The following is a 65,528-nucleotide window of genomic DNA, read 5'->3' as shown; positions in this document are numbered from 1 at the left end:
ACCCTATACTACCAAGTGTCTTAAATCAGCTTGAGGTAAGAGGAACTGGAGATGCATATGGGGTTGATCTAGAAAAGATAACCTGCTCATGTTGTTTATGGCAACTCAATGGATATGCTTATGTCTATTATGTTGCTAGCGTTTTGTATCTTAATAGGAATGCAGAGGAGTATGTGGACGAGATGTTTAGTAGCAATAGCTATATGAAATCATATATGTATAGAATTTCAGGGATGAATGGGTGTTACATGTCGCTAAAAACTGAATACACACCACACTTACCCCTATGAATAGAAGAATGTCTGAAAGACCAACTATTAAAAGGAAGAGGGATGCCATAAAAATAATGGTGGAACACGGATAAAAAAGAGTAAAGGTTAAATAGTTAATAATGGCACCAAGAAGGTTTGCAAAACTGAAAATGGGGTGAACTGCAGTCTTTGTAAGCAACTAGGTCACAATAAAGCAACTTGTTCTACTAGAAGACCCCATAAAATTAATGTGAAGAGGACAAGGAAAAAAAATGTTAATATGAACCAGGAAGTAAATGTAATATACTAATAACACTTTAATTATTTTGCAGGTTTTCATTCAGTACGTAACAATCTTTTTACATGCTATACAAGTTGAAGGTGGACAATAGGAAGAAATACAAGTCACCCTATTTGAGGTGCAAGTTACTCCAACACAGGAAAAACATGTTCAGGATGAGAAGGATTTGGAGGAATTTTTTGATGATTTGAAGTTGAAGAGGCATTAGATGAGGTGCAAGATGAAGATGGGAATGTTGCAAATGTACAAGAGCTAGAGGTTGATTGAAACGTCCCAAAAAAAATATAAGGTAAAAATTTCATTTTTAGTTCCACCATAAACACCATTTAGTCATTTTAATCATTTAAAAGTATATCAGAGTAAAATAGTTATCAGAGTACAATTCCCAAAATCATAAAGTGGAGAAATATGGGTGGATACATTGTGATCAAGTCGGGCCCTTCCATCGCGAACCGGGAGTACCTGAAAAACATTTAAAACATAAACTATAAGCACAAAGCTTAGTGAGTAACCCAAAATACTGCATACCATACATATCCTCCAGCTCAAGCCGGTGACGGGTCTATTCAACCCCACATACATATAGAAAACAAGAATACAGGAACATAACACATACAACAGGAGTCACAAAGACCACAAGCACATAGCATATCCTAAGTCCTGCAGTATAGTGAGCAAACTCACCTCAGTCTGTTGTCAATCTAGCTGATGGTCGGACCATTGAACCAGAGGATCCCCGTACTAACCAATAAAATAAAACCCCAATTAATAATTGGGCCATAAACCATAACCGGGAATCTAGTTTATTTGTCCAGTACCTAGGGTAAAAGACCATTTTACCCTCACCATACTCGGCCCAATCACTCAGGCCCAAACTCCATGGTACTAAAAGCCCAATAGTGGCCCAGCTCCTAAAGGACACCCAAATTCCAAAATAGGACCAAATCCTAGGAGGCCCATGGCCTCACAATGGCCAAATTCAAAAAGCCTAGTGACACAAAAAAGCCCAAAACCCTAATAGTCCATATATGGCGCAAACCACAAAAGTCAGTGAACGTTAACAGCAGTTGCGCAAGCACAGCATACTCAGAGATGTTCTTCTAACTCCGAAAATCCCCGCAACGTCGAACAATCATAACTTCTTCATTCCAACTCCGATTTCGATGTTCTTTATATCAACAGAAAGGTAATGAGAAGCTCTACAATCCTATAAAGTCTCGTTTTCCTTAAAACCTTTCGAACTTAAATCCAAAATTCATGAAAGCATGCACCATTACTTACCATGATACCCTTGGGACCAAAAACACAAACCAACCACTCGTTACTTGCAACCTACATTATCCACTAGCAAATGGGTATAAACCTCTCATTCCCAAGCCCCAAAGCCTTATGATACTTAATCCTCAGATCATGACCCATAATTATGAAACGACCCAAAACATGATGTTACAACTCCCCCCCCCCCCAACTTAAATTAGATTTTTTCCTCGAAATGAGTCCTTTCTACCTTCCAGATAAGCCAGACAATCCGGAAAATATTCATACAGCCTCGATACGGGCTGATAAGTCGACTCATACAGACAACAGCTTCCAAAGTTATAACCGAATCCAACCTTAACATGGATCTCATACCATAACGACGAACTAATATGTGTCCTTCTAGCATTAACCGCTGAAGAATAACCCTCAGTACTCTACTTGAGATCCAAAATCCCAAAATCTTGCTTGACTCCCCAACAGACAGACCATTCTAAACCACTGCCAATTGGACTCCACTTCACAATCCAGCTGAGCATAAACCATTCCAACCCTAGATTATCTTGTTGTTTCCACTAGGAAACAGAATCCTTGACCATTCATCACCACCGAAAACCCTTCAATAGATAACAAGGAAATTCTTAACATGAGCCTCTAACACTAGTACCATCCCAGCCCATCTTGTTGACCCATAATTGCATATCTGATGCACTCAAGACCTGCCTGGTCTCATGCTTAACAACCAATTATATGATATACCGGATTTCTAACTGGTTGTTGAGGTTGATAGCCTCACACAGTTGCACCACGCATCTCCTGAATGAGGGTCTATCTAGAAAGAGTTGTCCTAGCTTTCTTGCCATATTAGCTCCAACAGCCCTTCTGATCCAACTAATGGATAACATAACCGACCATTACATTGATTCAATAAACCCACCTTGATATAAATGAATATTACATGCCCAGCTATAGCCTTATGTCACTACCGGACTCACATGGACCACAACCTTCCTTAATTCCCCAAATAATGTGGTCTTCTTGCAGTCTCACGATTTGCACTGCAATGAGCTAATGCCACCTAAAGGAAACTAAGAGCCTAAACCAAAAATTTACCCTACTCTCATAGCTGCTCAAGAACCCGATCAACGCTACAGGCCACCCCGTAGTTTTACAACGTCTCTAACACTATCTGCCAATATAGTGAATGTTACGACTATCCCCACAGTCTTACAACACTTCAAAACTGCCATAGACCTAACCCATGGTATTATTGTCCAAATATCATACCACCCATAATCAAACATGGTTAAAAACCATATAGACTTAATCCCAACCATGTGTTCGGTTTGTGCTTCGAACCCCAAAAACTTTATCAGACAAGGACAGACAGGGAGATTCTAACACAAATCCCCTACCTATAGCTGCTTACCTATCCTCTACATTCCATGACTGATGCTTTACATATAGAGATAATATAACTTGAATCCTCTTTCCTTACGCAATCCTCAATCCACACCACTAATTGAATTGGACCTCCATTTGCCTACAGTATAAAACTCATGTTTGCTTCACACATGCAATTATTCCCAATAATCCTAACGGCTCTCCGCCACATGGATTCATTTGTACTTTTCCAATACCCAATGGTTGGATTTCCGAACCATCTCACAACCCTGTCTGGTGATGAGCCCAACTAAACTCCTGATCGAAATGGACACATCACCCATTCAACAACTCACTTTGTGAAGTGTAACATCTCGGAATCGCAAGAGTAGAGTTGAAGGGCTAAAAGTGTAAGTTTCGGAGGGTGACTCGGCGAGTCCATGGATAGACTCGGCGAGTCAGGTCGCGACTATGGTCGCGTGTCAAGTGGCCTACTCGGCGAGTCCAAAGATAGACTCGGCGAGTCCAAAGATAGACTCGGCGAGTAGGTGCTGTATGGAGAAAACCCTAATTTTCGGGGTTTGAGCCCTATATAAAGAGCATTATAACCCTCCACAGCCTCCCTTATTCCCCCCTTGAGTCCCAGAAACCCTAAATTCGTGGAGAGTCCCTTTGTGGAGCAAATTAGAGCTTGGAGAGGTGTTATTTGAAGAAATCTTGAAGGAGAAGTGGCTTGGATCAAAGGGTTTTTCTTGGATTCGAGTTTCATTGTTATTGAGGCATCCTTTGGAGGTAATACTTTGTTTCTTGGGCTGTGTTTTCCCAGTTTCTCATTTTGGGGTTGTGTGGGGTGCTTGGTTGTGTGGCATCTTGATGTTTGGAGGATGGATCTAAGGTTGCTACCTCAGATCTGGAGTGGAGAAGATCTTAAGAGCATTAAAGCCCCTGTTCTTGTGTTGTCAATGGAGCTACCATGTCTCAAACCTTGGTTCTAAGGTGAATAAGGCCTAGATCTCTTTAGATTCACGTAAAGTTTGCCACTTTACGTGATGGATGGATTGTAGGAGGTTGGATCTATGTTTTGGATCAATTGCATGGCCTGAGATGCTTCTGTATGGATTCAGACCGGTGGTACTCGACGAGTCACATGGGTGGACTCGACGAGTTGCTTGAAGATGGCCTGGAACTCGACGAGTTAGAAGAACAACTCGGCGAGTAGGTTGAAGATAGCCTCGGACTCGGCGAGTCTGTTCTTGGACTCGGCGAGTCTTGTCGAGGAAGTCCCAATATTTCTGGTTGAGTCGAGGAATCGGTGAGTCAAGGGATGACTCAGTGAGTTGGGTGCGACTGGACTCAGAGTTGTTGGACTCGATAAGTCTTGGGGCGACTCGGCGAGTTGGGTCGCTGATTGAAGGAAGTTCTGAGCATAAGGGCTCGGTGAGTCATCGGGTTGACTCGGCGAGTAGGGTCAGTCAGGGGTTGACTTTGACTTGTCCAAGGTTGACCAGTTGTCTTCCAGGGGTATTTTGGTAATTAAGGGTACTTATTGAGTTGTATGTTTTGATGTTTAGTGGAGGAGTTCGTGTCAGAGTTCGGAGCAGTGGGATCTTGTCCTTTCAGCCGGCAGTTTCGAGGTGAGTTATCCTCACTATATCAACAGGGTCTAAGACACCAAGGCCGGCCCTTTATTGGATTGAAATTTGGATATGGTTATTATGTTATTGTTTGATGTGTCTGCATCCTGGTAGCTAGGATGGTACATGCTAGGAGACCTTGTTAAGGTCAGTTTCCCTATATATATAAAGCGATGCTATGCTAGTGACTGGTTAGGTCGGTAACCTGGTTAGGGTAATGGTATGCTATGTGATCTGCTTGCTCGGTTTGTTGACTATGACTGTTATATGATTGTATGTTATGTGCACATGGTTTTTTGGACTAGAGATGGATTGAGGCGGGTCCTGCTTTGTGCTGTAGGCCAAGATACCCAGGGCGGACCGGTTATTCCGAAGGCCCAGCAAGCGGTACGGATGGGCTGTAGGCCCTACGAGGGCGGACCAGACGTACCGAGGCTCGGAGAGTGAACCAGGCCGACTGAAGGCCCGATGCGGACGGACCAGTCACACTGTAGACTCGGAGAGTGGACCAAGTGGGTTGAAGGCCCGATGCGGGCGGACCAACCCCACTGTAGACTCGAAGGACATGACTAGACCTGGAGGATGGATCCGATGGACTGAAGGCCCGATACGGCGGAACAGTCACACAGTAGACCCGATACACATGGCTGTTCTATGTTCTGTTCTGTTATTTATGTTTTATATGTTATGGGCCGGAAGGCAATATGTTTTGGACCGGAAGGTCGCAGCCTGGAAGGGCGTATACGTGGTTGGTATTTTGGGGGTATCTCACTAAGCTTTCGGGCTTACAATTGTGGTTTAATGTTTTTCAGGTTCTTCAGGAGACCGTGGCAAGGCGAAGGCGCGATCGTACCGCTCCTCATGATTTTGTAGCAATGTGATTCTGGGAATACTCTAAATGATTTGTATTGAAAACCTTTTTGTAAACATTTTAATGAAAATCGGGTTGTTTTGAAAAATTTAAATTGGTTGTATTTTTCGGATGTTACAAGTTGGTATCAGAGCCTTGGTTTGAGTGAATTGGAGGAACACTTGTGTGACTCCAGTCTCAAATCGAGGAGGGTTTTCAAAAGAGAATTTAAAATGGTTTTCAAAAAAATAAGTAAAAGAGGACGCGGAGGTACGATCAGCCGGAGCCAGTAAGTAACCCCAAAATACCATACATGACAATTGTTTTATTGAGCTTTGATAGAACAGCATGCTAGAGTTAGGCTAGGGATCTTCAGGATTTCTTGATGAGTTGCCTGATTTATGATGCCTGCTAGCCTAGGGTTCCTTGTGAGAGATTTCTAGTGTTCCTCTAGTTGTGAGGATAGAGCGTTGTTATGTATGTCTCTAGAATGTTGTGGAAGTACTTCATACAAATATGGGTAGGGGTGGAAGGTAATATGGGCTCGTACTACTGAAAGCACGGACTCATATACGTATCAGGGAAACCATGACCTCTAGGGTTGGGATGAGAGCTGGTTCCCGGGATAGTAGAATATGTCTGAGATTTTGGTGTTTTATTTTCAGTATGGAGATTTCAGGGCACGCTGGGAGTGGATCCGTGTCAGGATCAGGAGCAGGTGAGGGAGTTCTGGGTGGGTCTGTACAGCCCGAGGTTGTCAGTCAGATGAGTACGCACGAGTTGGATGCGAGGATTCGTGAGATCCTGCATGATGAGGTTGCTGCATTGTTTCGGGCTGAGCTGCCGGAGTTGTTTGGGTCGATCAAGACCGCCATGGTGCAGTATTTTGATGAGCGCTATGCAGCTCTCACGGAGACGGCTGTTGCGGCGGCTACATCAGCTGTAGCAGCGGCAAGGGGAGGAGCTAGTAGAGGTTTTCAGTATCGAGACTTCGATAATACGAAGCCTCCCACTTTTGATGGAGTTCAGGATCCGATTGTTGCTATGAGATGGTTATCAGATGTGGAGGGATGTTTCTTCACGTGTTCATGCCCTGCTGATCAGAGGGTGAGGTGTGCTCTGAACCTGTTATGGCTCGGGGCAAAGGATTGGTGGAGATTGACCACGGGGTCGTACTTGGATGCGCAGAGAGCTGCGATTTCATGGGATCGGTTCAGAGAGATGTTCAGCACTCGTTATGTTCCGCAGGTCGAGAGGGAAAGGTTGGCTCAGGAGTTCTTGGAGCTAAAACAGGATTCGGAATCGGTGACGGAAATCACCAGGATGTTTACTGAGAGGGCGATGTTTTACCCTGAGTTCGCATCAGAGCAGGCTCAGATGTCCCGATATCTGAGTATGCTAAAGAGAGACATCAGGCAGTTTGTGTCTGCGCAGAGGTGCGAGACCTTGCTGGAGTTGCAGGAGGCCGCCAGGCGGCGTGAGTTAGAGATTGAGTTGCAGATGCGTGAGTTGAGGCAAGCTCCTGTTCAGTCGCACCCGGCGATGAAACGGTCTAAGACTGTTGATTCCAGGATGGGAGATCAGGGTAGCCACGTCTATGGAAAGTGTGGAAGGGGTCACGCCGGAGTTTGTCGGTCCGGTGGAGCATGCCGCAAGTGCGGAAAGGAGGGACACTATGTGAGGGATTGTCGGCAGTCAGTGCCGGTTCGGGATTTGAGGATATGCTATCATTGTCATCAAGTTGGACATTTGAAGGTCAATTGTCCAAAGCTTACTGCAGGACCGGTGCAGGCTCCAGTACCGGCTACGTTGAGGATCACAGGTGGAGGTCAGGGTGGAGCGGAGCCCCCAAGGGCTTAGGGACGTGTTTTTCAGCTTGCTGTTGCGGGTATGTTTCTTTCTCTTGTTTTTGACTATTTATGATTCTTGTGGAGTATTGTTATCTGCTAGTTTCGTTGGTTGGTTATGGAATTGCGTTTCGGGTTTTCGTGTGGTATCCGTTGTCCCTTGAGGGTTTGACGAGTTATGATCGAGATTTCATTTTGGTATCCTTTGTTCCCTGAAGGATCGATATGGTTATGGATTAGTACTTCGAGCTATTGTTGATTATCTTTGTGAGGATTGGTGGCGGATGCGGCGTTGGTTTGAAGGCCGGGTAGATTCTGCAGTCTGAGGAATGGATATTTGAAGATTGGGTTCCTTTCGAGCGGGTTGTTCAATGTGGAAACATGATTTTGTGAAAGTTGTTAGCGCTGGTGAGAAACATTTTGCATGTAAGTGTTGATCTTTTTTGTAAGGTTGCTTTGGGAGATCGGTGATGGCGATCGGTGATTAATTATCAGTGTCTTAAGTGGGGGAGAATTGGAAATTCTCCAGATGATCGTTGGGCCTGAGAGGTTGTTTAGCTGCTTGGGGAATTCATCGGTATTTCTATCAGCCGAGAGCAGGCTCGTATGGGTGAGTAACAGGCGTGCGGGGCGGAATACAGACCTAGAGCAATTGATTGTGGAAGGCATGGGAGCAGGCTGGGATCGAGTATGTATGATGGAGATAGAGTTCAGAACCCCTAGAGGGCTAGAACGGTATGCACGGGAGGATTTCCCGAAGGGATAGTTCGGAATGATGAATGCTAGTTGAGCGGTCCGGATAGACTGAAGGCCGGTAGGCGTACCAGTCAGGCCGAAGGCTCGGAGAACGGTCCAGCCAGATTGGCTGAAGGTTCTAAGAGTGGTCCAGATTGGCTGAAGGCCTGGGGAGGCGGTCCAGTCATGCTGAAGACTCTGCGAGTATTGTTGGATCGATTCGAGGTTATGGGTTGCGTATGTTGCAGTGTGATTACATTGGGAGGTCTGGCCCCGGGTAGCAATCTTGAGCAGTGAAGGTAGTGCATGGGCTTGAGAGTCCCTGCGATGAGAGTCAGAGTAGTGGTGATGCATGGATGTCGGGTACGCTTTAAAGAGGTAATGTAGCGTGGGATGAGCACCATAGTGCCTGTCATGGTGACAGGGCGGACGAGTGGTTTCCTTGGTAAGGAAAGAGGGAGGAATGAAATTCTGAAAGGGAGTGCGAATTCACGGAAGTGAAAGCGACAGTGTAGAGTTATGATTGGAGTGGTCCGTCGATGGTCTTTGAGTAGCGTGTTGCGGCGGTAGAATAAAAGCTCATTCGACTTGATATGTTTGCCCAGGGCGCGGAGGGAATACCGCAGGCGTAGAACCAGGGAGAGGGGTTCGGAAGGAATGCAGAGAGAGAGTCTTGGACTCTCAGTGAGATTCTGATCAGGGTTTTGGGTATGTGTTAGCGGTTCATCCCGGAAGGATGTTTGAGGATATCATCAGTGTATCGGGTTTTCCAACCTGAGGGTGCTAGAGCTAGATCAGCATGTGTGTGTGATTGCGAGAGGAGAACTCGGGGGAGTTGCTCCGGAACGGAAGAATGGGTATTTTTGTCTTCATGGAATGGATAGAGTGGGATTCGGATCGGGGATCCGATGGTTCGTGGTTTTATAACCATATGAGTCAAGTGAAAGATGAGAATTGGAGCAGTAAGGCCTCATGGGTAATTCTCGGTTGTTGAGTGCGGTTATCGGAGGGTACAGCTGGTGCCCGGGTTGAGTAGGTAGTTGGGGCACCGTATGGAAGGAGAAGGTGAGCTTCGGGTTTCTATGGTTGTGCCTTGAGGGATGTGGTTCAGTCAAGGTCAGGTGGCGCATCGTGGGAAGTAATTTGAAGATGAGATGTCATAGGCTTCGACGACGAAGCCTAATTTAAGTGGGGGAGAATTGTAACATCCCGGAATCGCAAGAGTAGAGTTGAAGGGCTAAAAGTGTAAGTTTCGTAGGGTGACTCGGCGAGTCCATGGATAGACTCGGCGAGTCAGGTCGCGACTATGGTCGCGTGTCAAGTGGCCTACTCGGCGAGTCCAAAGATGGACTCGGCGAGTAGGTGCTGTATGGAGAAAACCCTAATTTTCGGGGTTGAGCCCTATATAAAGAGCATTATGCCCCTCCACAGCCTCCCTTATTCCCCCCTTGAGTCCCAGAAACCCTAAATTCGTGGAGAGTCCTTTTGTGGAGAAAATTAAAGCTTGGAGAGGTGTTGGTTGAAGAAATCTTGAAGGAGAAGTGGCTTGGATCAAAGGGTTTTGCTTGGATTCGAGTTTCATTGCTGTTGAGGCATCCTTTGGAGGTAATACTTTCGTTCTTGGGCTGTGCTTTCCTAGTTTCTCATTTTGGGGTTGTGTGGGGAGCTTGGTTGTGTGGCATCTTGATGTTTGGAGGATGGATCTGAGGTTGCTACCTCAGATCTGGAGTGGAGAAGATCTTAAGAGCATTAAAGCCCATGTTCTTGTGTTGTTAATGGAGCTACCATGTCCCAAACCTTGGTTCTAAGGTGAATAAGGCCTAGATCTCTTTAGATTCACGTAAAATTTGCCACTTTACGTGATGGATGGATTGTAGGAGGTTGGATCTATGTTTTGGATCAATTGCATGGCCTGAGATGCTTCTGTATGGATTCAGACCGGTGGTACTCGACGAGTCACATGGGTGGACTCGACGAGTTGCTTGAAGATGGCCTGGAACTCGACGAGTTGGAAGAATAACTCGGCGAGTAGGTTGAAGATAGCCTCGGACTCGGCGAGTCTGTTCTTGGACTCGACGAGTCTTGTCGAGGAAGTCCCAATATTTCTGGTTGAGTTGAGGAATCGGTGAGTCAAGGGATGACTCGGTGAGTTTAGTGCGAGTGGACTCAGAATTGTTGGACTCGACGATTCTTGGGGCGACTCGGCGAGTTGGGTCGCTGATTGAAGGAAGTTCTGAGCATAAGGACTCAGCGAGTCATCGGGTTGACTCGACGAGTAGGGTCAGTCAGGGGTTGACTTTGACTTGTCCAAGGTTGACCAGTTGTCTTCCAGGGGTATTTTGGTAATTAAGGGTACTTATTGAGTTGTATGTTTTGATGTTCAGTGGAGGAGTTCGTGTCAGAGTTCGGAGCAGTGGGATCTAGTCCTTTCAGCCGGCAGTTTCGAGGTGAGTTATCCTCACTATATCAACAGGGTCTAAGGCACCAAGGCCGACCCTTTATTGGATTGAAATTCGGATATGGTTATTATGTTATTGTTTGATGTGTCTGCATCCTGGTAGCTAGGATGGTACATGCTAGGAGACCTTGTTAAGGTCAGTTTCCCTATATAGATAAAGCGATGCTATGCTAGTGACCGGTTAGGTCGGTAACCTGGTTAGGGTAATGGTATGCTATGTGATCTGCTTGCTCGGTTTGTTGACTATGACTGTTATATGATTGTATGTTATGTGCACATGGTTTTTTGGACTAGAGATGGATTGAGGCGGGTCCTGCTTTGTGCTGTAGGCCAAGATACCCAGGGCGGACCGGTTATTCCGAAGGCCCAGCGAGCGGTACGGATGGGCTGTAGGCCCTACGAGGGCGGACCAGACGTGTCGAGGCTCGGAGAGTGGACCAGGCCGACTGAAGGCCCGATGCGGACGGACCAGTCACACTGTAGACTCAGAGAGTGGACCAGGTGGGTTGAAGGCCCGATGCGGGCGGACCAACCCCACTGTAGACTCGAAGGACATGACTAGACCTGGAGGATGGATCCGATGGACTGAAGGCCCGATACGCATGGCTGTTCTATGTTCTGTTCTGTTATGTATGTTTTATATGTTATGGGCCGGAAGGCAATATGTTTTGGACCGGAAGGTCGCAGCCTGGAAGGGCGTATACGTGGTTGGTATTTTGGGGGTATCTCACTAAGCTTTCGGGCTTACAGTTGTGGTTTAATGTTTTTCAGGTTCTTCAGGAGACCGTGGCAAGGCGAAGGCGCGATCGTACCGCTCCTCATGATTTTGTAGCAATGTGATTCTGGGAATACTCTAAATGATTTGTATTGAAAACCTTTTTGTAAACATTTTAATGAAAATCGGGTTGTTTTGAAAAATTTTAATTGGTTGTATTTTTCGGATGTTACAAGTTGGTATCAGAGCCTTGGTTTGAGTGAATTGGAGGAACACTTGTGTGACTCCAGTCTCAAATCGAGGAGGGTTTTCAAAAGAGAATTTAAAATGGTTTTCAAAAAAATAAGTAAAGGAGGACGCGGAGGTACGATCAGCCGGAGCCAGTAAGTAACCCCAAAATACCATACATGACAATTGTTTTATTGAGCTTTGATAGAACAGCATGCTAGAGTTAGGCTAGGGATCTTCAGGATTTCTTGATGAGTTGCCTGATTTATGATGCCTGCTAGCCTAGGGTTCCTTGTGAGAGATTTCTAGTGTTCCTCTAGTTGTGAGGATAGAGCGTTGTTATGTATGTCGCTAGGGTATTGTGGAGGTACTTCATACAAATATGGGTAGGTGTGGAAGGTAGTATGGGCACGTACTATTGAAAGCACGGACTCATACGCGTATCAGGGAAACCATGACCTCTAGGGTTGGGATGAGAGCTGGTTCCCGGGATAGTGGAATATGTCTGAGATTTTGGTGTTTTATTTTCAGTATGGAGATTTCAGGGCACGCTGGGAGTGGATCCGTGTCAGGATCAGGAGCAGGTGAGGGAGTTCTGGGTGGGTCTGTACAGCCCGAGGTTGTCAGTCAGATGAGTACGCACGAGTTGGATGCGAGGATTCGTGAGATCCTGCATGATGAGGTTGCTGCATTGTTTCGGGCTGAGCTGCCGGAGTTGTTTGGGTCGATCAAGACCGCCATGGTGGAGTATTTTGATGAGCGCTATGCAGCTCTCGCAGAGACGGCTGCCGCGGCGGCTACAGCAGCTGTAGCAGCAGCAGGGGGAGGAGCTAGTAGAGGTTTTCAGTATCGGGACTTCGATAATACGAAGCCTCCCACTTTTGATAGAGTTCAGGATCTGATCGTTGCTATGAGATGGTTATCAGATGTGGAGGGATGTTTATTCACGTGTTCATGCCCTGCTGATCAGAGGGTGAGGTGTGCTCTGAACCTGTTATGGCTCGGGGCAAAGGATTGGTGGAGATTGACCACGGGGTCGTACTCGGATGCGCAGAGAGCTGCGATTTCATGGGGTCGGTTCAGAGAGATGTTCATCACTCGTTATGTTCCGCAGGTCGAGAGGGAAAGGTTGGCTCAGGAGTTCTTGGAGCTGAAACAGGATTCGGAATCGGTGACGGAAATCACCAGGATGTTTACTGAGAGGGCGATGTTTTGCCCTGAGTTCGCTTCGGAGCAGGCTCAGATGTCCCGATATCTGAGTATGCTAAAGAGAGACATCAGGCAGTTTGTGTCTGCGCAGAGGTGCGAGACCTTGCTGGAGTTGCAGGAGGCTGCCAGGCGGCGTGAGTTAGAGATTGAGTTGCAGATGCGTGAGTTGAGGCAAGCTCCGGTTCAGTCGCAGCCGGCGACGAAACGGTCTAAGACCGTTGATTCCAGGATGGGAGATCAGGGTAGCCACGTCTATGGAAAGTGTGGAAGGGGTCACGCCGGAGTTTGTCGGTCCGGTGGAGCATGCTGCAAGTGCGGAAAGGAGGGACACTATGCGAGGGATTGTCGGCAGTCAGTGCCGGTTCGGGATTTGAGGATATGTTATCATTGTCATCAGGTTGGACATTTGAAGGTCAATTGTCCACGGCTTGCTGCAGGACCGGTGCAGGCTCCAGCACCGGCTACGTTGAGGATCACAGGTGGAGGTCAGGGTGGAGCGGAGCCCCCAAGGGCTTAGGGACGTGTTTTTTAGCTTGCTGCTGTGGGTATGTTTCTTTCTGTTGTTTTTGATTATTTATGATTCTTGTGGAGTATTGTTATCTGCTAGTTTCGTTGGTTGGTTATGGAATTGCGTTTCGGGTTTTCGTGTGGTATCCGTTGTCCCTTGAGGGTTTGACGAGTTATGATCGAGATTTCATTTTGGTATCCTTTGTTCCCTGAAGGATCGATATGGTTATGGATTAGTACTTCGAGCTATTGTTGATTATCTTTGTGAGGATTGGTGGCGGATGCGGCGTTGGTTTGAAGTCCGGGTAGATTCTGCAGTCTGAGGAATGGATATTTGAAGATTGGGTTCCTTTCGAGCGGGTTGTTCAGTGTGGAAACATAATTTTGTGAAAGTTGTTAGCGCTGGTGAGAAACAGTTTGCGTGTAAGTGTTGATTTTTTTTTTGTAAGGTTGCTTTGGGAGATCGGTGATGGCGACCGGTGATTAATTGTCAGTGTCTTAAATGGGGGAGAATTGGAAATTCTCCGGATGATCGTTGGGCCTGAGAGGTTGTTTAGCTGCTTGGGGAATTCAGCAGTATTTCTATCAGCCGAGAGTAGGCTCGTATGGGTGAGTAACACCCGAGAGCAGGCTCGTATGGGTGAGTAACCCGTTCAACAACTTAATTGCACTCGAGCGATTCTCATACGAACCTGCAGATGACCCTGCTTCGAAGGCGTAAACTTGAAAACTACTAATCTTTCACCAATGAGCGAATCAATTCCTTACTACTGTAACACCCTAGTTTCCAAGTAATTTCAAATACATCCCTTGGGTTTTACTTATGTCACTTTTTGGAATTGAATGAAGTGGCCATGGGAAGTCCTCGTGGAAAAGAAGTAACTTATGGAACATGAGTTGTATGTTGGGTGTACATGTGAGAACGCTAAGTGTACTAGGGTACTCCTAGTATGGTGGGTGTACGCATTTGTACGCAGGGCACACATGTGTCTGGGTGAAACCCTAACCTTTAGGTTTTTTGGGGGTATTTAAGCATTCTTATGGGTCATTTGGATGCACTCTTTCAGCCTCCAAGCCCCTTAGCCATTTTGAGTGAACCCTAACCCCCCAATGTGATCATCTTGAGCTTGTAGTATGGTTTTGTGTGCCAAAAGGAGATGTTAATGCATCAAAGGGGTCAAGGAAGGAAACAGGTTAAGGAAGGAAACAAGCTTGTAGATCTGGGATTATCATCTTCTTGGGAAGCTTCGGGAGGTATAAATCTTCTACCTTTATGCTTGGATTGTTTAGATCTTGCTTTGGTTGCTTTTAGGTGTTCTTCTTGTTCCAAAAGTCCCAATTTTGTGCATGCCTTGTTTTAGACGTATTGAGTTGTCCTTTCAGACCTTAGGATGGATCCTAAGGCATAAAAATGAGGTTCCAATGGTTAGAAGTGTCCCATGTATTTGGTAGAAAGGTATTAATGGATTAATACCTTGTAACTAGAGATTTTATACATCTAAAGTCATAAACTTTGAGAGTTTATGACTCTAATGTACCTTTGGACCATGGATATGAAGTTTGGGCTTCAGTGCTTTAGCCATTAGGCACTTATCATGATTTTGGTCCTTGTGAGGGTACGCCCCGCATAAGCTGGTGTACGCCTTGCATACGGAGTCAACCACCCCGATGGTGGTCAATCCAAGGCGAAGTAGGCCTAGCGTATCGAAGTGGTACGCTCCGCGTATGTCTTTTGTTTGGATTTCGGACTTGGGCTTTGGGTATTGGGCCATCTGTTGAGCTTTTATACTTGGGCCCTAATAGACTAACTAGATAAGTGTAATTTGGGCCTTTTGGATCAAGATTTTGGGTTTGGTTTGCATTGGGCTGTGTTGGGCCGTCTGGGATTTTATGGTTGGGCGTTTGGCTTGATGGATCTTCTTGGGTGAAGGATATGAAAGGAATTAGGCCTAATTTGGAAAATTGGGCCATAATCAGAATTTAGGAGTTTATTTTGATATTGGGCCTTTTGTCACCTAGTTTGGTCCTTGGCTTTGGACCAAGCTTGAGGAAGGGTAAAAAGGTCTTTTACCCTGAATTGGACTCATAATATGAGTCAGTGTATGGATGTTGATGGATTGTCATTTTGGTATCTGTTAGTGAGGATATGCAGTTAGAGATTATTCATGGAATCAGCTATTGATGGGGTGTTGTCTTGATGTGGCGATTCAAGGTTCTAGCAGCCAGCAACTAGGGATCGTCTGTCTGATCGGCAATGAGAGGTGAGTTTTCCTTACAGTACTTACAGTTCAAAGGCACCAATTCTAGCCCAATATATTGGTATCCTCTTATGCATGTTCTTGTGTTGTTATGATCTGTTTGATCGGTATCTTGGTAGATATGATGATGTTATGCTTAGTGATCTGTTAGATCTAGTTGACTGGTTGTAGACTGTTATATGATTATCTACTATATATGCATATGTTTGATCGGTGGCTGACGTTTCTCTACTTTGTGCGTAAGCCAACAGGCCAGGCCATTCTAACCCGATCGTTAAGCGTCGAGGGTATTCCACCCCGATGGTTGATTGAACCTATAGTATGTTGGTATTTCAACCTGATGGTTGAGGGCCTGAGGTATTCCAACCCAATAGTTGATTGGACCCATAGTATGTTGGCATTCCAACCTGATGGTTGAGGGCCTGGGGTATTCCAACCCAATGGTTGATTGGACCCATAGTATGTTGGCATTCTGGACCGATGGTTGAGGGCATGGGGTATTCGAACCCAATGGTTGATTGGACCCATAGTATGTTGTTTTTATATGTGCTATTATATGTGTGTTGGTACTTTGGGGGACTCACTAAGCTTCGTGCTTATAGTTTTGGTTTATGGTTTCAGGTACTTCAGTGGATCATAACAAGGGGAAGGCATGACCGTAAACATCCTTGCATTTTGGACTTATGATTTCTGGGAGAACTCTGATAATGTGAATCTTTTGAAAACTATATTGAAAGATATTCTGATTTTGAAGTAATGTTTTGGGAATAATGGATTTTGTAAACACTTCTTTAGAAAAAGGGTTGTTTTGAAAATTTTAAATCTGTATGATTTTTTTGTAGACGTTAAAGTTGGTATCAACGCCTTGGTTTGAGTGAATTGGAGGAACACTCGTGTAAATCCAATCTCAAACTAAGGAAAAACGTTTTTTCTTAACAATTTTCAAATGATTTTCAAAATAAACAAGGAGGACGCGATGTGTACGATCAGCCGGAGCCAGTAAGTTGACCCCAAATTACCACACAGTTATTTGAGATTATATCATGATATGTTATGATAGAACATCATCCTAGTGATAGGCTAGGAATCTTTAGGAGTTGCATGATAGAATTGCCTAATTATATGATGCCTGATAGCCTATGGTTCTTCTTTATATGAAATTGACATCATTACTGTAGTTTCGTAGTGTATGCATCATAGTTGTACATAACTAAGATTCTATAGCCTAAGAATATTTGGTTTGACTTTATTTTCTGTTCCATGTCTGGTTGTGGGCTTAGAGTAGGACCAAGTATTCAACTGTCTATAGGATCCAGTGTTATGTATAGCTAGCATACACGAGTGTTGCAGGGTTGGTAGAAGTTCCATGAGCGGGTGCAGTGTATAGCGGGTCAGCACGAGGAATGATTAGCCACTCTGGGAAGAGTGTGAGAAGGGAGAATTTGCACATGTGGTGTGGGGAGTTGAAGATTAAGGATTTTGCATAAGGATATGTCTGATTTTATTGCATTTTAGTGCTAGTCGGCTTCTCTTTCCGAATGCTGCTTGCTTTGTGCTTTGTGGGTACCCATGTTGATGGGAGTTAACCATCAAATGAATACATCAAATTACATTCTGTTAGGGTTAAATAATCTTAGGATAAAGGACTTGGACATATTGTGCAGCTCTTGTCTGGGTCCAACCATTGTAGGGTTGAGTCCTTTAGTTGAAGGATTATTTAAGCCTGGTTCCATGTAATTGTATTCGTGAAGTGGTTAGTTGGTGTTGGTAGGGTTTCTTCAGTAGCTGATGGCAGAGGGGGTGTGGGTGAGTCATAGGATAGCCCAAGGAGTATTTAGTGCGGTTGTGTCACCGAGGAGCAGGTTTCAGGAGTATTTTGTGACTAGGACATAGAAGACCAAAAATAGTTCTTAAGGAAAGTATGGGTAGGTGTGGAAGGTAGTATTGGGCTCGTACTACTAGAAGCACATGATCCATACTCGAATTGAGGAAAATCTCAGGGATTCTAAGGGCTGGGCAGGGAAGGTGGCATGGTTGGATACCATGATTCGCGGCAGTGGTCCTATTCCGGTCAATCTTCTAGTTACGGCTGCTCAGCTATGGGGATGGGCTTGGTATGTGTTGTGATCCCTGTGGAGTTATAGATTCAAGTTGTTTGGTGCAGATCTAGTGAGTTTTGGTTTGAGGCCTCATGGGAGCTTTACTCCAGGCTAGGAATATGAGTCGCGTGACTCAGGAAGGGAGCGATGATTATGATTGGTTTGGGTTTTTCAGTGGGAAGTAGAATGGTTAAGTGATGGATTAGAATGTCGTTATTTAGGTCAAGGTTCATGCCCTTCCAGTTTTTCGAGTTCGAAGAAGTGAGCAGGATTGTGACCTCCAGGGTCAAGTTGTATTTACAGCTCGGAGTCTGTTGGTCGCGGTGATGGGCGATAGTATCTCAGCATTGGTGTGTATACGTCGATCGATGTGGCATGAGTACCTTGTGAGGAAAGCACGGACCCATATTCTCGGGAAATAGGAAGGCCAGGTTTCGAATTATCGTTCAAATTGAAACCAAGGAAGGTACATTTGGGTCGTTAATTGGTGGTTATCTATGCTTCTAAGCGGTTATAATGCGGATTTCAAAGGCCTTTAGCTGAAATTCGGGTTTCTCTTTGGGTTCGATTGATCCACATCGGGAGGAACATTCTGCATATGTTTTTCATTCCATGGTCAGGAATGATCGTACCTATTTGATCCGGTTTAAGTTGTGAGTTGCTTTCAAACCAGTGGTGTAACATCCCAATTTTCGATACCAAAAATTTTGTTTTTAATTGTGTTACTCATAAAACATTTTACTTAAAACATCATCGAAATCATATCAATCCATAAAATGCAGAATCGTGTGTGTGCGATGCGCTGCTACCATGCCACCTCCTTCCCCTTCGACGAAGAGGTACCTGAAACCAATACTGAAAACTGTAAGCACAAAGCTCAGTGAGTTCCCCCCCCCCCCCATCATACCACATACAATACAACAAACATACTACCAGACAATTATGGGGTGTCCGACCTACCAATGTCAAGCAGTTCTGGGGTGCTGACCTACCCTCCAGTTTAATCCAACCGGCTACAGGGACTATTTCACCCCTATCACTACCACACAAAATAGAGCATAAACATACTGTTAGGCATATCTGGGGTGCCTAACCTCCCCTTCGGTCCTAATAACCGAACTTAGGGATTGTCCCCCTCATCCTACCACTATCACATATAACGTATCATGCTAGCACATAAATTGATCAGGTAGTAGCAAACCAGACCATTATCACAAAGACAATCGTCTCAACGATAATTAACTACTAGTGGGACGACATTGGTGCCTTCGACCCACTTCTACTTGAAGGTAACTCACCTCAGTGTTGTGCAATGTCTGAACTGTCCTCGCCGCCATGATCAACTCATCTCTAATCCTACACATAATCATCTTCCTTAGTTACCATTTCATGGTCAACTTAGGTCAAAGTCAAAGTTAACTTTCAGTCAACTCGCCGAGTTGATCCACCAACTCGTCAAGTTCTGTGATATAGAGTCGGGACCCTTTGCAAGTGACTCGGCAAGTTCATCCTTTGACTTACCGAGTCCATCTTCATGCTAGTTGGAACATTTAGTCCTTGACTCGTCGAGTTCCTCATGAACTCGTCGAGTTCATCTTCATGCAAGGTGATGCTCTTAGTGTTGGACTGGCTGAGTTCTTTCTTGACTCGCCGAGTCCATTTTCATATTCTTGGGACATAGCCTTGAACTCACCGAGTTAGTTCATAAACTCGCTGAGTCCCATGATTTCCAAATATTTATTAAGCCCAACTAACTGAGTGTTCTTCTAAGTTAATACATGGTCCATTAGCAGAAGGGATTTGGTGGGAAATGCAACCTGACTCGCCGAGTCACATGAGTGACTTGCCAAGCCCCTCTATTTCCAAATCTGTACACTCGATTTCAGTTCGTCTTAATGCATCCAAAACATAGATCTGACCTCCTAGGGTCCAAAATACACATAAAGTCCCAAACTTGACATCCATGCATGGGGTATTAGGCCCAAACGGCCCTAAAATGGGGTCTACAAGATGCATGGGGTGCTAATGGAAATAAAGTTGGCAACTATATTCCATAAGAACCCTCAATGGTCCCAGATCGAAGTCATACCTCTTAGAACCACACAATCTCGAATGTGGCTCTATAGTTTAGAAAATGAAGAAATGAACCCTACTAGAGATCTAAGAGATAAATGGTCAAGGTTGAAGCTTTTTACCTCCAATGAGATGGAAATGGGACATAACCTCTGGATCGACTAGCTTACACTTGAACTCCCAAGCTCCTTATTCCTTCACAAGCTTCACAACCACCACAAACACACAAACATGGCTCAAGAATACTCAAACAAGGATAGGGATTCAATTTAGGGATTTCTGGACACAGGGAGGCGATAAGGGAGGCCACAATTGGAGAGTTAAGGTGTTTAAAAAGGGTGCAAACCCTTAAATTAGGGTTTCATCCAGAAAAGCCTACCCTTTGAGTCAGGGCATCCGAGTCGTCGAGTAGGTTCTTCTTCCCGCATCCATTTTTAATCTCTACTCGACAAGTTGGGGCCTCCAACTCGCCGGGTCCCAGAAGAATTATGCAAAATGTATATTTAAATTACGTACCAGGAATCGGGCACTGAAAATCTCCCCCACTTATTTTAGACTTTGTCCTCGAAGTCTACCTCTACGTCTGGGAGAAGCTCAGGGTAGTGCTCCCGCATCTCGTCCTCCGGCTCCCAATTCCATTATGAGCCTTTGTTGTGCTACCATTGCACATTCACCAGCTCGACCCTCTTGTTCCTCAGGTCCTTCGACTTCCTGTCGAGGATAGCTATTGGTTGGTCGATGTAGTTCAGGTTATCATCCACCTGAATATCCTCTAGAGGCACCACTGCTGAATCATCTTCCAAGAACTTCTGCAGTTGGGAGATGTGAAAGGTGTTGTGAATCTGGCTAAGTTCGGTTGGCAGGTCCAACCTATATGTTACCTTGCCTACCCGGGCTGCAACCCTGAAAGGTCCAATGTACCTGGGGACCAACTTGTCCCATTTCCTGAATCAAATGACACCTTTCCAAGGTGACACCTTCAGGAAGACCATCTCCCCGACCTGGAACTCCATGTCCGAACGGCGCTTGTAGGAATAACTTTTCTACCCACTCTGAGCAGTCTGAAGCCTACTTCGGACCTGTTGGATCCTCTCCGTCGTCTTGAGCACCACTTCGATGCTCCCTATGACCCTCTACCCAACCTCACCCCAGCATATCGGGGTCTTGCACTTCCTCCCGTATAACATCTCGAAGGGAGGACGGTCAATACTCGAGTGATAGCTATTATAGTAGGAAAACATTGCCAATGGAAGGTAGGTATCCCAGCTACCACCGAAGTTTAATACGCATGCCTGTAGCATATCCTCCAACATCTGGATGGTCCACTCTCTCTGACCATCTGTCTGCGGGTGGAAAGCAGTGCTAAAGTGCAGACAAGTACCCAACTCATCATGAAATTTCTTCCATAATCTGGATATAAACCACACGTCTCTATCAAAAATCACGGAGATTGGCACTTCGTGTTGGGCTACAACCTCTCGAATATAGATATCGGTCAGCTTCTCTGCCGAAATGCTCTCCTAGATCGGTATGAAATGGGCACTCTCTGTCAACCAATCCACGATGACCCATATGGAATCCACTCCCCGTGCGGTCTTGGGAAGCTTTTTGATGAAATCCATGGTAATATCTTGCCATTTCCACATGGGGATGTCCAATGGTTGCGTATTGTCGTGAGGCCGTTGATGCTCCGCCTTGAACGTCATGCAAGTCAGGCACCTCTCTACGTACCAGGCCACATCCCTCTTCATGTAGTGCCACCAATAGGCAGGATGAAGATCTCTGTACATCTTCATCACCCTGGGATGAATAGAAAACCTAGATTTTTGGGCCTCATCCATCAAAATATGTTGTACTCCTCCCTAATACGGAGCCCAGACCCTCCCATGCAGGGTCAGCAGCTCACGATTGTCATAATCAAACGAGGCCACCTGGCCTATGATCCGCTCGCATTTCCGGTGCTCCTCCTTTAAACCCTCGACCTGTGCCTCCCGGATCTGCTCCAACAATGGAGTCACTACAGTCATCCTCAAGCATACATCTCTGATCGGGGATGCCTTGCGACTAAGCGCATCGGCCACAACGTTGGCCTTCCCCAAGTGGTGGAGGATCTCACAATCGTAATCTTTTACCACGTCTAGCCACCGACGCTGCCTCTTGTTCAGATTTGTCTGATCCATGAGGTACCTCAAACTCTTATGGTCTGTGTAAATGGTACATCGGACCCCATAGAGGTAGTGTCACCAAATCTTGAGGACGAAGACAACCACCCCCAACACAAGATCATGCATCGGGTAGTTCACCTCATGAGGCTTCAGCTGCCTCGAAGTGTAGGCAATAACATGTCCCCTCTGCATCAACACCGCGCCTAACCCTGAAATGGACGCATCACAGTATACCACAAAATCTTCCACGCCCTTTGTCAGGGTGAGGATCAGTGCCTCACATAACCGTTGCCTCAATGTCTCAAACGATTCCTACTGCTCAAGCCCCCAACTAAATACCACAGGCTTCTTCGTCAACTAAGTCAAGGGTATGGTTATCTTGGAGAAGTCCTGAATGAATCTCCGATAATAGCCTTCCAATCCTAGGAAACTCCTAATCTCAGATGGAGGTTTCGGAACCTCCCATCTCATCACAACCTCCACTTTGGCTGGGTCGACCATATTACCGTTCTGGTAGATAAGGCGCCCAAGAAATTGCACCTCGCGCAACCCCAACTCACACTTAGAGAACTTGGCGTACAAGCTTTCCCTCTTCAGGGAATCTAACACCTACCACAAGTTCTCCTCGTGCCGCTCCTACGTCTTGTAGTAAACCAAGATATCATCGATGAAAACTATCACAGACCAATCCATCATCGGTCTGCATACGCGGTTCATGAGGTCCATGAACACAGCAGGAGCATTGGTGACCTCGAAGGGCATCCCCACGAACTTGTAGTGGCCATAGCGAGTCCGGAATGCACTCTTTTGTATGTCCTCATCTCTAACCTTCATCTGATGGTAGCCTGACGTAAATGTATCTTGGAAAACCAAGATGCCCCCTGAAGTTGGTCCAAGATATCATCAATCCTTGAGAGTGGGTAAAGGTTCTTCACCGTTACCTTATTCAACTCCCGGTAGTCTATACACATCTGATGCGACCCGTTCTTCTTCACAAACAGAATTAGGGCTCCCCAAGGCGAACTGTTCGTTCTAACGAATCCCTTGTCTAAATGCTCCTGCAACTGTGTAGACAACTCATGCATCTCGAGAGGAGCCAACTGATACGGTTCCTTAGCTATCTGAGCCGCACCAGGGACCAAGTTGATCCTGAACTCTACCTATCTTTTCAGTGGTATATGTTGAGTATTATGTGTTGCGTCATGGGCCAGTCATTTGTATATCCGGTTTAGGCCTGTCCAACCGTGATTATAGATTAGGGTTACGTATTATATATAGTGCATGCATGTATGCCTTAGATGATATGATAGTCATTTATTATTGCTGTTGATTTTGTAACCCTAAACATTTCTACAGTCGAAGTTCTTAATTGAGCTATTCTAAGGTGTTGAAGTTAATGATTCGACATCAGTTTAACCATTCTTGTGTTCATCAATTCTTTATCTTTATTTTTCTGCTTGAATCTAACGATCATTAAGGAGTTTATATTCCAATAATTGGTATCAGAGCACCAGAATGTGTTACTCATACTCATTCCTTCTGTGTGAAGAATTCATTAGGGTTTCTGCTTTTATCAAATATATAAAGGCCATCTTCTACCTATCAACGGTAACTCTAGAGTTTGATAAAACCCTAATCACAGGTTTACAAGTCTAATTCTAGAAGATCCAAAGCACAAGATCAACATGCCACACGAAGACTCGCAAAGAAATCCCATCAACATCTCGAATAGCATTGGATCATCCACAAGAGTTCCCATTCTTTACACTCAAGACTATGAATTATGGGTGCATCACTTTGAAGATTACGTGGTTGGATCTGAAGACAATGATTATCTCATCTGGGAGGCTATCACAATTGGTGCGTTTGTTCATGCTAGAACAAGTAAGACAGTGAAGACTCAAAAGGAGTACAATCAACTTTTGGTGGATGTAGAGAATATTCCACAAGATGAAAAAGAAAAGCAGCTATGCAATTTTAAAGCCTTGAGGATGATCATATTTTCCCTACAAGCCAATACCTTCCGTCTGGTCAGTTCATGCACTACCGCAAAAGAAATATGGGACAGGCTGAAAGAATTGTATTCGACCGACGAAGATCTGGAGCAGTCAATGCAAACCTTGTTACTCTCTTAGTTCGGTGCTTTTGCTCAAAAACCTGAGGAAACACTTCTTCAGACGTTTGATTGCTACAATCATCTGCTCATCAAGATGATGAAGCATGGTATTGAAAGAAATGAGATTGACCAGAAAGTCATGTTTATGAATGGCTTGAGACCTGAATGGATGGAAGTGGTCTCAACTGTAAAGGCTCATGAACAATTCAAATCTTACTCACTAGCAAAACTGATGGGTATCTTAAAATCCCATGAAAGCACAATAACAAAATAAGCAAACGTGGTGTTTGGCATGGGCTCTTTAGCCCTTATGTCAAAAGGAAAGAATGTGACGGAAGAAGAAGATGACTCATATTTATTCGAGTGTGACCTTACAGGTAAAGAATATGCAATGATGGTCTCCAACCCTAAGAAGTTTGCAAGAAGGAAATTCCCTGCCAATAAGAACCGAAACTAGCAAGGGAGTTACAGCTTCGAGAAGGTGAAAGAAGAATCGAAGAACGTCTCTCAAAAGGATGATGATAAGAAAGAAAGCAAGCTAGTAGGAGATTCCGAATACGATTGCAATTATTGTCACGGAAATAACCACTTTGCCAAAGATTGCATGTTACGAAAGATGGCTAAGAAAAGGGATGGTGAAGATGATGACGCTTATCATGCACGAAAGCTGGAAGAGCTAAAGAAAAAGAAGGCAACTAATAATTCTATGAATGTCTTGGTTGTGCAGGAGAATATGGTTGATGATGAGTTTGGAGGCGTTGAAGTCTGGTCAATAGACTCTGAGGATGAAGAAGTGAGGAAGCCTACGCATGGTAGAGTATATGTGGCGAGAGAGAATGTTAACAGTTCGACTGGGAAGTGCTTGATGGTGACTGCAGGTGTACCAACAGAAGACGAGCGTAAGGAGCCGAACTTGAAGGAGGACAAATGTTTTGTATCAAAGCCCATGAGTGAAAAGATTAACGGCTGCAATCGGTTCATCAAAAAGGTACAATCCATCCACGAATCTCTTAAAGTTCCTGTCACGAACTATGAAGAAGAATTAAATGAACTTAAATTTAAATTCACTAATCTAAGTAGTAGTCTCATGCAAACTCGCTTAACGAACTCTAACCTAACTGACCAACTCAGCAGGGACTCATCGAAGAGTGAGGAGAGACGCATGTGGATTGAGCTGAAGAAGATGGAGTTAACTAGGGCTAGGGATGAGATTATCTATTTACAGAGAGACAATTTGAAGTTTTTAAAACAAAGAAACATTTTTTGATTAGTTGCTAAACATTTATATACTAATATTACTCAATTGCATTTGGATTGTGAAATAGAGAAAAAGATTCATAAGATGATCGTACCCTTCCTTGAGTTTAAGGAGGATGAGGTCATTGCTGAATGTGAATCCATAATGTCCTCAGAAGAGACTTCTATCACTTATAAAATCGATCTGGACAAAATTGAGTCTTTCATTGACTCAAAGGAACACAAATGCATGCTTAAAAGGATCTTAGATGAAAACGATAAGTTGAAAATTAAGATAGAGACCTTACAATCATTTGACTCCTCAAACTCCAAATTAATGAATGAATATAAAATGAATGTAGAAAATACGTTTGAATTTGATGAGGAGAGTGATATGAGTGAAATTTTGGTGGAAGATGTAGTTGATTGATCTGAGTTTTTGAAAAACGAAAATGAGGAACCCCTTATATCCAAAAATTCATTTGAATATGCACATCTGTCAAAGGATAAGTCAATGAAACTCAAAGAGAAGGCAGTGGTTTACCAGAAGGTTCAGACTGTGTCAAATTAAGTTTATGTTGTCACAGGGGTCACTTCAAAACAAACAACAAAACTAAAAATTCTGTTTGATGAAGACAATGCTAAAGGGTGTGATAATTATTTCTGGTCCGCTCCTATCGATAATGCAGACGAGACTGTTGGTCGATCAGAGCGAACCTCATGGAGGGTAAAGGGTAGATATGTTGTCGAACCAATCAACAAGCCCTCAAGCTTTGACCAACCAAGTTCAAGTGGGACAAAAGAGATACCAGAAGAACCAAAGAACACAACCAATGTATCTTCCAACACAACTGAAGCTAAAAAGGAAATGCCAAAATCAAGCTTTAGCATTCATAAATCTCAAAAGCAGATGGCTGAACAGAAACGCCAAAGAAACCAGAGATACATGAAGAATCTGAATGAGAGAAAAAGGTTTTGGTAATCTCAAGACCTTAACCATGTTCCCTTGAAGAAAGAAGCAAATGCTAAAGAAACTGACAGCCCAGAGATCAAAAGAAAGAAACATTTTAGTCTCAGCTCTTACTATTCTAGAGCTCAAAACCAAACATCCAGTCTCTGTTCCGACTCCAAAGGACAGAACCAAACATCTAGTTTCGGTTTCAACAACAGAGTTCAGAACCGAACATCATGGTTCGGTCCCAACTCCAAAACTGAGAACCGAAGGTCAAGTTTCGGTTCTTCCCAACAGAAACCTTACTCAACAATGAATGTTAAAGGGAAGGGAAAGCTTGATTCTAATACATACATCAGTAATAATGAAAAGGAAGCTAACCCTAGGGATCAAAAGAAGATTCAAACTGTCAAAACACCATCTGGTACATTGCAATTTAAACAAGATAAAAGTGTACACCATCAAAAGAAAAGACAAAACAACACTGATAAAAAGAACTTATCTTGTCAATATATTTTTTGTTGTTCCTTTTTCTGTGAAAAACTCACCAGGGCCCAAGAGACTTTGGGTTCCTAAATATGCTTAAATTTGCAAGTTATAAGTGACGAGTAGTTCGATGACGAATGTTACATAGATAGTGGCTGCTCACGTCACATGACAGGGAGAAAGGAAGATCTAACAGCTCCTGCAGCTGTCTAGACAACTCCTGCATCATGGAAAGAGTTAATCGATACGGTGCATTGGCTATCAGAGCAGCACCCGAAACTAGGTCAATCCTGAACTCCACCTACCTCTCCGGAGGTACCCCAAGCAACTCCTCTGGGAACACATCTAGGTACCCTCTCACAATTGGCACATCATCCACAGTCGCCTTACCCTTATCTCGTGTCTCCATAACGTAGGCGACATAACATGCACATCCCTGATGAAGGTAGCAAGTGGCTCTCACTACAAAACACATGACTGGTCCACGATGCGGTCTTTCACCCTGAATCACCAGCTCTCTCCCACTTGGGGTCCTAACCCAGACTAACTGCCGCTCACAGTCGATCACCGCCCTATTAGGACTCAACCAATCCATACCTATAATAACCTTGTTCCCACACAAAGGGATGGGAACCAAATCCACGAGATAACGCTTTCCACACATCCTCAAAACACAATTCCTATAAACCTCTGATGCCCGAACGGATCGGTCGTCCGCAATCTCGAACTCTCAAGTGAAGGTTTTTGAGAACTCTAACACTCCAATGGTGCACATGCAACCCTAGATGCTTTGGATTTAAGTTTTCTCTAATTATACATGCAATTTGAATTTTCCAAAGCATACATCCTAACTAGCATACAATTTGATAATTGAACAATACAATTAGTTAGAAACTTTACCTCTTATTGTAGCTAGTTAACTTTGGCCTTTAAAAACTTAGTACCTCAAATTTGATGCCTCAAATGCTTCACAAAACACCACCAACAATGGAGGACTTGAGAGAGAGTATCTTGCACAAAAATCGGCTCCTATGAACTCTTAGAACATATGTGGTAACCAATTTTAGCTATAGGGTGACATATATATATATATGTGTGTGTGTGTGTGTGTGTATAGTAGGATTCTAAGAGTCATGGTTAAACCCTAACCCATACCCTTGGGCTTATTATCCATGATCCATGATCCATGTGGACTAACACTTTATGGATTCTTTCATAAACATACTCCATCATGTATCATAAGCCCCAACCATATATAACTATTTTACACAATTAGTCCCCATTAATTTAATTAGTCTCTTTTGATCACTAAATCAATTCCAAATTAATTCTTACTCAATACTAATTAAATTATATGATTTCTCAATATATTATACTTATAATATATTAGCAAATCATAAACAACCTCTTTCTCAAACGTCCATCCTATCATATGGTTCTGGTGAAATTCAACCCAAATGGACCATGCTACTCTCGGGTCAAGTACATACCAATTACAGTTATGGGCTTAGACACCTAATCCAACATAAACGACGGTCCAAAATGCTCGTAGACTATGCAAACTTCTTGTTGAGCGCAAGATTTACGAATGATTGGGTAGCCCCCGAGTCAAATAATACCAACACTGGGATACCATTCACATGAAACGATCCTAAAAAAATATAAATATCAAAACTGGAGTAAAATAAAAAGCTAGGGAGAAGAAACATACCCGTCACCACATATGGTGCGACACGTGCCTCCTCGGCGGTTAGCTGGAAGGCTCGACTCCTCACCATAGGAGCATCTAACTTGCCCTGACAGCCATATGTGATCCGTAGGGTCGCTGGAGCTGGCACCACCACTGGCGCTCCTCATACCAATCTCGGGCAGTTGGCCTTTTTATGGCCTTGCTGATTATAATGAAAACAAAGTGGGTATGATGTCTAAACGGTGAGGGTAGGGGCAGTACAATCCCTGCTAAAGTGCCCCATCTTGCCGCACTTATAGCAGCATGATCCCCCTACTCTGCAAACTCCCTCATGCGTCTTGCCGAATTTTCCACAGCGGCTCCTGGTGGCCCTTCGACCTCGAGTCGAATCCCTTGGGTTTCTTCACCAAAACCCCAATCGTCTGCCCAGCCTCCGCCTTCATCTTCTTAATGTGCTCTATATCAATCTCCCTCTCTCGTGCCCCTAACTATCATATTGTCCAAAGTCGGGCACGCCGAAAAACTGACATACTTCCTAATGTTCGCTCTCAGCATATCATGGTATCGGGGCCCTCTCCCTGAACTTGGTGGTAATCTCCACCACCGTCTTAGTAGTCTGTCACATGTCCAAAAACTCCATGGCCAGCTAATGGACCTCCATAGTTGGCACAAACTCCGCCTGAAACCTGGCCACAAAATCTGACCAGGTCATGGCCTCAATGGTTGGGGCTCCCAAAGTATCATTGAATGCCTCTTACCAGTCTCTAGCTCGCTCCCTCAATCACCTAGCAGCAAACCTGACCTTCGACCCCTTAGGGCAGAAGCTCGTCACCTGTACATACTCGATGTTCGCAATCCACCTGGTGCTCTGCATCCCGTGAAATCCTTGAAGGAGAGCGTACGAGTCCCAGACAGGCCAGGTGCCATATCACTCCTGAATTCCCTAAGGCGGTCCTCCATCAGCTCAATGATACCCTCCTTAATCGACCTAAAAATCATTGGGGTATCCTCAAGGATGCCTCTCGTAATTTTAGATGCAATGAACTCGTGCAATCCATCATCAATTGGTTCGAAACTCGTACCTAAACCAGACCCAGATCCTGAGCCCCCTGCTCCATGACGTGTCACCACCATTCTGAAACAAACCACACAATTTTTAGGGTCATACATAATCAAGAGATCTTACACTCTGCCACTCTTGGTTCCCGTTCGCTCTCCAAGAGTCAAGTATGGATCCTCTGCTTCCAATAGTACGCGCCCATACTACCTTCCACATCTATTTGTACTTTCCTCCTGGCTTGCCTTGGGTCACCAAAGTCGTTTCCTATCCATACATACAATGTTCAATCAGATAACTCATGTTACTAATCTTATCCTAGGCTTAACCTAGGGTAATCTCTGACCCACTCTCTGCAATCAGCCGCATAAGAAATCCCTGATATCTCTCCTTAACTAGTTCACGGATACTGTTACATATTACTAGGACCAGATAATTCTTTGAATAAGAGGTCCCTCCCTACAATGGTTGGACTCAAACAAGAGTTGCGCAATAGGGATAAACCTAACCTTCTGGAATTGTTCATTCCTCGTAATATGTAACTTAGCGTATTTATTCGCTAGTTGGTTAAAGATAACTAAAACTCCTAAAAGCACAAAGCAAGCAGCATTCAAGCATCGAGTAACCCAAACCAGACATATCCTATTCAGGCCATCATATCACTGACTAATCAATACTAGCATGCAGTTCAGTAGGCATATACAGTGGGCATACAATGCATCCTTCCTACATCCTTAGCCCTAATCTAGCATGCAGTTCACATATTCACAATTCATAACATAACATGTATGGGTATCTTTGGGAAAACTTACTTGAGCTCGACCGATTGCATGCATCACACTCCTTGTTCTTTATTTAAAACCCTTAATTTTAATTACATGAAAATTATTTCTCTTGTAAAAACACCTCAAACCCTCTAGTTGAGTCCAGACATCCCCGAAAGTGTGTCTGAATCCCTCAAAACAAGGTTCTAATACCAACTTGTAACATCCCAAAATTTAGAACCAAAAATTCCATTTTTAATTAAGTAATTAAAAAACCCAATAGTCTAAAAACATTAATAGTGTCATCCCATATCATAACCGAAACCAATACGTCAATAACCAAAACATGTCATAGGAAAAACAATATCAGAGTACAACTCCCAAAGATCTCATAATGCGGATAATCATAGTGTAATGCACTGCGATCAAGCTGGCTCCTTTCCTTTTGAAGAAGAAGTATCTGAAACAAAACTGAAAATTGTAAGCACGAAGCTTAGCGATTTCCCCCATCATACCACATACCATACAATAAACATACTGCCTAGCATATCTGGGTGTTGTCCTACCCCTTCGGTCTCTTTCAACTGGATACTGCCAAACATATATGGGTGTTGGCTTACCCCTTCGGTCTCTTTCAACCAGATACTACCGAGCATATCTGGGTGCTGGCCTACCCCGTCGATCTATTTCAACCAGTTACGGGGTCTATTTCACCCCTACCACTACCACATAATATCATAGCATACAAGAATTTAAATCAAAACAGATAGTGGCACACCGGACAATTATCACAAAGACAATCATCTTACTATAAACAACAGTAAGAGGGTCGACATTGGTGCCTTCGACCCACTGATACCGGGAAGGTAACTCACCTCAACTGAGTATGCCAAAATGGTACTCCTCGGATGGCTCAGGACTCCTTTTCCTAAAGTACAACAAATTTCCTAATCATATATTGGATCCAACTATGACTCCCTTATGGACCAACTTCTAATTCATATCCCAAGGCAAGGTTCCCTATCCTTTCCATATTGGGCCTCTTTCTCCCAAGGTCCAACTCATAGCCAAATTAAGGCACACATCCATTCCTTTAAGCTTTAAGGCCTACCAAGTCCCAATACCATAAATCCTAGGTCTAGGCTCAGAGGCCTTACTTCACAGTGGGTCAAGAGGCCTAACAAATTCAGGCCCAACATCATAAGGCCCAAAAACACCTTTCACCGCTATGCATGCATACGTGCGGCGTACCTGGCACGCACGCCCAGTGTACGCTAGCCTTGACCAACTTCGGGGAGGTTAGCTGAGTACACGCAGCGTACTAGGGGTACGCCCGGCGTACTGACCGGTCTCCTAAGAAACTTCTTTGCGACTTAATACATTAATTCCTAACGTCCAAAACATAGATCTAGGCCCTTTAAGACGTCTTAAACCATAAAGTTACAAACTTTATGTCTTTGCATGCATGGGTGGGGGTTGAGCCATGATTTAAGTCCATAAACACACTTTTTGACCATCTAACCCTTGCATGGTTGTGGCTTAACCACCAAGGCCCAATTTTTATGGATCAAAATGCTTCCAAGAGCTCAAAAGGACAACTCTTATGTACTGGAAATACCAGAACACAAGAGATCTCAACTATGGAGCCAAAATACCACAAATAACAACCCAAAATTATGTCTAAGCATGCAATGGTCAAGGTTAAATCTTGATACCTCAAATAAGTCAGAAAAGATGCCAAACTTCTAGGTCTACAAGCTCACTTCACGTTCTTGCTCCTTTTTCAAGCTCCTTACACTTCAAAACCACCAAAATGCTCAAAATAAGCTCAAGATACAAGCAAGAGGGTTAGGGTTCGAGTTGGACACTGAGAGGGCAATGGAGGGTGAGATGATAAGGGTTTGGAGGGATATAAGATGCTTAAATATTGTGCAAATTGTACGCACAATGTACGCCTCAGCCCCAAAATTCCAAATATAAACATAAGTATAACTTGAATAGGAAGCAACATAATACTTGACGATTCCTGAGTGTTCAATTTCAACCAGGAACAACAGAGTATTTGCATAAAGTTGTTGACATTCAGGACGCAAATAAACACAGACAACTTCCAGATGATTTGACGGATTATATCTTTCATGGTAACGATTACAAATAGCGTTTAGTTTTTTAAGAAAATGTTATTTTTTTTAACTAATAGCGTTTTTTTTTTTTTTTTTTTGAATTTGGATGTTATGTGAAATTTAATTTCTATGTTATTTTTAATTTTTAAAAATTATTTGTTTCTATGTTATTTATAATTTTTAAACATTATGTTTGATTTATTATGTTATATTTAAAATATATTTGTTTAAATTTTAAAAAAAAATTATAAATTGGAAAAAAGTTTGTATTATAATAAGATGTAATATGGTGATCATTTTCTCATTTGATGTTATATCACCGTTAATAATATATGGTATGTGAGATAACATCAAAATTGTTAATGACTAAGTGTATACATCAAAAAAAAATAAATAAATAAATAAATAAATAAAGGAGGAATCCACATATCTAAAACCAAAAATGGTACTAAAGGGACAAATCCAATACTCGCCAACACACCAAAACAGATTTTGGCCCCAAAATTGGTATCAATTCAAGTTCTCATTTGTATATTAAACATCTAATCTATTTTCAATAATTATGTTTTAACTATATATTCATATCTATTACAGAAATTCTTGTGAAAAAAACGAACATTAAGGACATTCTGTATGAAAATTGAAAACTGCTTGATTAAAGAAAAATATATAAAAACATGGACCATTTTTTAATTCACTCTATTTATTATTATAATTTTCAAAATTAAAAAGACCATTTTCTCTCCACACCACAGCCTTTCCCACTTCACCCTTCCTCTCACTAGAAATTTTTCTTTAACTTTTTATTTTGTCTCTCTCAATTGAAATGCACAAGGAGATACGTTTATCCATATAAATTGTTGTGTTGAGTTGTATTGCCATTGGAGTTCTCCTCACGGCCTTGTATAGTTGAAGTGCTTAGAATATCTTGATGATTGATTTTTTTTTTAGTTGTCGTTATACAAGGTTTGTTATGAATTTAATATTCGTAAAGAGTGGATTTTTTTTTTTGCTTTAATTAAATTTGGACGATCAAATTTGTGCAATCTTGTGAACGAGATAGGTCATCACCAACTCATCAAAAAAGAGGTACTATCTCTATGCCACATCAGTTTCACGATCAAACTACTACCAACCCACTACACATAAGAAATGGTCACCACTAATAATATTTATTTTTTTATTTTTTGTAACATTATATTAAATAAAAAATATAATTTATTACAAACATAATTTTTTTTATTTTTTGTAACATTATATTAAATAAAAAAAAAAATTTATAACATAATTAAATTTTTTTATTTTTTTATTTTTTGTAACATTATACTAAATAAAAAATATAATTTATAACATAGATAAATTTTTTGAAAACACAAAAAAAATAAAACCACATTTCATTAATTAAAAAACATAGAAATTTAAAACCTAAATTACTAAAATAAACATAAAACATAACAAATCAAACTTCACACTACATAATTAAAAAACAAAAAAAAAAAAACTTAAAACATAAAAATCATAGACAAATACTACTCATCGTCGTTATCACCCTCATACGCCTCGTCGTCACCATCTGCATTCGTCTCATCATCATCGCCCTCATCATCTTTGTCTTCATCGTCATTTCCCCCTTGTGTTTGGTCAAACCGTGACGTAGACTGTGATGTGCTTCACGATTTATATTTCCAAAACCCCAAAAAAGTATATCGGGCTGTCAACTTGTATCACTGCAGGTGGATTAAGCATATTGTTCTCGGCATATGAACATATAGCCATGTCCTCATCTTCTATTATCATGTTATGTAAAATAACACAAGCAATCAACATCATCGTTAGTTTTGCCATATCCCATGTTCGTGCCGGATGCTTGATTATGTATCACATTTTGCTTTAGGACTCCAAACGCTCGTTCGACGTCCTTTCGTGCAGATTCTTGTGCTAACTTGAACAATTTTCGTTTTTCATCGGCTGGAAATGAATATGACTTCACAATTGTAGCATACTTTGGATATATCACCTAGGTAATACCCATACTTATATTCATTTTCATTCACAACGTACGACATGTACGGTGCTTTACCCTCCAACATATTGTTAAATAATGAAGACGCTTGAAGCACATTCAGGTCATTGTTGGACCCCGCCATACCAAAGAATGCATGACAAAACCATAGGTGATGTGAAACAACCGCCTCTAGTATAACAGCCAGGACCCCACGATCTCCTCGCGTGAATTGACCATGCTACACATTGGGACAATTTGCCCATTCTCAATGTGTACAATCAATACTACCAAGCATCCTTGGAAAACCATGTTTAGCTTGATGCACGGCATACAACTGTTTGACATCACTTTTAGTCGGGTATCACAAATATATGTCATGATAAAGCTCTATAACATACTCGCAGAAAAGATATGTACACACTCGACTCGTCCTCTCATACATTTTTAGATACTCGTCTGATGCGTCTGCGATTATACCATATCTCGATTGTCTAAAAGTTGTCGTACATTTTTGTTTTGTAGTAAAATCACGTTTATCTTTAGCATCCCATTGTAATTGGAAAAACTTAAAATTACGTTCCAAATCTCTAGCTATACGTAAAATTAAATTTCTACTAATACGAAAATGATCGTCGAATTTCGATAGGTCATAGAGACTATCAGGGGCAAAATAATCACATACCAAATGTTCATTACCGCCTCTCGATCCCGATTGATCCATTTTCTATGTTTCTTCTCGTCGTAGGAACTTTTGCCTCTCTACTAACCATGTCTTGTACAATAGACAATAGTTTGTGTAATACCAACTCATCATCAGAATCATCGTGTGAGTTAGCCATGTGAGTTATCCATTTTTTGATTGAATGTGTGTGTTTGTTTTGAAATAAAATGGGTCTGTTTTAGCGTTATATATGGAGAATTTGAAAAAATAAAATAAAAATTTAACATGCAAACGGTCAAAACAGCTGTCAAAAAGAATTGATCAATCAAAGCATGCGTCTTCGTCCGTCTCTCGCCTCACGACACTCGCAAACCACCCACCCCTGGGGCGGTGTTCACGCGTCTCCAGGGGATTCCAGTTAAGCCCCACGCGTCTTTTCTTCTATCGCACCAGACAACCTAAGTATACCTTGGTCATTTCCCGATTCCCAAGCTCTGCGTTGATCCCCCCACATTACTAGGTAATTCCATCATCTTGGATGCTGGGATGAGGGAACTTTCATTTTAATGTTGCAAGAAAATTTTGTTCTTGTTGTTTTCGTTCTAATGTTCAAACAAAATTCTAAAGATGGCTAGCTATCAAACTACACATGGTTGTTGAAAACGTATACGTAATGCAAAGGACTTACGTATTTGGCTTTCACAAACAAAGTTCGAATCCAAGAAAAAGATTCGATGTGTGAAACGGAAATCATTTTTTTAAATACGACAGCTCTTATAAAAATGACACATTATGTATAACGATTATAAAATCAAGATTAGAGGCTAAATAATTGGTAGATTTAATCAAGTAAAAACGATGACAAATTGCTTCAAGTTTTCAATAGTATAATTTTCTGTCATAATCATAAGCAAAAATTTACTATTTTATAAACCAACCCCAGAGTTATTACATACACTGAACTAAAGCATACTCCCGACAAATGAAGCAGGGGATTAGGTCTAGAACATGGAGCCCTGCAACATTGTGGAAGCAAATAATTAACCAACCCACCAACCACCGTCACCTCCACCACCACCACCACCGCCTGACATACTTCATGGTGGTAGTTGGAGGAGAAGATGCACCAGTCTTGCGTTATATGAAAACAAATTAAGCAGATTTGAAGATTTGCAAATAGAAACGAAAAAATAAGAACAACCCATTAACGATTAATCCACAGATCAAACAACTTTTGCTCCATTGAAGAAAATAAGAGATGCAATCAACATCAGAAATGTGGAACTGTGTGTATTTTATTTATAATTTTATACAGAAGCAGCTAAATGAGAGATCATGAGGTTAGAACAAAACTCAAGATCTAGATAGTGAAAATTACATATAAATTTTTATGATTCCTCGGGAAAATTACGACGATCGTACTCTAAGTTCGTAAGAGGTTGAAGCATAAATCGCATAGTCGCCTCAAATTACACTAATCTACCCATACCAACATCAATCTAAACAAATCAAGATTTTTTTAGGAATTTACCAGAAATTTTCATCTTCGAATCCCCCACGGATGATGATTTTCTTGGGAAAAAAACAAGAAATTTGCAGAAGAGATCGAGAAAGCAGGGTGCGCATATCGGTCATCGATGTCGGAGAAACTTTATAGGCAAAGCGCGGTGACGAATAAGTCATCGGCATCGGCATCGGCGTCGGCGTCGTCAATTGGGTTAGAGGAAAATCCGATATCATCCAACGGCGGAGGGAGGTTGAGATCAAACGGTAAAGGTTTACGGGAAGATGATGAGAGATCAGCGTCGCAATAATATTCATCCACCACCGAAGAGGATGAATCACAATTACTATGGCAATCGTCGTCGTCGTGAGGAGGTGCCGGCGGTGGTTTTAATCGTTGGTGGGTTCTTACACGCGGTGGATTTGACGGGCGAGGTCCACTCGTCGACTCGACGGTGCTGCTCAGATTGCTCGTCGTCGGCCGAGACTGGTTATTGAAATCCTGAAATTCATAGAAACCCCGTTGGTGGTGCTGATCATCGGTTACGTGCTCGGCGGTTTCGTGTGATACCGGAAAATTGGTTTTGGCCTTGGGACCACGGAGGGACCGGGCTGCGGCGTCGTAGGCACGAGCGGCGTCCTCCGCGGAGTCGAAGGTGCCTAGCCAAACACGAGCTTTCTTCCATGGGTCACGGATCTCGGCGGCGAACCGACCCCATGGTCTCTTTCGAACACCACGGTAGCGAGGCTCGTTGTCCTCTTGTTGTTGAGTCCCCACCATCTGCCTCGATCCGATCGCTTCTCCGGCGGCGGCAACCTTCGCTCTGCTGCCTCGTGCCATGTCCGATAGCTTTTCCGGGGATTGGAGATAAACGGAGACGATAACCGATCTTTCAAAATATAATCTTGGATTTCTTTTTTTGGGTTATTTTATCACCACCTCCTACAATTCAAACTTTTAATCTTTTAGCAACTCCATTGAGTTTTTCAAGATTTCTTGATTTTCCGATCACTTTCTCTCTCTTCAATTACCTTATCTTTTGTTTCTCTCTCTAGATTTTCTTCTTCTCTATCTCCGCAACGGAGAAAAGGATCCGGCATATTCGCTTGCTATCATGTGTTCCATGAATAGATATATCTGTCTGTCCGGTATATAGGAATAGACAATAATACCCTTCGTATATTTTATTATTTTCCTGTTTTTCTTGCTTGATATTTTACTTCTCGTGGGGTTAAGATCGTAATTGTAAGGTTTTTATGAATTTGCAGGCCTTTCTTTTGCTTTTTTAAGTTTGTAAATTGTGAGAAAAGAGCCCTCGTGCTTATAATTTTTGACTTTTTGCAAGTTAAGACATCTTCTGTAAGAATTCACCCACTAAACACTATAGATCTCCTGCTCAATTTTATAAATATTTACTTTTAATCAAGGAAATCGAGTGATCTAACGCAATTTAATTTTGATTGAAAAAAGTAATCTAAAAGAATAGTTTTTATCAAAAATAACCGCTTTGTTTGCAATAGACATTTTTTTCTGGAAAAAAAAAATACATTTTGGATTCTAAACTAAAATTTCGAATTCCGAAAAAAACACTTTAAGATCAGACATTTTATTAAAAAACGGTAACATTAAACACATCAAAAATACGTTTCAGACATCAGAGAAGATATTTCTTTCAAAAAAAAGGAAAAAAACCAAAAAAAACAAATTCATAATTTGAGGATCAAACCTGAAATAGAGCATTCTGAATGGAACATTCTTTGGAGAAAAAAAAAATAAGAACTTCGGAATATGAACATGTTGGATCTGTACATCCTCAATAATCATTATTAATGATATTGCTAATAGTATATGTTTCTATAAGGTTATATCTATCGAGTCGGTACTTATTGAATATTTATTAAGTATTTGATTATTAATAAATAAATTCAAGTATTGTATTTAATTGGAGAATAATTATTGTTTTATGAAAATAATAACAAAAGATTAAACAAACTAGTTATTATATCATAAAGTATGATTTAATAAGTCATGTACAATGTTTTAGATACATTGGATTTCATTTGACTTAACTAGTTAGTTAGATTTATCTAGTCGGAGAAACTAGTCAAAGATCTTTTCTCTTTTTCTAAGCATGGGTCGAAAATCATCATGGATATGAGAGGTTGTTTGCCAACCTCCCTCTTTCATTATCCATAACCTCCCTCTTTCATTATCCATGTATCTAGCTAGCCATTACTTTATATTATATTAAGGTTGGCCATTAGATCTTGGATGTAAGTACAAAAGGAACAGCGATGCTTGCAAAAAACTCTAGTCTTTTCCCTTGGTTTTCTCTCAAAAAACCATAATCCTCTCTACTCCTCCTTTCTTGCTTTCTTTTGAAGAGCGTTGCAAGTCTTGGTGGTTATTTATATTTTTCCTTTAGTGCTTAATTGTGTTAAGTACATAAGGTTTAAGAAGTAATTCACACAAGAAGGGAACGAGTAGTCCAAAGTGTCTTACTCTTGATGGTAGATACATTATAGAGAAACTTTTTCTTAAGTTTTTGCTATCATCATCAACTTCCCCATTCCAACTAGGATCAAAGGCTTCAAATATTATCTCCTTAACTTCTTATGGTTGTTATTTTCTTTATAGTTCATGTATTTAGATCATCTTGGTAATTTTTTTAAAATGATCTAAAAATAAACTAGTTAATTTAAAAGTCTTTCGTTTGCTGTTAAAATTGTTTTATAAAAAAGATCGTTTTTGGATTGTCAAAACCATTCAGTGGTATCAAAGTCTTTCATACTTGTTTAGAAGGATTTCTTTAAGTGTTTGATAACCTTTGATTTTGAAAAATATGTTTGGTATTTATTTTGGCAAAGAAATTACCAAATATATTTTCTAAGGCAACTTCTTGTTTTTATAATAGTTATTTTTATGCAACCAATTTTTTATGCATTTGGTTGTATAAACTTGTCTTAGAAAGATGAAATATTTTGTTTGTATATTTGATATGTTGTTATTGTGTAAAAACAAGCCATTAGGACATTTCTGTTGTTCTAGTTGGTATTTATTTATTCATAAGATGTAATAGATAAATAAGTATTTTTTTTTTTAATTTGTTTATTTATATGTAATATATTAGTTGAACTAGTTGTATTCTTTTTTTCCAAATGTAACAAGTTGAAGAAATGATCATTTTGAAGATGACTTAACCACTTGAGACTATAATCCCAATATTGAGCTTTTGTTCTTGTTTTTTGGGATTAATTATAATCTTAATGGTTTAAGTGTAACAACATCTACAACACTTGGAGCCTTCAAGTTCTTTTTTCAAGCAAGAATTATTTTGGCAAGTGAGAGCTTTTAAGACCATTTAGAAGTATCTCTTATGTCCCTTAGAAATGTCCTAATAATTCTCGTGTTTGCTAAAAAAAATTACTATTAGTTATGGTTTGGTTTATATATTTTTTGATACATGTGTGTGTTGTTTATTTCATGTTGTATACTATGTTTTATGTATGAATATAGTTTTCACATGTCAAATAACATTTTATCATAAAATAGCATCACTTGGAATTTGAAAAATAATTATTTAAAAGTTAACATAAGGTGCTTATAAATAAGTATTTATTAAATTGTTTTAAAACGGTTCAAATTGATTTTTTTATTAAAAATAGTTTTATTGTAAAACTTTTAATTACTAACATTAAAGTATTTAAAAAGGTTTGAAACGAGTTTTAAACTATATCAAAAGTTCATGTCTTTCATAATAAATAGGGATAATGATTTGAAATGGTAACGAAATTTCGATTTTTTTCACATTTAGTCACTAAATTTTTTTTTCGTTATCTATTTGTCATTGAACTATTGAAATTGTTCACATTTTACCCTTATGACCGGCTGTTACCAGTCATAAGGGTAAAATGTGAACAGTTTCAATAGTTTAGTGGCAAATAGATAACGAAAAAAAGTTTAGTGACTAAATATAAACAAAACCGAAAGTTCGTTTCCCTCTAAAAAGTTCAATGACTAAATGTGAACAAACTTACTCTTGTATTATGTTTTAGCAAATTATTTATTTTTGTTAAATTGTAGCAACATTTGTTGATGAAAAAATCTATAAAATAAAAAAAAAAAAACAAACAAACAAAACCCTGAAAATATATTTTTAAAAAAAAAACGAAACCGAAAAAACCAATGGTTTGACATTTTCCAAAATAAAAAATCAAAATTTCAATCTGATTTTGGTTTTACAAAAAAATGAACCATTCTCACTGATGTGAATTATGACCATTGGTTTGGCATGTGGAATTTGTGACATCCCATGAATACGTAGTTACAACATCGTCTGAACTCGTAATTCATAGTAAGGGGTTAGAGTATCATCGCATGAATACATAATTACAACATCGTCTGAACTCGTAATTCATCACCTACAGGTTATAAGCCTGCTGGTGTTTGCACTGGGTTGTCTAAAATAATTTGTGGTCACCATCTATACTCTGGTAGATGACTACATCGTTACATTGCCGGTTAAGGTTATGGTATCTCCTTTCATCCTACATCACCTATTCATCATCATCTATTTACCTAATTATCATCACCTTTCTATCATCACCTATCTCTCATCATTTTATTTCATCACACACCAACTATTTCATCTACCCATCTTTCATCCGCAACATATTTGTAGATATAAAATAAATATACCGTTTAAATCTTTTAAAACATGTATAAAATCGTTCATACAACATAGACAACAAGTATTCAAATAATATGCACACATAGCACGTAATTTATATAAAATACTTCATATCTATGTGTAAGATGAAAGTAACTATATATACCATAAAAATCCCATAAATGCTTCCTAACTTCAAACCCCAAGGTTTACTCTACTAAAGCTTCATATACTCGGCTCTCTGGACCTAGAAGGGTCCAAATTCCTAACTTCAAACCCCAAGGTTTACTCTACTAAAGCTTCATATCCTCTGCTCTCTGGACCTAGAAGGGTCCAGATCTATAACACAAACTTGCAAGAGGGGTTTGAGGTATTCAAAACCCCAAAAATGAAGTGCTTCAAGCCCTAACCCCAAAATGGAATCTACACAATAAGGAAGGAAAGGGGTTCATTTTTGTACCTCAGAATGAAGCTCCTTACTTGAATAACTCAAAACAATAACCTTCCTTGTCCCTCTTGCGGGAACTCTTCTCCTTTCTTGCAAAATCACACCAAAAAGCTCAAGATAACTCTTCCTCTCACTCTACACACTCAAGCTCGCTAGGGTTCTCACTTATGGGAAAGGTAGTCGCAATTGAAGGCCATAAGTGCCTTTAACTATGGCTCGGGCCCAAAGATTTAGGGTTTCTGCCAACAGTGTGGACTCGTCGAGTCCATTCATTAATCTGAATCATCAGTCGCGACCTTACTCTACGAGTTGAGGCGTCAACTCGTCGAGTCTCTCTTCTTAACTCAAAAGAAAAATACTTAAATTATGATACTTGGAAATCCGGATGTTACATTTTGTTTTTTTATTTCATAGATTTCTTCATCAACAAATGTTGCTACAATTAAACAAAAATAAATAATTTGCTAAAACACAATACAATAGGAAGTTTGTTCACATTTAGCCATTGAACTTTTTAGAGGGAAACGAACTTTCGATTTTGTTCACACTTAGTCACTAAACTTTTTTTCGTTATCTATTTGCCACTAAACTATTGAAAGTGTTCACATTTTACCCTTATGACCGGCTGTTACCGGTCATAAGGGTAAAATGTGAACACTTTCAATAGTTCAATGGCAAATAGATAACAAAAAAAAGTTTAGTGACTAAATGTGAACAAAGTTAAAAGTTCGTTACCCTTTCAAGTCATTATCCTTAATAAATAAGACTTTTATCAAAGAGACTAAAAATTGGTTTATAGTGTTATGACGTCAAATTATAATATTAGTTATTATTTTTACGTCAAAACTTAATATATGACATTATTTTTTTAACTTAACGCATCACATTGATATTATGTTTTATGCATGTCAAATGAGATTCAAAACACAATTATTATCACCTTAATTTTGGTTTATCAAAATATAACTATCATAAGATGTATAAACTGAGTTTATAAAATAAAATAATTTTTTATTCTACAAATTCATTAAGTTAAGAGATTTTATTATTATTAAAATGATATTTAAATTTGTGATTTTAAAACGTATCCGAACTCCAAGTATAAAGTATAAAATAGAATTTTATTAAAAAAAACTATGATCGATTCTTAAAGCGTTCTACGACTAAACTCTAAATATAAGATATTAGTTTATAAATTGATCTCGGTTAACGATTAATAAACTTATGTTTCATTTGAACCTAAATAACCTTATATAAATGATATGGTTTTTATAAAAGGGTACATGAATTGTGTAACGCCCTGTTCTGATTTGATTCCTAGTCTGAGGTTGTGGCCCGAAGGCCGGTCATTATAAGGATTATGGCTTTTGGAAGGGTAAGATCTAAGCCATTTTGGGTGCGAGCAATGTATTAGAAGCGATTCGGATGTTCGATTTGTGTTTTGGAGCCTAGGGGTATTTCGGTAAAGTGTCAGTTTGGGCTTTTGTGGAAAATGTACTTTTTTTCGGAAGGTACTTAGGAAGATATGAGTTGACAGAATTGTAGGGCTTCTCGTTACCTTTTCGTGGATATAAGGATCATCGAAAACAGATTTATAACGAAGAAGTTATGGCCTTCGAAAGTTTAGTGGCTTCAGGCTTAGCCGAGTACGCTGGGCGTACAGAAAGAGTACGTTGGGCGAACTAGTACGTTGGGCATACTGACCAGGATAGTCGCAAATGTTCTTCAGAGTACGCTAGGCATACCATATGAACGTTGGGCGTACGCCAATCATACCTGAACCCTATTTTAGGGTATTGGACCCTATTTAAGCTCCTTATCTCATAACCTAACCCTAATATGTTCAACCTCCACCCTCTAAACCCTATAAATCGACCCTTAGCTCTCATTTGAGTGATTTTGATGATTAGATGGCCATTAAAGAAGTATTTTGGTGTTTTTGAAGAAGAAGGTGTTTAGAGAAGAAGCAAGAGATTGAAGTGAGCTTGTAGATCAAGAGGTTTTACATCATTTCCAGCCTATTGAAGGTATAAAGTTCTCATCTTGGTGCTTCTACATCATAGATCTAGGTTCTCATGGATATTGTCCCTTTTGGTTTCAAGAACGGATTTTTATGATGCAAATCCGTTTTTGGACTTAGGGTTGCCACCTATGAAGTTATTTGAGTCCCTTGAGCAGTAAAGTTGCAATCTTTAAGGCTAATTTGCATCCATGCAAGAGATCTAGCCATTTCCATGAAGATAGTTATTATTTTTACAAGTTTGATCTCATTTGGTGAGGTGCAAGCCACCAAGTGATCAACTTTATGGGTTAAGAAGGGTTATTGGACTCAGATCTGTAGTTTGGAAGTTGTGTCTTAAGGGATTAAGCAGTTTTGAAGAATATGGCTTATCAGGGGAGTACGTTGGGCGTACACGCTAGTACGCACAACGTACAAGCCGTGCAAGTTGTACGCACAGCATACAGAAGAGTACGCCCAGTGTACACTCAGACTGTGGATTTTATGTTATTAGGCCTTAGTTTGGGCCAATCTTTGGGCTTAGCAGGTGTTGGGCCATAAGAGCCCACCGGGAGATAGTTAAGGGTCAAGGACTAGTTTTGGGCTTGGGTGGAAAGCCCATTTGAGGAGTTGGGCCCAATTTAGAAAATTGGGCCATTAGAGGACTTTAATGGGCCTTAGTTAGTTTGGAAATACTAGAAAGGATTGGGCCTCGGTCATGGTCCAATTTTGTAACACCCAAAAATCAGGTATGTCTTGAAACCCTAAGGAAATTATATTTTGGCATGAATAGTCCCTTAAGTACGCTGGGCGTACTTAAGTGTATGCTTGGCGTACTATGCATGGCTGGTCGTGGGATGAATTGTGGTAAGTTGGGCGTACCAAGGCTTACGCAGGGCTTATGCGCCAGTGGTGCAAAACCCTAATTTTCGGGCATAAGGCCTATTTAAATGATCTTAAGTCCCTTGGATTTAACCCTAGAGAGCCTCCATAGCCTTAACGCGTCCTTGTACCCTAGAGAACCTTGTGAGATCATTCTTGAGCTTAAAAGAGTGCATTTATGACTTTCTAGTGTTCATTGCAAGAAGAAGAAGTGGTCAAGCAAGCTTGTATCGTATAGGTGCTTCAAGATCCTGCATCAAACTCACCTTACAAAGATTCTGGAGGTAAAAAGCTTGCACCTTTCCATCTAAATCCTTAGATCTAGCTAGGATTTTCTAGTTTTGCCCATTTGGTTGGTTTTGGACCACTTTTGAGGAGTTAAGCAACTCCATACGAGGATGATGACAGATCTGAGGTCCCTTAGTCGTTTAGAAGCATAAAAAGGGATCTTGATGGATGTTTAGTCATCATGCATGGATTAAGAACCTTAAAAAGGTCTTAATGGAAGTGTTGGACGATTTGGGGGCATGCAAGGGCATAAAGTTGGCAACTTTATGCCTTAGGGCGTTTTCATAGACTTGGATCTGACTTTTGGTCGTGAGGAAACTGAGCATTAAGCACTTAATGGGAAAAGTTCTTAAGCTGGTTGTACGCTAGGCGTAACCAGCTGTACGCGCCGCGTAGTCCCCAAACCCTCAATACACTGCGTGTACCAAGATGGTACCTTGGGCGTACGCAGCAGTAGTTGGGCCTTAATCTGTTTTGGGCTTTTGAGCGTGTGGGCCTCAATAAAGTGTAGGGCTTGGTTGTATTCTGTGAATTATAGGCTTTTTCATCTGTAAATGGGCCATGGATGTAATGGTTGGGCCTCATTGGGCTAGGAGGCCCATTAAGGATATTGGACTTGGACTTTGGGGCCCATAAGTAGGAAAAGGGTATGTGGGCCTTAGGGAGGGGTTTGGAGGTTGATTTTCCCCTTGGTTAACTTAAAGTTATAATATTGATTATATTACCATTACTATTGTCCAACTCGGGGGATTGCGAACTGTTAAGAGGGTAGTGTTTGTATTCAACAGATTAAGGTAAGTCTCCTCACCATACCCATGGATCTACGACACCAAGGCCGACCCATTTTGTGATTATGACACGTATACCAAACATTCGGTGATTTGATATGTTATGTGATTATATTGTGTGTAAGACCTTGGGGGTTCCCGAGGCGCTTAAGTGTAAGACCTTGGAGGGTTTCCTTAACATCCTAGGTCAAAGACCTCGAGAGGGTTCCCGAGGCACCAGAATAAGACCATGTGGGGGTTCCCATGGCACTCGGAGTAAGACCCTGGAAGGTTTCCAGGGCTTCTCTATGTGAATTGCATGCATGATTTATGTGTTTTGGATAGTTGACTAGCTAGTATGATATGTTATACGTGGTCGTGTGTGTGCGTGCTCTGGGGAACTCACTAAGCTTTCAAGCTTACCGTTTGTGGATTTGTTGCAGGTATATTTGAGCCCAAGGGCAAGGGCAAGGCGTGATGATGTGGTGTGCACTCTATCTCTCCTTTACTAATATGTTTCGGGACACTCTAATGTTTTAAAAAGGAAATAATGATGTATTAAACGTGAATTTGAAAACAGATGTTTTTGGGAATTTATGGTTTATGCAATGATTCTATTATTGAAAAATGAAAATTTTCTTTGTAAAAACTAGGTTGTTGCAAGTTGGTATCAGAGCCTTGGTTTGAAAGATCAGGGCACACTCTCGAGTGTGTCAGTACTCAAACTAAGGAAATGGTAAAATCGTTTTCAAAAGTAACACAAAAGTCTCTTCCTAAAAATGAGAAGACGAGAGTGCAATGCGTGTGATCAGCCCAGCCAAGTAAGTAGTTCCCCAATGTGTTATCCATGTTATACTGAATCTTGGTTCTAAAAAGCGCGCCATGGCGCTCCTGAAGGCGTACCAAGGCGCGAGGTGTGGTGTAGCCGTTACGAAAACGTATAAGGCGGGTTTGTGAAGCGTGGCGCCCAAATAACGTGTCAAGGCGCGTCTTATCGCGTTATGGCGCGAGTTTTTTTCCAAGGCGTGGGTTTTTTTGTTTTGTTTTTTTATCAGTCCTAAAATAAATGAGTTTTTGTTAACTTTTTTCTATTAGATATTAATATAACACTTCTAAAAATATCATATATTAATTCAATAATTATATAATTTATATCTTTTAATGTATATAATATAGTCACACTTTGAAAAACGCCTTAGCTCGCCAAGGCTTGCCATGGCCTAACTTTTACATTGCCGCCAAGCTACGCCTTACGTTATTTAGAACATTGATCTCTACTCAATGAGTATGGGGCTTCCAATTCGTCAAGTTGTTCTTATGATTTGAATAAATAATAAATTAAATACATACCAGGAACTAGACGTTACAATTTCGATTCGAACTTTAAAGAGGGATGTAGTAATCAAATTCAAATCTATTTTAGGTAGGTAACGCTTTTAACAATTCCAATCTTATAAAACTCCTAGATCTTTTGAGATTCATTGAATCTTATCAATGGCATGCTTAATATCGGATTATGCTCTCACTTTTGTGACTGGGATGTCGAGGATCACAAATGAGATGTGAATAACCATCCAAACCTGCTTGACAACCTCGATGTCATTTATCATCTCACATTAATGTGTCAGTTAATCACACGCGCTTCATCAACAATGATAATTTCGAGATGCCCATCATATCTCTTTATAGTCTCTATTAATGTACCATTTAACTACACACTTTCCACTAACGACATATAAAGCATGATGTGCGTTTTCATCGATTAATATACTTTTCACATTTTTCCTAAAGTAACTAGAGTGAGATTTTAAAAAGAAGGTTCTAATACTTTTATATCATTTTACTTATAATGAGACTATGTCCTATCAAATATGTTCGGCTAACGACCCTCTACCATACAAGGGAGCGGTGGGTGAGAACGAACACCTAATGACAATCATTTTACAGGTCGTTTCCTTATAACCCCTTATAGTATGACTTTGTGAATGAGACGTACTATCGATTTGACTGACTTATTTTGTACATATAGTAATTAACTTTTAATAATAGTATACAAAGTATATTTTAAAACCTTTTAAATTATGAGGTTCATATATTAATTATTTAAATTAATCTTTTTAATAAATTAACATCAACCATTTATGAGTTATCTTTATCTTTTAATTAAACAATTAATTAAATTAATTAAATCATTATGGATTAAATAATTATTTACAAGTAATCAATTAATAAAATAATTTAAGTTTAGTCCTAATCCAAAGCCCCCTAATTGCGAAATAGGGCTAGGGTTTATTAGGTTTTAATTGTTCAAATTTAAGGCTTTTCAAATAACAAATAAGGAAACAAGTAAAACCCTAAAATGGAATCCTCAATTTTTGAAAAAGGGTTAAGGGAGGCTAGGTTTGTAAGAACCCTTAGCATATTTTGAAAATTCTAAGGGTGGAGGCTAGGGTTTCAAGAACCCTAGCAAAAATCGAAAATTCCTCCCTTAGGGTTTAATTTCTATAAATCCTAATTTTGATTTATTTAACATTGTGCAAGATTAATTGAAAACCTATGGCTATGATACCACTTATAAGTTTTATACGTTACAAAATTATGTGGCAGAAAAACTTAACCCTAAGTTCATATGTAACCTATTAGATCTAAGTTTTCTCTATTGATTGCAACAAACAATTAAACATCAAGGACCCTATGAGTGCCTTACTATTTTAAAAATTCATAAAGGGTTTTATAGTTTACATACCTCTTAATTATTGTAGTAAATAATCAAACACTTCCTTGCTGAAGAAGCTTCAGAAAACAAATACTATAAATCTCGTGTCTCTGATGGTTTGTACTCTAACCCTAGCAATAGAAGACTTTAGATGAGAGAGGAGAGAGGTTGGATTTCTTTTTTACTCTAAGGATCTTATACAAGGGATGGACGAAAATAATGAACTCATAAGGGGTTTATATATGTGAGTAAGGAGTCTAGGATAAGGTGGGTTTTCTTAGATAACCATTATCCATTTTTCTTGCTCTATAAGGCCTCTTAAAGCTTCCAAGATGTTGTAGGAACCTCCTAAACCACCCCCTCGTGTGGGAATGTTATGGAATCCATCAATGCTCAACTTTTGAACATTATCACATTTAGTCTGTATACTTTCTGATTAATTATTAATTAAATAATAGTATTTCTAATTAATATATTATTCTCATAATATATTAATAAATTATTTATTGCTATTTATTAATCTTATAATAAATCAATAAATCAACCACTCTTTCAAAAAGTAATTATGTTAATTACTATATTTGAGGGCAACCCAAAGGACTCTACTTTTTAATTTAAGTATATACCAATTTAGTTACTGACTTAGACACCTAATCCAACACAACATATGGAGATATCTAAATGATTAGTTCATTATGACCATGAATAATCTGAATACACTAGTACTGGTATCTAAGTCATATTTAAACATCTAATACATTCTCCAGAGTTTTCTCTATATACAGGGTGCGCACACACACACACACACACATATATATATATATATATATATATATATATATATAACATAAAAATGTTGGTATTCGCAAAGTTTATACATATTAAGTTTGTCGAATCTACATAAGTAAGTTCCTTCATTAGCTAAAGCAAGAAAGTCAAGCTGGTGTTATAGGACCTTGTTGTTCTAAGTGATTGGGAATGATATAAAATTAGTATTGGGATATTGGAACAGTATAAGCAATATATAGTAAATGAACTGATATATTGTATATATTATTGTCATTAAATAATCGTTGTGTTCTATATTAACATGTTTAATCATTGAATAACATGGTTATTTTAAATGTCCATAGTCATTCATTGTTGTGGGATTTCATATAGATGAAAATAGCAAGAGATGCTACCAAATTCGTAGGTACTTTATTAGGAAAAATAAGTATTGGACCTGGGCCACATGAAAATCATATTATGGATCATAATCATGAGTGTTGTTTTGATAAAAAGGTTGTATTATTGTATTCTTTGACCTCAGATACATATTTGGGACTTGAGTGTATGAATTGTTGTACTTTGACATGGTTTAATGTTGTTTCGTAAAAGGAAGTTATAAGGGCCATCATTATCATTATCATTATCCTTACAAGTTACAACATGTTTGAAGATATGGTGAATTTGGATTGTATATGCTTTTGATATGCCTGGTCGAGTTATGTAACCCTTTAAGTTCAACCGACAATGTAAAGGGTCACGTTTGATAGTTATCGACTGACTTAGAAGTTCTAACTTAGAAGTTATAACTGATTCCACAACTGGTTGAAACCATGTTGTTTGATTGTATCTCTAACTGACTATCGTGAATAATGAAAAATGACAATATTACCCTTATATTATCTTAAGAAAAAAACATACACACATACTATCTTCCAAGATTTTTTGCACAACAAATAGCATACATTCTATGATCATGGATATGCTATTTTAAAAATAACAACGAAAAGCCAATCAAATTACCATTAAGAGTTCAAAAACCGGTTACTAAAATAAACCAACATAGATAAGGCAAAAGTGATGGCTTTTAAATACAACAGTTAAAGTATGCCAAGACCTAATAAACATTCAAGTTTTACACCACTTCGAACAAGTTTACAACACATGACCAATAAACCCAAACTGTGTATTCGAATTATGAAGATTGAAGATTGAACATGTCATCAATAAGATGTTTTGATGCATTCTCATATTATCTCAAACCATGTTAGCATATGGGTACGATTCTAAACAACCAAATCAAAGTTCTTTGACATGAATTTGACAATTTCTTAATAAGAAAAACATAATAATTTACCTTCAATAGTTGCATGAAAGGGTTTGTTTCAGGAGTTTTGAAGATATAGAACCATAATCTGATTGGTTTTGATGTTGAAATCTTAAATTGCCATCTCAATGGCTACTTTGGCCTCTTTTCCAGGTGTAGAGTTTGATCAAGAATCAGGGGCGGATGCAAGATTACATACGTGTTGCCGAGATGAAATAAGTGTTGCCGATACATGAAAAATAGGTAAAATAAATCAAAATTTTTTCCACTGTGGACAAAATTTTTTTATGTCGCCGGTGCCACACCCAGACCTGTCTAAAACCGCCTCTGTCAAGAATCACACTAATGGTGAAATCCATAATGATCAGTGATGCTTGCAGAAAAACAAATATACATACATTCGCAACGGTTCATCTATTTTCAAACATTCATCTGATTTCAGCCAAGAAATTAACATAAATTCAACATACATAAATTTGTAACAATATCGACTGAAAACCGTGAAGGCTGAGGAAGAAATCACACCTTAGAAAGAAAAAAGACGACGGAGGAATGAGGAAGAGGCTGTAGAGGTGATAGTTGTACAAGCTACATGTTCTTCAATTTCTTTCTCTCTGTTCTGACGATGGGCAGGGCAAAACGACGATAAATATTGGTGTTCTAGTCCTTGTCATTTCTCTTGTGGACCGAATTAAAAGAAAGTAACGGACCAAGTCCCAAATTCAAACCGAGTCCCATTTTTAGTTGGAGTTAGTTAGAAGCCAAATCAAAGTGTTTCATGGGTAAATGCAAATACTTTGACAAAACGTAGCAAGCAAGTTTCATGGGCAAATGCAAATACTTTGACAAAATGTAGCAAGAAAAGATATATGCAGTTTATATCTGACATTCAATAAATATAAAGATACTTGATAATATACATTTATATTATGATATGCATCTAGATCAACACTATTAATAACAATTTATGAAGCCAGCTTGAGGAGGCATCCAAAAGAGTAAACACCGCTTGACTATTCCCGATTTCACTCACATAAGTGGGAACAGAAGAGGAAGAAACTAGAAAGTGATGGAATCGAATTCGACAAAACGACAGCGTTTAGGCGATGCTTATGATTTTGATCGCTGACGTGGACCAATGAGATACGAGTTGTCACGTGGCCCAGCGCGGGCCTGAAATTCGATTACCGTGGGTCCTATCTTTTTCTCATCCCTTCCCTTCTGCTTTCTTTAGATTTCTTAGTCAATCTTCAGCGGCAACTTTTGATTAGCTGCCGGCGATCGGGATTCATATCGCCGTTTAAGATACGTAATAGATTCAGAGATGGAGGAAGGATCGATGGGAGCTTTGGTGCCGGCGGTGAAGTCCGAAGGAAACACAGGGTCATCCCATGCTTTACAGTCGGGGTCCGGCGAAAGGAACACCGTCGAAGGAGGAAGAGGATCGGAAACGACGGATAGGGAGTTTTTATGTCCGATTTGTATGCAGATAATAAAGGACGCGTTTCTGACGTCTTGTGGACATAGCTTCTGCTACATGTGTATCATCACTCATCTTGACAATAAGAACGATTGCCCTAGTTGCGCTTCTTCACTCACCACCAACCAGCTCTTCCCTAATTTCCTACTCAATAAGGTTTTTATCTATATATCCGTACAATTTTTCTCGTTTTCGGGTTTTCTTGTTATAGTGAATTGTTAGGTAACGAATAATTAACACGAATTAATTGTGAAAGGAACGATCCATGGCGTGGACTACCTAGAAACCTAAAAGCCAATCATGAGAAATAATTCTGATATTTCTTTTGAATTTTTATTGGTAACCGAACCTTCAAGTGGATCTGATGAGTTCTAGATAGTTCAATCGCAGTAATATCAATATATGATAGAAGGGAGGCTATTTGCCCTTCTTTGTGTTCGTATCTTCTGCAGTGTGGGTGCTTAATTAGCGTACTGATTTGTTCTTTCTACACTTTCTTGGCCATGCCATAAAAGTCAAAAACCTGACTCTCTTAGTGGTATCTTATGGACTACGTATATGAGCATAGTGAGGGTTTTCAAACGTACTTGGTAATTGGTAGTATCCTAAATTATCTGCATCTTTTCTACTAACCGATTCTTTATTCCAACGTGGTTTGTACCTTGAAATAATTTAATTCACAATGCAGCTTATTGTTAAAGGTTTCTCTGTACCAAATGTAGCTTTTGAAGAAGACTTCTGCATCCCAAGCATCAAAAACTGCCTCCCCATTGGAACAATTTCGCCAGGCATTACTCCAGGTAAGTGTTCATTTAGTAGTATAATCACTATTTTTGCTTACTATTAACTAAATTCCATTAAACCAAACTTGTATATGAAATTGTTCAACTGTTATTGTGACACTCTTTTGTGGTCATTAGACAGGGTTATGAAGTATCAGTAAAGGAACTTGATACACTGCTGTCACTTCTTTCTGAGAAGAAAAGAAAACTGGAGCAAGAAGAAGCTGAGAAAAACATGCAAAATCTTGTTGAGTTCCTCCAGTGCTTAAGGAAAAAGAAAATTGACGAACTTTCTGAGGTTTGTATAATTGTGTCATTAATTTCTATTTCTTTATTAAACATCATATGATCGATCACATTAATGGATCGAAGTATTTTTCAGGTGCAAAATGATGTGAAGTATATCAAAGAGGATATTAGCTTGGTGGAGAGACATAGAATCGAATTATATAGAGCTAGAGATAGGTATTCAATGAAAATGCCAATACATAGTGGTGAATTAACAGGTTCAAAATCATGGTCTTCTTTTTCAATAAATAGAGACAATCTTTTAGTTCCTTCTGGGAAATCACAAGGTATCCAGATGAAAGAAGCTTCCAGTGGATTGAGTTCACAACATACAACAAGTCAATCAAGTCTTGCTGTTACACGAAAAAAACGTGTTCAATCTCAGGTCAGTTTCACTCTACATTTTTATATTTCTAAAGATCATTTCCAACTTTTTTGGTGAAATTGTTTAAATCATTTCATGCTTTTCAATTTGCAGTTTAATGACTTACAACAATGTTACTTGCAAAAAAGAAGACAAGTAGCAAACCCGTTACAGAATCTTGATAAAATGGATGCTGATTCTTCACAAAGAGAAGGTTATAGTTCAGGCCTATCAGATTTTCAATCTGTACTTTCTACTTTTACACAATACAGGTATCTATCAATGATTATTTCCATCTTTTTGTAGAAACCTTTTCAAGTATTAATAACTTTTTCCTTTTTTCTTTTCAAAAAAAGTCGATTAAGGGTGATTGCAGAACTCAGGCATGGTGAGCACTTTCACTCAGCCAACATTGTATCCAGGTATGATCTCATTTCATTGGTAAAAAATAAATCACAATTTACAATTTACAAGTTTCGGGTTATATCTTATTTTTATTATTATCTGTAGAAAAAAATAAAAAAATAAAAGTAGGTTGTTATTATGTGGTTTACTACAGCATTGAGTTTGATCGTGATGATGAATTGTTTGCTACTGCTGGAGTTTCAAGGCGAATAAAGATTTTTGACTTTTCAACAGTGAGTTTTTGTTTTTTTTTTTTGGTTAATTTTTAATTCTGTTCAATAGTTAATAATAATAATGGTTTGAAATGGGACCCACCCACAGATTGTGAATGAACCTCCAGAAGTACATTGCCCTGTTGTGGAGATGCCAACAAGATCAAAACTTAGTTGCTTAAGTTGGAACAAGCATACAAAGAATCATATAGCTAGTAGTGATTATGAAGGAATAGTAACTATCTGGGATGTGAACACACGACAGGTAATTTGAATTTTGATGTTGTTTAATGTTTATTTACAATCCTACCCCTCTAAAATTATTCAATTAGTTTTATTAATTTGTCATATTCAGAGTGTGATGGAGTACGAAGAACACGAAAAGCGTGTCTGGAGTGTTGATTTCTCAAAGATGGATTCATCAATGCTTGTATCCGGTAGTGATGACTGTAAGGTACTACTATTTACAATCCTACCCTTCTAAAATTTACAGTAATGAAATGGTTGAAATCTAAAGTAGGTGGCAATTTTGTCATAGGTAAAAATTTGGTGCACAAAGCAAGAATCAAGCGCAATCAACATCGATATGAAAGCAAACATATGCTGTGTAAAGTACAACCCGGGGTCCAGCAATCACATTGCGGTATTTTTTTTATTAAAAAAAAAACTAAAATAAATATCGTCTTTTCATTTAACATTTTATTTAAAAAAAAATAATTGGAATCCAATCGAAAATTTCAGGTGGGGTCGGCAGACCATCATATCCATTACTATGATTTAAGGAACACAAGCCACCCTCTTCATATCTTCCGTGGCCACCAAAAAACAGTTTCATATGTAAAGTTTCTGTCAAATGCTGAGCTGGCATCTGCATCAACCGACAGTACTTTACGCTTATGGGACGTGACACGAAATATTCCCGTAAGTTGCTTTTTTAATTCGTTTTTTTATCTAATTGATTATTTATTTATTTTTTAAATTCAGGTTCGGACGTTGAGAGGTCACACAAATGAGAAAAACTTTGTGGGTCTTTCTGTAAACAATGACTTTCTGGCTTGTGGGAGTGAAACTAATGAAGTATATGCGTATCATAAGGTAATTAAAGAAACAGTTACATGTATTATGATTTTTTTTTTTTGTTATTAGAATGGAAATTAATAATGGAAGTTTTATGGGGTTGTTTTAGGCAATATCAAAGCCGCTGACGTGGCATAGATTTGGGGCACCTAATGTGGAGGATAGTGATGAGGATGGAGGGTCTTATTTTATCAGTGCTGTATGTTGGAAGAATGATAGTCCAACCATGTTGGCTGCTAATAGTCTGGGTACTATAAAAGTTTTGGTGCTTGCACCCTAGATGGATCTTGACCGTTGATCTAACTCTCTTTATATATTATTGTGTTGCTTGTATTTGTAAATACTAAATGCTACGGATAAGTTTATATCTATCTATAGGAAGAGAATATGTGGTTTTTGTAATTTTAGTTTGTAGGAAAACCATTTTGATTGTAATTTAAGCAGGAATTTTGTTTTCAGTTGTGTAATCATATAAACTTTTTATAAGATATAGTAATGTCATTAAGTAATCTGTTCAACAGTTGCATATCTAATTATTTGAAAGCATATATGTATGTTATAAGCTGTTTACAAAAAATTTATCTTTGTGTCTTTTTAAAAATTTTATGGTTGCCAATCGTAACATGATGGTTGATATTACTGTCAAATCATTATAAAAAAGACGAGAAACGAACATATATGAAGGTTTTGTTTTATTGGTAACTTTACGATAAATAAATGCTAAAATAACATCATTTTTTTTATTAATATTGTTACAATGTTTGATCCATTGTTTAGCACTTGACATTAGCTTCTGCTGCTGCTTTCATGGCTTCAAACCTTGGTTCCTTGGCCTGAAACTTCATGCCAGCATATAGCTTCATGTAATCATCAAACACAAACCCTGGATAAACCCTTTCTTCTTTCTCCACCAACAGTGCTTTTGCTGGATAAATCACAGCATCGTTCCCAGGGTTGTAGAAAGATGCAATCGACATTCTTGTTCCATCTGTTTGAGCCATAACTCTGTGCATCACGCTCTTGTATCTTCCATTGGTAATCACCTGTACGTGATCCATGCACATGCACATACATAAACCCACTTAATATATTCATATTAATGAATTAATATTAATACCGACTGTATATATATGTATGGTCTTACCTCAATCTGGTCTCCAAGGTTGATGACAATGGAATGTCGCATGGGTGGAACATCAATCCATTCACCATCCTTGAGCAGCTGAAGTCCACTGACTTTATCATCTTGAAACAGCAAAATAATGCCACCAGCATCCGTATGTGCTCTAAGTCCCTTGATCAAATCTGGGGTAGGACATGGTGGGTAGTTGCTAACTTTGGTTCCAAAATTCGGACCTTTTGACCCATGAAATGCTTTCTTTAGGTACCCTTTCTCCAATCCAATATTCTCACACAACAAGTCCAAAACTTCCTCAGCCAACTTTTCTAGTTTACCAGCAAAATCCTTCATTAAATTCCTGCATAATATTTCATCCCACATAATTAATGGAAAGAGATCAATTTACCGAAGAACGATATATATATATATATATATATATATATATATATATATATATATATATATATATATATATATATATATATATATATATATATATATATATATATATATATATATATATATATATGAATGTATATATATGTTTTCTTGTTTACCTGTATTCATCCTCAAGATCAGGGATTTGAGAGATATTGGAGGTGGGGAGATGTCGCAGGAAGAAAGTGCTCTCCCAGTCCATGTTGTTAACTTCTGTCTTAACACCTTCTAACTCCTTTTCTGCCACCATTTCTTTGAACCTTTCCTCCATCGATTTCTTGTAGTGGTCTTTTGTCATTCTTTCCACAGTGTCGAGTAGTTCATGTGAAATCCCATGGTTCACTAACTACACATACATATATATATATATATACATACCATTCAATCCATATTAATTGCACTATATATATGTTTGATGGTAATTAATTCATACGTAGATATATATATATATACCTCAAAGAATCCCCAGTTCTCGCAAGCATCCTTAATCTTCTCCATGGTGGCTCCTCTTTCGTCACCATTCAGCTTCTCCAAGTTGATCAAAGGGAAGTTCTCCATCTCTTTGTTAATTTATAGAGTGTTCGTTTGATTATTTTGTATGAAGAATATGTAGAATGCATGATTGGCTTCATACTATTTATAGGAAATTCCGCAATCTTTCAAGATAAATTAGACATGTTTTTGCAAAGTGGTAAAGATTGGAAAGGAAGAAAAGCTCGACCCTTGACTAATGACTCATCTGGGGCCTGCCTGACGTGACCAAAGCTTCTTGATGCTATAGGGCAATCCTTTTACTAAATTTAAATACACATTTTATAATAAAGTTTTTGTCTCAGCGTATATGATCACACCGTTAACGTTAAGTTGGGTAGAAATAACTAATAATAAGGACCCACTTTGGCGGCTAAACAGTAAAGCATGGCTGCTAATGCGTTCAGTTTTGTCTGTTCCTCTCCCTCAAAAACATGCAATTTATTTTATTATTATTATTTTTTTAGTTTGTTTCAAAATAAATACAACGAGTGCTAAACAGTTTGTCCAACTATAAAGCAAACCTAACCAAATAAAAACGTTAAATACATAAGGTAGAAGTTGGAGTAATAACATACATACAAAGCTTTTAATTTCTATCGATATGAGATTTATTTCCATACCCACCTCACTTGCTAACTATTATTCTCAAATATCCATATCGATATTTCATTCGCATATACTCCATTTTGGACATACAATATATCGTTTCGAAGCTCTCACAGAGAAGAACACAAACCCACTTATAGTTAATTACATATACAATATATGTATATATTTATATCTGTCCAAAGTTAGTAAAAATATAAATATTTATACTAAAATTTCCAACATGAATTTACGTGTTTACCGAATGAATCTTTAAATTGCTCAAACACAAGTCAGAAGACGTGGAATGCATACTTGTATGAACAAGTTTGATCTCGAACAGGACAAAGGTTGGGATAAAGATCCTGCCTCCCTTAGGTCTAGTAACATTGCTCATTGCAAAACCTAAATGGTTTCTCAGAACTGTAAGTATACGACCTTATGCAAGAAACTGGACGTAGATAATAAAACCTGCTACCAATGTGCATGTGATGTTTGTTTTAAAATAATAGTTGTTGAAAATTCATACTCAACCATCAATTTAGTTCAGCCTTTGATATTTTCAAAAAATTTTAATCATACTCACACTCGTGCAAGGGAAAACATAAGTTATATGCACAAATAATGATAATCATCTAGAAACACATTACTACCTTTGACTGTACACGAATGTTTATCTCCACAAAGCATCCATTGATTTCTTAATGGTAAACAACCTTTTGTCTTATATCCCTTTGTTTTGACATATAAAACATGAGTCATGGATCAATCATATTCATATAAGCTCACCATGGTTTCTTGATCTGTGAATGAACAAGATCAACATAGTCATCAAGGTATGGTCACACCCTCAGATGTATTCACCCCAAAATGGTATGACACTCCAACAATTAGAGGAAAGAATCTCACAAGTATCCATACGTTATTGTATGTGAATGTTTAGCACTTATCATTCCTGATACCAACATTGTCTACACATTACCATTAAATTGGGCAAAATACACGAACGAGAAAACATTCTTTTCCTTTTTTTTCTTAGACCTTTTTGAATGGTCATATATAATCTTTTTCTCATCTTCATCATTCGTTATATTATCATATGTATAATCTTTTTTCATCATCTTAACTCAGTTTGTGCTTATATGTAAACAAAGCTTCAATTCACACTTCATGGACTTCAAATAATTCATGGTGCCGTTTTTATTGTTGTTATAGAAAGGTAAAAGTGTTTATACCTTTAATGACCTTTTTATGTTTTGATCAAAATTTATTTATCTAAATATAAATAGAGGCCACACTATAAATAAGTGATATCCTTAAGAGCTCAAGTTCACAGAATGAAGTCGTTTTATATATAAAAGTTCAAATAAGAACCACTAAAAATTAACAACCATTTTTATTCCTTAAAACAAAAAATTAACGTTAGGATGGCAGTGTTTGTAAATATTGCTCAAAATTGTATAGCTTAAATCATTCAAATTGACATGTGAATACTCATGGTGACAATTTTGTAATATTGCTTAAAATTTAAGGCGTTATTTTCATCATATGCCAGATTCGTTGAAATATCATCCCAATAGTTAAATCATTAACCTAAATTCTCTTTTTATCTATTATCGATGAATCTGATTTTACCTCTATTACAACGATGTTTTTTGTTGCGGGTTGTGTTGTAATGTCGTCGTCATATGTGTCGCATAATGCTTGTCAAGGATTTTAACCGCCACCACTGATGATCACAACACTAACGACGACCGACGAGGCCATATCCACGAGTGCCAGCAGCCGGGATAGCCAGATCTACAAGATCCGGTGAGCGACAGAGTTACATCTAGGAGATTTGACGATGTCGTTACAACCTCTGTGCCTAACTTGATTCACATTATGTCACTCATCTTCTTCACAACAAGTTTCCTATAATGAGGCTTTGATAAGTATTTTTTATCTTCATATAATTATTTACATAGTTATTTATGGTGTTTGCATCTTACTCCATCTTTGCTACTGATTTCGTGTTAAAGGTTCAATAAAAATTAAAATCGAAAACAATTTCATGATGCACACAAGGTGTTTGATGATTTGCCTGAATGAAAATTTTAAGCTATAAATAGCATATTTTGTACATTAAGTTGTGAATAATGTATAGTGTAACGCCCGCAGATCCGGGATAGTCAATTTAGAGACAATGAGCGTCAAAAATGAGTTTTTGACAAAAGATTATTTAGAATAAATAATCTTAACCAAGTTGTAGAATATGTTTGAAGGGTTCCATACATATAAAGAACGCCGAAATCCTAGATATAATGAAGAAATTATGGCCCGTCAAAGTTTTGCAACGGAACCGGCACGACACCGGGAAGCATAAATAGTGAATTTACAATAAAACGATATTTAGCCTTAGCGATCTAAACAAAAGTCGACAAATACGTTAAACCTAGTGCGTCCATAAAAAGAACGCCGAAATTTGATTTCGTATGAGGAAGTTATGATTTTTCGAAGTTTCGGCTTAGCAGTGTACAACCTGGAGTTCGAATATTAGATCAAGCGGTATTTAGCCAACACAACCTAAATGAGAATCGAAGATCTCGTTAATAGTAGCGAAACGGTAAAAAGACAGATAAAAACGGACGTCGAATGAAGAAGTTATGGATTTTTAACGGACCAATCTGTCCCGGTCTGTTAAAAATATAAAATTTAAAAGATACGAATTTTTGAAGAACTTCGAAAGCGAAGCTCGTATGTAAAAGTTACGAATGTTTAAAGTCGGAGTATGAATTTGCGAAGCCTGATGCGAACTTGATGACGTGGCCGAATCCCAGCCGTCCCTTGTTGCCCATGCTTCGCTTCGGATGGGTGACACGTTGCATTTTGGACGCCCAACGTAAGCTTCGGATGCCCGGTGTACTGTGTACGCCTCGAATACGAGCCTCGCACACCCAACGTTTTACCTTACCTCGGTCCACAAGCAGACACATCGCCCCAACCTTCTTCCGACGCATGCCTCGTACGAAACCACCTTACGCCCAACGTAGGGCCTCGGTACGCCTAATGTAGACTGAGGTCTCGCGCCTATAAAAGGGGGTCGAGGCTACCATCTTTTTCACACCAAAAATCTTCTCTTTCTCTTACTAGTTTCTCTTTCTATGGTTTCTAACCCCCCACCCCCCTAAAGCCTAGGTGAACCCCCTAGCACCTGATGGAAGCCCAGAGGCTTCCAGAGTCAAGAGAAAATGGGTCTTTCGGTTCGGAAACGCTGTTCCAAGCGAAGTCGGGTTTTCAATAAAATCCACTGTAAGTGAGCTACGCTTACAATATTTTTAATATAACTTTTATTTAATTAGAGTAACGTTATTAGGAACTTATAATAAATACTTGGGCTATTATTATGGGTTATATAAGTATTGTTTAACACTTATATAATAGTAATAATAGCCAGACTATTAATTAGTCTCGGTGAATATTAGGCTAAACTCTAGTAGTAATGATATTAAGTTTTGTCCGAGGAAAATTGTGTCGAGAGTAACGAAGTGCTGTTCGAGTGCCGAGTCACCACCTTCTCAAGTGAGTGCATAGTCCCTTTCATGAACATGATTTTAATACAAGTATTGATTGAAGTATTATTTATATGTTTATGTGCGAGTTAATTGATGTTGCTTGAAATACGTGTTAAAGAGCATACCTGATTATATATGACGATTTAGGATAAAGAGTAAACCTAAATTAATTATGAGGAATATCGGGTAGTATTTTCTTACGGGTTAGAGTGAGTTACACTCAAAGAATAGAGCTTTAGTATATCTCATTGATCCGGGAGCATGGAATAGACATAGTTATTGTCTCTAGTTCGATAGTATGGATTGGACATAGTCAACTGTCATTAATCTGGGAGTATGGATTAAGACATAATCAGTAGTCCTTAGTCTGGGAGTATCTATTAAGACATAGTCAGTCGTCCTCAGTCCGGGAGTATAGATGGGACATAGTTATTCGTCGTTAATCGGGGAGAATGGAGTTACACATAAACACTTGTCCCTAATACGAGAGTATGGAATGGGCACAATTATTGATCCGAGAGCATGGATTAAATCTGAGAGTATGGATTATGTAGGAGGTAAAATTTAAGGTCTGAGGGTATGGATAGTGTCGTTAAGAGGATCAACAGGGTGGGGTAGAGTTGCTTATATATATATATATATATATATATATATATATATATATTTATATATGATATAACATTGTGGGATTGAAATCCCTATGTACTCACCAGGTTTCCCAACCTGACCCAATCAGTTTATTTATATCACATGTGTTGATATCAAGTCAAACATTACACTGAGAGATTAAGGAGATATGAATCACTAGTGATAACGAATGTAAGTTCTGTTTATGCTTATGTTTTTGTATTGACGGTGACATCCCAAAAGTTTTAAAATGAATAAAAATACTTTTCTTTGGAAATGTATTGATAACGTATTTATCATGTTTTACTAGGAAAAAATTCCGCAACATTTTTATTAAAAGAGGTACTTTGATTTTTATTAAACATAAAAAAAAATCAGTCTTTTCTATCCGTGGAAATGGGGATATCACAGTTAGTATTAGAACATTAGTTTAAGCGAACTAGGAATATGAATTTATTTCTAGACTTAAACTTAGAATGCTAAGCAAGGATTGTGTCTAATAAATATTTAGGTAAAGCACCTAAATAGACACAAGCACTAGCTAATTTAGGGAAAATGTCTAACATGCTTTTATGTGCTAAACGATTTATGATATGCATTGTAGGATCGAATCTATGATATGTTGCCGACCGGATCTGGAAACTTTATGTGTTCAGATTTCTAAACGTTTAATTACAGTATTAGAACAAGCATATAACTTTTCAGAGTGATAAGGAGATTTACACGTCAATCATAAATAAAATATTTCTTATCTAAATTCTTGTCGCTACACACCGAACGTTTAAATTGGTGAATAGATCGAAATGGCAAGAACCCGCAGTGAAGCCAGGAACGTGAATGGAAATAGGAATCAACCACCAGTGATTGAGCAAATACCTGTTGTAGTAGCCGCTCCTGAGCCAATCACAATGGCCAGAGTGAAAGCGTTGATCCAGATGATGTTGGATCATCAAATAGAGGAAACAAGACGTTTAGTTCAACAAAATCGAGAGGAACTTATGATATCTATTGAACAGCCCGAGTTGAACGCAGGGCAATCTGAGGAGGGGAACTACAGCAGGCCCGTTGGTTAAGCTGATCCGCCAGTGATTAGGAGGAACAATCAAGATGACGGAGTTAAGAGGAATTGTGACATCCCTAAATTTCTTAGCCAGAAAAAACCGATTTGTTTATGCTTTGTTTTATAAATCAGAGTAATCGTTTAAAGAAAACGGTTGTGGAATTTGTTCCCAAAACAAGATATGATAAAAACTTATCAAAACATTTCTCAAAGAGAATGTATTTTCATTAAATAATAAAACCTCGGGATGTCATGTTCCGATAAAGACACATAAGCATAAACAAAACATACATTCATTTACTCTAGTGATTTACATCTCCTTTAATCTCTCAGTGCAAAGCAGCTTCGTAACGATACCTTTGGTACAATTAAACTGAGTGGGTCAGGCTTGGAGCCTGGTGAGCATATAGGGTTTTCAACCCACAATAATATAATTATTATATTCAATCATCAAACAATCAACCCAATTACCCATCCCCATTATCTTCTTTTAATCTTCCCTAAAGATATTATCCTAAGGGTCATCTCCTATATCATATTTACCTCTCATCTCCTTACATCTTATATCCTTATATGCTTGTTCCTAAGAACTTTTCCTAAGGATCATCGCCTACATCGCATAGACAATACTAATTCGTGGATCACTCCCTCAATATGTGTCTAGTAAGGGTTAGGGTATCATCGCATGATTACGCAGCCACAACATCGCCTGGACTCGTAAATCATAATAAGGGTTAGACTATCATCGAATGAATACGTAGCCACAACATCGCCTGGACTCATAATTCATAGTAAGGTTTAGTCTATCATCGCATGAATACGTAGCCACAACATCGCCTAGACTCGTAATTCATAGTAAGGGTTAGAGTATCATCGCATTAATAAGTAGCCACAACATCGCCTGGACTCGTAATTCATCACCTACAGGTTGTGAGCCTGCTGGTGTTTCCACGGGGTCATCTAGAATAGTCCGTGGTCGCCATCTATACTCTGGTAGATGACTACATCGCCAAATTGCCACATCGTCGGTCAAGGTTATGGTATCTCCTCTCATCTCACATCACCTATTTATCATCACCTATCTATCATCACCTATTTCTCATCACCTAATTATCATCACCTAATTATCATCACCTAATTATCATCACCTATTTCTCATCACCTAATTATCATCACACATCATCTAATTTATCTACCCATGTTCTACCCAACATATTTGTAGATATAAAATACATATTCAGTTTAACTCATTTAAAAACTATATAAAACATCCATTCCACACTCATCTCAAATAAGCAAACAATGTATAAACACATAACACGTATTTCTTAGCAAATACTTCATATCTATACGTTAGAAGAAAGTAACCACACACTCACACATATAAACAACTTTATATTATACACATAGCACATATTTCATAGCAAATACTTAATATTTATGTGTTAGAAGAAAGTGACCACACACTCACACATATAAACAACTATATATATATATATATATATATATATATATATATATATATATATATATATATATATATATATATATATATATATATATATATATATATATATATAGACACACACACATAGCACGTATTTTATAAAATACTTCATATCTATGTGTAAGACGAAAGTGACTATACACTCACTTGATTAGAAGACGATTGGACAACACTACAACTCTAAGAGTAGTATTCTTCAGTGAAACCGGGATATCTTCACACACCGGGTTTCTTGCGCGCAGAGCTTCGGCTCAGAAACTCTTTTCTTCTCGAGATCTTCGGGGCTTCGGGACTTGCTTCGGGTCTCGGGATTGATAACGGGGCATCGGGGGGTTAAAATTGCATGTAAAACGATGTACTATGGGAGAGAGAAGAGAGATTTGGCAACCACAAACGGCTGCCCCTTCAAATCTATTTATAGGGTTGTTTTCTCATTTTCCACGTCGTGGGCACTTCTCCCACATTGTGGGCTTGAACGTCATTGCATACATCATCAAAAGTTGCATCTGGGGGACTCCCGGAGGTGTCAGAAGACTTTCCACGTTGTGGCACTGCTTGCCACGTCGTGGTCTCTGACACAGCTTTGGGGTTCGCGCTCCGAACTTCAAAAATTCATAACTTTCACATACGAACTCCGTTTTCAACGTTATTTATATCGACGCGAAGGTAAGATTATGCTCTACAACTCTCGTTTAGACTCCATTGGTTAATTTTGACTTTATTTTTAATATATTATAAGTATATTACTTATATATTATCTTTAGTAGGCCGGGACAGGAAAACTCCGTTCGAAATCCATAGCTCCTTCATCTGAACTCCGTTTTCGTCTGTCTTTTTATCATTGGACTACTATCGAATACATATTCGACTCTCGTTTAGATCACTAAGGATAGATATCTATCTACCTTAAATTCACTATTTACGTCGCGTTGGGTCATGCCGGTTCTGTCGCGAAACTTTGACAGGTCATAACTTCTTCGTTATAACTCGGATTTTGGCGTTCTTTATATGCACGGAAACCTTGTGACATATACTACAAATTGGTTAAGATTAAGGGAAGAGCCATC

The 65,528-nt window shown here is 39.3% G+C and overlaps 3 protein-coding genes across 4 annotated transcripts; 1 reads left to right on the top strand and 2 right to left on the bottom strand.

Annotated features, from left to right (window-relative positions):
* Positions 1 to 36,337: 36,337 nt before the first annotated feature.
* Positions 36,338 to 37,689, bottom strand: LOC145046964 (ethylene-responsive transcription factor 3-like). The gene has a single exon (XM_078995220.1). The coding sequence runs from the start codon at positions 37,402 to 37,404 to the stop codon at positions 36,712 to 36,714; it is 693 nt and encodes a 230-aa protein (XP_078851346.1). The 5' UTR covers positions 37,405 to 37,689; the 3' UTR covers positions 36,338 to 36,711.
* A 13,961-nt stretch (positions 37,690 to 51,650) lies between these two features.
* Positions 51,651 to 55,547, top strand: LOC145046955 (E3 ubiquitin-protein ligase COP1-like). 2 transcript variants are annotated; one of them, XM_078995213.1, is made up of 14 exons: positions 51,651 to 52,064; positions 52,631 to 52,708; positions 52,833 to 52,988; positions 53,073 to 53,155; positions 53,231 to 53,363; positions 53,457 to 53,614; positions 53,699 to 53,764; positions 53,902 to 53,980; positions 54,069 to 54,224; positions 54,315 to 54,413; positions 54,498 to 54,602; positions 54,701 to 54,880; positions 54,944 to 55,054; positions 55,146 to 55,547. In XM_078995213.1, the coding sequence occupies exons 1-14, from the start codon at positions 51,753 to 51,755 to the stop codon at positions 55,314 to 55,316; spliced, it is 1,887 nt and encodes a 628-aa protein (XP_078851339.1). In that variant the 5' UTR covers positions 51,651 to 51,752; the 3' UTR covers positions 55,317 to 55,547. The 2 variants fall into 2 exon arrangements, with proteins under 2 accessions (XP_078851339.1, XP_078851338.1); XM_078995212.1 differs by having other exon boundaries at positions 53,073 to 53,363.
* A 207-nt stretch (positions 55,548 to 55,754) lies between these two features.
* Positions 55,755 to 57,340, bottom strand: LOC145046957 (1-aminocyclopropane-1-carboxylate oxidase 3-like). Its single transcript, XM_078995214.1, has 4 exons — positions 57,048 to 57,340; positions 56,714 to 56,940; positions 56,181 to 56,514; positions 55,755 to 56,079 (listed from the first exon to the last, which is right to left on the bottom strand). The coding sequence occupies exons 1-4, from the start codon at positions 57,150 to 57,152 to the stop codon at positions 55,810 to 55,812; spliced, it is 936 nt and encodes a 311-aa protein (XP_078851340.1). The 5' UTR covers positions 57,153 to 57,340; the 3' UTR covers positions 55,755 to 55,809.
* Between the last annotated feature and the right edge of the window lie 8,188 nt (positions 57,341 to 65,528).

Source organism: Lactuca saligna, chromosome 5, assembly GCF_052625555.1.
Source record: "Lactuca saligna cultivar CGN05327 chromosome 5, ASM5262555v1, whole genome shotgun sequence".
NCBI lineage: Eukaryota > Viridiplantae > Streptophyta > Magnoliopsida > Asterales > Asteraceae > Lactuca > Lactuca saligna.
The sequence above is the reverse complement of the archived record's forward strand: the minus strand, read 5'-3'. Positions and strand labels throughout refer to the sequence as shown.

Excerpts from the sequence above, each read along its gene's own strand:
- LOC145046964 (XM_078995220.1), bottom strand. The coding sequence starts at position 37,404 with ATGGCACGAGGCAGCAGAGCGAAGGTTGCCGCCGCCGGAGAAGCGATC.
- LOC145046955 (XM_078995212.1), top strand. The coding sequence starts at position 51,753 with ATGGAGGAAGGATCGATGGGAGCTTTGGTGCCGGCGGTGAAGTCCGAA. Across the intron at positions 53,364-53,456 it reads AAAAACGTGTTCAATCTCAG|TTTAATGACTTACAACAATG; the intron begins GTCAGTTTCACT and ends TTCAATTTGCAG. Across the intron at positions 54,414-54,497 it reads CCGGTAGTGATGACTGTAAG|GTAAAAATTTGGTGCACAAA; the intron begins GTACTACTATTT and ends ATTTTGTCATAG.
- LOC145046957 (XM_078995214.1), bottom strand. The coding sequence starts at position 57,152 with ATGGAGAACTTCCCTTTGATCAACTTGGAGAAGCTGAATGGTGACGAA. Across the intron at positions 56,515-56,713 it reads GATCTTGAGGATGAATACAG|GAATTTAATGAAGGATTTTG; the intron begins GTAAACAAGAAA and ends AATATTATGCAG. Across the intron at positions 56,080-56,180 it reads ACCTTGGAGACCAGATTGAG|GTGATTACCAATGGAAGATA; the intron begins GTAAGACCATAC and ends GATCACGTACAG.